Here is a 72,089-nt window from a genome sequence, read left to right on the forward strand (position 1 = left end):
AGAATGGGGGGTTTTATTTACTCTCTTGAGGGGGACATACTTAGGGATTTCCCCTGGATCAGTACCATCGTACTCTGGTGGGTCTACTTCTTGATTGAGGAAGGTGCCAGTCGGAGTTGCTTTGGCAATAACCTTTTTATACAAGGGAATAACACAACAGAGAATTATCGATCCAACTATAAGGAGGGCAATCAGTACCAAACAAACTTATTGAAGGAATCCCTTGATCCCACCTAACCAACTGGAGAAGAAAGATGTGTCTACTCCAGCATACATGACACGTCGTCTTATTGTCCTAATTCGTTCAACTTCTTTAGAAACCTTCAGGTCTTTTGGATCTACATTTCGCCATTCAGGTCTGGCTGTCTATATTTCGTCTCGTAAGTCTTTGGTCATACCGTCAATGAATGTATTTACCAATACTCTAACATCAAGTGGGTTTATGGGACTGTACTCCATGTCTTCCCATTTCAGCTGTAACCGTCCAAAGTATAGCTCTACACTTTCTCCTTTTGTCACATTTGTAGAAAATCTTAATTTGCGTCCTAGCACGTCACCTGTTTTTGTGCTCACTAACTACCTAGGCCTGCCCAGGTGCACTTATACGTCCATCATATGGTCATTATTTGTCTGTAAAATGAGAAAGGTTGGTTCTCAGGGTCAGCCAATTGTTTTTGCATAGCTAGCTAGTCAGAGGGCTTCCAGGGATAATACTCCTGTATCTGTCTTACCCTACCTGATGTGGTTGGTTCTCTGGTGGTGGGGAGTGACATGACATGCTGGTCTACAGCTCCTTCCCAAAAGGATTACTGTCAGCCTACTCCCAAAAGTTAATGTCTCCAGTATCCACCAACCACAATCCTGTGTCAGCTTCTTATATCACTGCATGTGATCTTGTCTGGACAGGATTCAGTGTAATTCTCTTAGGTCGGGTTGCAGCACAGGTCATACAAGTGTTAGGGCCCCAAGCCCTCAACTATATCCTGAAAGGCATCACAGCTATAATTGACGAATCTTTGTTCACTGTAATATATATATATATTTGATCCATTCAACATTTTTATTAATCTGCACCTGTGGGACTATAGAAACAATGCCAGCATAAATCTGGTTCTGGGCTTTAAACTGGTCAGACACCCCCCTTGGCACTCCAATGGCATCAATATATACTAGTAGATCTTCTTCATAACTCATGTGGAGCTGATCAAAACTTCTCCTCCTTCTGGTAGGTTCATCAGGTATCTTTAGTGTACATATATTGTGTATGTTTAATTAGCAAATCAGTATCTAGAGAACTGTTCTCTTTGCAGAAACCTGTCTCAAAGATCCCTACTAGTGTACCGGTGGTGTCGTGGGAATTATAGCAGGTGTAATTGTCAGCTAATACGGTTACTTCTCCTGGGACCTTTAGTTTGGGTTTCTCATGAATTAGTGGGACATAATCTGGGCAATCAGTGGACTTCAAACCTTTCAACAAATTCATGACACAGGCAGTGGTGTTGTCATCAGGGAAAAGCAATGCATGTGTGTAGAGATGTGTATTCGCAGCAGCACAAGCAATACATCCTACAGAGATATTCTGGACTCTTACATTGTATCTCACCCATTCTAACCACAGGTTTTTCCTTGGGGCTGTTTGTGTTTCTATGGAGAAAACCTCTTGCCAACTGAGACCTGGAATGGGGATCACTTCATTAACTACATTTTGCAAACGCTCACCTGGGCTTGTTTTAGGTGTACTGGTAACAGGGGCTTTGGTTGGTCTGAAACTAATATCCTGGAGCTGTATATGGCCTAAATTCCCATGGTATCCACTACTAAATACATAATTATAATGCCTTCCCAGTACAAATGTCTGTAGGTCAGCAGATTGGGGGCTTTCGAGATTTAGGAGGAGGGGGTGACAACTTTTACCCCATTTACAGTCCCTAAGTGGTTGCAGAAGGGCTGTTAGATGCATTTTTCTCACGAAGACTCCTACCCATCCCATCCTTGGGAACATGGCTTCACTAGGTTTATATCCCCAATCATCTCCCGTATTCCAGGCAGCATCTGTCTAATAATAACAGTTATTGTTGTCATATCTGGTAACACATATATAAAACTGGATAATTCCCTCTACCACCCGTTCAGTGTCGGGGCACTTGACTACATCACAGAAATCAAATCGCCAGATATTCACCGGGGCTGTCAGGTTTACCCAGAGAATAGTGGGACCAGAATTCTTATTTACAATAGGGGCCGAAGAGGTAGGTGCGAGGATAGCCCTCAGTTCCAGGACCAAAAACAATAGCAACATTTCCCTTCAGTCACTACTGTGACTAAACACTGGTTCGGTCTCTTTTACAATATGAGTCGTGGATCCAGGTGCTCTTTCCTTCAAGTTTTACTGCAGTGGGGGTGACCAGGATCACCGTGTGGGGTCCTTCAAATCTTGTCTGGAGACAATCTCTGCGCACAAACTTTTTCACATACACCAGGTCTCCTGGCACAAAGGGATGGTGTCCAGGAACCTTGTCTGGGTCTGGAAAAGAACTGAAGACAGTTAAATGCACTTTGGCAAGGTGTCCATGTAAGGCCTGCACATAGCTAGTCAAGTCCTGGTACTTGAGCTGCAACTGTTATGGAAAGAAACATTCAAGATTGGGGCTCCTGCCAAACAGAATCTCATACGGTGACAGTCCTGTCTTCCTGTTTGGGGTATATCTTACTGAAAACAAAGCTAGAGGAAGGCATTCTGTCCATGGTTTACCAGTCTCTGTCATTGCCTTCTGGATTTTAAGCTTAAGAGTTCCATTTAGTCTCTCCACTCTTCCACTACTCTGCGGATGGTATGGAGTATGCAATGCTTAACTTACCCCCAGTGCTGCCATTACCTCTGACATGATCTCTCCAGTAAAATGGGAACTCCGATCGCTTTCAATGACTTCAGGAACTCCATACCTGCATATGATCTCAGCCATCAGTTTCTTCGCCGTTGTCTTAGCCGTAGCTTTGGCAACTGGGTAGGCTTCTGGCCAACCTGAAAATAAATCAATGCAGACCAACACATACTCATACGTCCCTACCCTGGGTAACTGAACATAATCAATCTGCAGTCTCTGGAATGGGTAAAGGGGTCGGGGAGTGTGTTTGGATGGAGTTTTCACTGTCCTACTCTGATTATGTGTGGCACATATCATGCAGCTCTGTACCTGCCTTTTTGCGCAGGTGGAAAACCCGGGGGCAATCCATTGTTTCTGTAGGGTGTCACACATGGCCGTCTTCGAGTCGTGCACATTCCCGTGCAGAACCTGTGCCATCATTAGGTACAGTACCTGTGGTAGGCAGACCTTTTCACCCCTCCCCCATAGTCCAGTGACGGTATCAGAGCAAGCCCCTATCCTTTGCCACCTATTTTTCTCCTCCTTACTTGCCTGTTCTTGTAACCGGGCTAAGATGTCTTTCAACACAAGTGGAGATGGTGGGGTGTCCAGGTGATGTACTCTAGAGGCCACAGGGGTGCTTGCTGCTTTCTTGGCAGCCTGGTCTACCAGTGCGTTACCCTTTGTCCGTCCATCAGTGCCTTTGCTATGTGCCTTTACCTTTATGATGCCTGCTTGGGTGGGAAGCTGTAGTGCATTCATAAGTTGCTGGACTGCCTCAGCACGTTTAAAGGGGTGGCCATTTGCTGTCAGGAAAGCCCTGGCCCATAATCGTGTGCAATGCCAAAAGCATACCTGGAATCAGTGTAGATATTTACAGTCTTACCTTCTGCTAGTTTGCACGCTTCTATGAGCACCTTGAGCTCTGCTTCTTGTGCAGACATATGAGCTGGCATTGACTCTGCCTTGATTACCTCATGTTCTGAGACCACAGCATATCTGGTACAGAAGCGTCCTTGGTCATCTTGGTGATGGGATCCATCTACAAAAAGCTCAAAATCAGCATTAGAATGGGCACACTAGAGACCAGCCGTTTCCTGAAACATCAATTCTAGACAATCATACGGTTTGGAAACCTAATCTTGTTCCTCTGGATCCATTCTAGAAAGAAAAAGAGTGTCCTTTTTCATATCACCTTCATGTCACCTACTCCTCCCCCCTTTGGATCCAGGGGAACTAGGAGAAAAGTAGCGGGGTTTAGGACAGTGCACCTTTTTAAAGTCACATTAGTAGGCATGAGAATAGCACACTGAAGTCGCAGCTGTCCAGCCATGGACATGTGGCTAGGTTGTACCTGATTAAGGATACTATGTACATCGTGTGGGGTGTGGACCATCAGTGGATAATCCAAAACAATCTCTGAAGATTTGTGTAGCAACAGCTGGACAGACAACACAGTCCAAACACATAAGGGATTTCCTCTTGCCACCCTATCCAGGCGGCCGCTGTAATAAGCAACAGATCTCTGTTTGTTTCCATGAAGCTGAATCAGCACACCTGTAGCATGCCCTGCATAGGTGAGCTCTGTCTGCAAGGCAGTCTGCAATACTGTACGGCAGTGCTCGGGTGTCTTGGAATCATATACGGGGCCTGAGAGGTAGTGAAATTCCCATACAAAATTAAAGGCGCATTGCAGTGTGAAGCTGGACTTGCATGTATGATAGGAGGGGGCAGAAACTGAAGTCTGTTACATGGAGATAAGGAACACTATGACCTCGCAGCTACAGCGGTGGGGGCCAGTGAGTGAGCAAAAATTACTACGGCCAGTGATTTAACCCTTGTCTTTCCTGCTGGGCTAAATTCTTTTGAAAACTCTTTACTATTTTCAATACATCATCCGGAGTGGAAATCTCAATATCGGGTCTACTACAAAAAGGTATGAATGGGCTTTTTATTACAATGGGAATCCCAGATCTTTAAATACTACCATAAGACGCCCATAGAACTTCTCGGCAGTCCAGGATATATTGCTGCCTTGGCTTTAAGGGGCACAGGGTTTACAGTCGGGAGTAGAGGCCTAATTTCCTGGGGAGGGACCATATTATCTAACAGGGAGCCCCCCCTGTTTATCTTCAATTTGCTATATATCAACCACTCAACTTGATACAGGTAATTACCAATCTTTCAATTACTTACAAGTTTTTCTCTAAGACTAGACACAGATCTATTTCACTTCCAATTTCATACAGTACTTATTGCTTTAAACATAAATCTCTCAGCGTGTACTAAACCAAGGACAGAGAAAACTTAGAATGCAATACATGATTCCCCGTCCCTCCAGCCCGCAGCACCGAGGGGAGGAATTGCAAGCAGGTCGCGCAGGGATTCACATGCCCCCTCCCATCCAGCACTGCATTCCTCAGCGCTGAAGGGAGAGCAAGAGCCCAACTCTATACCCCCCCTTCCTCCAGCACGTAGCGCAGATCAGGAGAAAAGAGGAGAACTGACAAAGAAATCTCGCAGCGGTCCGCTCCGCCCATGTCCTACAAAGTAACAAATTGCAGCAGTTTTCAGACTTAATTTCTACAAAACTTTCCTATGATCCTCCGTGATCTGGGCGGAGCCCCAAGGACGGTCCGTACGCACACACACGGCAGGTTTCCACCCAGGTTAGATTCTACACAACACAAACAGAACACACCTACGCTTCTGGAAAGCTCTTTCCGCCGCCATTACAGGGCGGTGGCTGGGACTACATTTTCATCATCAGTGGCACGGCGGCCATTTTACAATCTGTAAGATCACAGTTCACAGGCATTTTATAACCAAACACGGGCTCTACATTGTCTGATCCTTCCTCTCCATCAACCTATTTTCATCCTTTGTTCTTTAAGCCTCGCGCAACTCGCAGATAAGCTTCTTGACTGCCTCTTGCCCTCCCGTGACTACTGTCTTGACTTCCACAGCATCCTCATCTAACTTGTGGGGGCACAGACTTCTTCTGCTTTAAGATACGCAGCTTGACTCACAGAATACTACGCCCTGCTATAGCTCAGGATCGCTGGCAGCGATATCAACTGTTATGACCCCAATGGCGAGGGTCTCAGAGATATCAGCAAGTCTGCAAAGTACAAAAATCCAGCTCATAGGGCAGTGGTAACTGGGTTGACCATATATCTACTCCTAACGCCAACCCTAGAAGTAGCCGGGGAACATGCCTACGTTGGTCGCTAGATGTCTCGCGCCAGCCGGAGAGCTAACTACCCCTAGAAGAGGAAAACAAAGACCTCTCTTGCCTCCAGAGAAAGGACCCCAAAAGTAGGATACAAGCCCCCCACAAATAATAACGGTGAGGTAAGAGGAAATGACAAACACAGAGATGAACTAGGTTTAGCACAGAGAGGCCCACTTACTAATAGCAGAATATAGTAAGATAACTTATATGGTCAACAAAAACCCTATCAAAAATCCACGCTGGAGATTCAAGAACCCCCGAACCGTCTAACGGCCCAGGGGGAGAACACCAGCCGCCCTAGAGCTTCCAGCAAGGTCAGGATACAGATAATATACAAGCTGGACAAAAAATGCAAACAATAACGAATTGCAAAAAGCAAAAAAGCAGACTTAGCTTAATCAAGCAGGAACCAGGATCAGTAGACAAGAGCACTACAGATTAGCTCTGATATCAACGTTGCCAGGCATTGAACTGAAGGTCCAGGGAGCTAATATAGCAACACCCCTGACCTAACGACCCAGGTGAGCATAAAAGGAATGACTGACAAACCCAGAGTCAAATCACTAGTAGCCACTAGAGGGAGCCAAAAAGTAAATTCACAACAGTACCCCCCCCCTTAGTGAGGGGTCACCGAACCCTCACCAAGACCACCAGGGCGATCAGGATGAGCGGCGTGAAAGGCACGAACTAAATCGGCCGCATGCACATCAGAGGCGACCACCCAGGAATTATCCTCCTGACCATAGCCCTTCCACTTGACCAGGTACTGAAGCCTCCGCCTGGAGAGACGAGAATCTAAGATCTTCTCCACCACGTACTCCAACTCGCCCTCAACCAACACCGGAGCAGGAGGCTCAGCAGAAGGAACCACAGGCACAACGTACCGCCGCAACAAGGACCTATGAAATACGTTGTGAATGGCAAACGACACCGGAAGATCCAGGCGAAAGGATACAGGATTAAGGATCTCCAATATCTTGTAAGGACCAATGAATCGAGGCTTAAATTTGGGAGAGGAGACCTTCATAGGAACAAATCGAGAAGACAGCCATACCAAATCCCCAACACGAAGTCGGGGACCCACACCGCGGCGGCGGTTGGCAAAACGCTGAGCCTTCTCCTGTGACAACTTCAAGTTGTCCACCACATGATTCCAGATCCGCTGCAACCTATCCACCACAGAATCCACCCCAGGACAGTCAGAAGGCTCCACATGTCCCGAGGAAAAACGAGGGTGGAAACCAGAGTTGCAGAAAAATGGCGAAACCAAGGTGGCAGAACTAGCCCGATTATTAAGGGCAAATTCAGCCAACGGCAAGAAGGTCACCCAATCATCCTGATCAGAAGAGACAAAACACCTCAAATACGCCTCCAGAGTCTGATTAGTTCGTTCCGTTTGTCCGTTAGTCTGTGGATGAAAAGCGGACGAAAACGACAAATCTATGCCCATCCTACCACAAAAGGATCGCCAGAACCTGGAAACAAACTGGGATCCTCTGTCCGACACAATATTCTCAGGAATGCCGTGCAAACGAACCACGTTCTGGAAGAACACAGGAACCAGATCAGAAGAGGAAGGCAGTTTGGGCAAAGGAACCAGATGGACCATCTTGGAGAAACGATCACATATCACCCAGATGACAGACATGCCCTGAGACACCGGAAGATCCGAAATGAAATCCATAGAGATGTGTGTCCAAGGTCTCTTCGGGACAGGCAAGGGCAAGAGCAACCCGCTGGCACGAGAACAGCAAGGCTTAGCTCGAGCACAAGTACCACAGGACTGCACAAATGACCGCACATCTCTTGACAAGGAAGGCCACCAAAAGGACCTGGCCACCAGATCTCTGGTGCCAAAAATTCCCGGGTGCCCTGCCAACACTGAGGAATGAACCTCGGAAATGACTCTGCTGGTCCATTTAGCAGGCACAAACAATCTGTCAGGTGGACAAGAGTCAGGCCTACCAGCCTGAAATCTCTGCAACACACGTCGCAGATCTGGAGAAATAGCTGACAGGATAACTCCTTCCTTAAGAATACCCACAGGTTCAGCGACTCCAGGAGCATCAGGCACAAAGCTCCTAGACAGAGCATCGGCCTTCACATTCTTAGAACCTGGTAAATACGAAACCACAAAGTCAAAACGGGAGAAAAACAATGACCAGCGGGCCTGTCTAGGATTCAGGCGTTTAGCAGACTCGAGGTACATCAGATTTTTGTGATCAGTCAAGACCACCACACGATGCTTAGCACCCTCGAGCCAATGACGCCACTCCTCAAATGCCCACTTCATGGCCAACAACTCCCGATTGCCCACATCATAATTTCGCTCTGCCGGCGAAAACTTCCTAGAGAAAAAGGCACAAGGTCTCATAGTAGAGCAACCAGGGCCTCTCTGCGACAAAACGGCCCCTGCCCCAATCTCCGAAGCATCCACTTCAACCTGAAAGGGAAGTGAGACATCAGGCTGGCACAAAACAGGCGCTGAAGTAAACCGGCGCTTCAACTCCTGGAAAGCCTCCACGGCAGCAGGAGCCCAGTTAGCCACATCAGAGCCTTTCTTGGTCATATCCGTCAACGGTTTAACAACGCTAGAAAAATTAGCGATAAAACGACGGTAGAAGTTAGCAAAACCCAAGAACTTCTGAAGACTCTTAACTGACGAGGGTTGAGTCCAATCATGAATAGCTCGAACCTTGACTGGGTCCATCTCCACAGCAGAAGGGGAAAAAATGAACCCTAAAAAGGGAACCTTCTGTACACCAAAGAGACACTTTGAGCCTTTAACAAACAAAGAATTTTCACGCAAAATCTTGAAAACCATCCTGACCTGTTCCACATGCGAGTCCCAATCATCAGAAAAAACCAGAATATCATCCAGATAAACGATCAAAAATTTATCCAGATACTTCCGGAAAATGTCATGCATAAAGGACTGAAAAACTGAAGGTGCATTAGAGAGCCCAAATGGCATCACCAAGTACTCAAAATGACCTTCGGGCGTATTGAATGCGGTTTTCCATTCATCTCCTTGCTTAATGCGCACAAGGTTGTACGCACCACGAAGGTCTATCTTGGTGAACCACTTGGCACCTTTAATCCGGGCAAACAAGTCTGACAACAACGGCAAAGGATACTGAAATTTGACAGTGATCTTATTCAAAAGCCGATAGTCAATACAAGGCCTCAAAGATCCGTCCTTTTTAGCCACAAAAAAGAATCCCGCACCAAGAGGGGAAGAAGAAGGACGGATATGCCCCTTCTCCAGAGACTCCTTGATATATGAACGCATCGCGGTATGTTCAGGTACCGACAGATTAAACAGTCTTCCCCTAGGAAACTTACTGCCTGGAATCAAATCTATTGCACAGTCACATTCCCTATGAGGAGGCAATGCACTTGACCTAGACTCGCTGAAGACATCCTGATAATCAGACAAATACGCCGGAACTTCCGAAGGCGTAGAAGTAGCAATAGACACGGGCAGGGAATCTCCATGAATTCCATGACAGCCCCAACTTGACACTGACATTGCCTTCCAGTCCAAGACTGGATTATGGGTCTGTAACCATGGCAACCCCAAAACAACCAAATCATGCATCTTATGCAGAACAAGAAAACGTATCACCTCCCGATGTTCAGGAGTCATGCACATGGTAACCTGTGTCCAAAACTGCGGCTTATTTTCTGCCAATGGCGTAGCGTCAATACCCCTAAGAGGGATAGGATTTTCTAATGGCTCAAGAACAAAACCGCGACGCTTGGCAAGTGACAGATCCATAAGACTCAGGGCAGCACCTGAATCTACAAACGCCACGACAGGATACGGTGACAGTGAGCAAATCAAAGTTACAGATAGAATGAACTTAGGTTGCAAATTACCAATGGCGACAGGACTAACAACCTTAGTAAGACGCTTAGAGCATGCTGAGATAACATGTGCAGAATCACCACAGTAGTAACACAAGCCATTCTGGCGTCTATGAATTTTCCGCTCATTTCTAGTCAGGATTCTATCACATTGCATTAAATCAGGTGCCTGTTCAGATAACACCATGAGGGAATTTGCAGTTTTGCGCACCCGCAACCGCCGGTCAATTTGAATCGCCAGGGCCATGGAATCATTCAGACCTGTGGGAATGGGAAAACCCACCATCACATTCTTAATGGCTTCAGAAAGGCCATTTCTAAAATTTGCAGCCAATGCACACTCGTTCCACTGGGTCAGCACGGACCATTTCCGAAATTTTTGGCAATACACCTCAGCCTCGTCCTGGCCCTGAGACATAGCCAGCAAGGCTTTTTCTGCCTGAATCTCAAGATTGGGTTCCTCATAAAGCAAACCGAGCGCCAGAAAAAACGCATCAATATCAGCCAATGCCGGATCTCCTGGCGCCAGCGAGAAAGCCCAATCCTGAGGGTCGCCCCGTAAAAAAGAAATAACAATTTTCACTTGCTGAGCGGAGTCTCCAGAGGAACAGGGTCTCAGGGACAAAAACAATTTACAATTATTCCTGAAATTTCTAAACTTAAATCAGTCTCCGGAAAACAGTTCAGGAATCGGTATCTTAGGTTCTGACATAGGATTTCTGGTAACATAATCTTGTATGCCCTGCACACGAGCAGCAAGCTGGTCCACACTTGTAATCAAGGTCTGGACATTCATGTCTGCAGCAATCACAAGCCACTCAAAGGTAAAGGGGAAAAGAAAAAAAAAAAAAAAAAAATGAGAGAGAGAAAAAAAACCTCAGAACTTTCTTTCTTATAATCCCACTTCTGCAATGCATTTAACATTTAGTACTGGCCTGGCAAACTGTTATGACCCCAATGGCGAGGGTCTCAGAGATATCAGCAAGTCTGCAAAGTACAAAAATCCAGCTCATAGGGCAGTGGTAACTGGGTTGACCATATATCTACTCCTAACGCCAACCCTAGAAGTAGCCGGGGAACATGCCTACGTTGGTCGCTAGATGTCTCGCGCCAGCCGGAGAGCTAACTACCCCTAGAAGAGGAAAACAAAGACCTCTCTTGCCTCCAGAGAAAGGACCCCAAAAGTAGGATACAAGCCCCCCACAAATAATAACGGTGAGGTAAGAGGAAATGACAAACACAGAGATGAACTAGGTTTAGCACAGAGAGGCCCACTTACTAATAGCAGAATATAGTAAGATAACTTATATGGTCAACAAAAACCCTATCAAAAATCCACGCTGGAGATTCAAGAACCCCCGAACCGTCTAACGGCCCAGGGGGAGAACACCAGCCGCCCTAGAGCTTCCAGCAAGGTCAGGATACAGATAATATACAAGCTGGACAAAAAATGCAAACAATAACGAATTGCAAAAAGCAAAAAAGCAGATTTAGCTTAATCAAGCAGGAACCAGGATCAGTAGACAAGAGCACTACAGATTAGCTCTGATATCAACGTTGCCAGGCATTGAACTGAAGGTCCAGGGAGCTAATATAGCAACACCCCTGACCTAACGACCCAGGTGAGCATTAAAGGAATGACTGACAAACCCAGAGTCAAATCACTAGTAGCCACTAGAGGGAGCCAAAAAGTAAATTCACAACAATCAACACTGGGTTCTACAATACAGAATCTCGCTCAACGTATTAGAAAAAGAAGAGCCTCGCGCTCAACATTTTCTGTCCCTAACCTGAACACCAGTGATTAACAGACTATCCTGCCACGATATTCTAAACAGTCGGGAGGCGGTCTCCTAGTGAGAGCCCTCCACAGAAATACAGGTGGTCCCTGCTCGGGACGTCTTAATTACCTAGCTGGTACAGTATCACAGAGGCTGCGTCTCCTATCCCTTCCTCTAAGCCGCCCCACAATCTATAACTAGCTCAATTTATCACTCCACTTCACTACTAGACAATAGTCACGGGTAGGATGGTTGAATGGAGTACAATGACCGGTGGAGGAGGTGTGGTGTACAGAGGACGCACAGAATGCGACGTCTCTCAGTTGCTGGTTCAGAGCGTGGCACAGGATCGCGTTCGATCTCACCACTCGACCGGTCACCTCCCCAGACCCAAGGAGACCACAGACAAACCAATAACGGCTGAGACACTAGCAAGTGTGACACATACAATGTATATGATCGCCACTTACCGTGTGCGGAGGGTGATCAGTCCTCGAGGTCAGCCACTACGGGTATCATCCACAGACATCCAGGCATGGGTCCAGGGGGTCTCGGATCGCTGGCCACGCCCCCCATTGGGCTGCCAATTGTCGGGGTCGTAACGACAAATACCCTTCCTTCACCAGTCATTCCAAATTAAACTATAAGCATGTGGTACCGGGTAAGAATGAGTCAGTCAGGTAGCTGGTTCAATCTTAGTGCATGCTCGTGGATCCACACACATGTGTGTAACCGTCACAGCAACTGAACTTTATTTTAGAATACACAATACTATATTGAGTGTTAGGGGAAGGCGTGCATTAGGCGGGGTTTAAGCTAGCATTCAGTCTTTCTGATTTGTTCTGACATCTTCTGGTGGATCCTCCTTTTCTTCACATTCCTGAGTTTCGATTTCTAAAGAAATGAAAGTTATACTAAACTGAAACGAAACTGAACACTAGCGGCCATCTTTAAATACAGTTACATTTGCATTAGCAAGCAATTAGGAAAAACTTATTGTTTCACAGTATAAGAGTATAAAAGTACAAAAGTATATAAGAAAGTATATTTTCACCTTGACACTAGTCTGAGGTCTGACATGCCCCCTCCTGTGATAGGCATCTCACTGTCTATAGACAATGAAATCAATAGGAGAATAAGGAGTAGCAGGTGAATATAATAAAAGCAAGTACGGTATACATTTTTATTGATAGAACATTAATAAGAGGGGGTAGCAAGGATAAAGTGACGCTATGCAAAAACAAACAGATATAACAGGGTCACCCATCATAGATAACAGCGTAGTCAAACATTATCTGTGCTAAACAACAAAGCATAGGTAGTGCATATATAACAGATGGTATACCCCGGTAAGGTCGGTCCCCAAGTATAGAAAAGCATAGAAATGCAGAGTTAACAACTTGTATAAACAGGTAACACCAGGGGGTAGAGCTTACCAGAGGTAGAAAGGTGACCCTGAGCCGGATGGCAAGACCCCAACGTACGTTTCGCTTGTTCCAGGCAACGCTTTCTCAAGGGGATGCTTGTCTATAGACAATGCACATACAGAGCCTGGTGAGGACACTGATTGTGTCAGAACGGCTGCACCCATTATTGATACATCATTGGATTCAGCTTCTCTTTGCCTATATCATGCAGCTCTCAGATGAGAAGCAGCTGACAGATTCCCTTTACGGGTTTTTTCACATAGATTTTATGTGGATTTTGAAGAAGATTCTGATGTAAAATCCACATTAAAAAATTACGTCAAATACTCTCTGAATAAGCTTTTTTGTTCACTGCCTGTTGTCAAGTATAGTCCATCTCTAGCAACAGAGATGCTGAGACGGATTACAGAAAGAGATGTTGGGTCCTTGTCTCATTGCTTCTGATCTCCTGTCAAACTGCATACAGGCATAACAAAGAGGCAGACTTTCAATTCCGAGAAGGTAAACCATTAAACAATGTCTGGAGCAGCGTATGCTGGGAAGAGAAAGAAAGGAAGTACCAGCACCCATAGTGCTGGAAGAATAGTGATTTTGATAACCCACTAACATAAACAGAGTGGGTGGCAAGTTCTGAAAACTAGGCAGTTCCAGCGGGGGGGCTGTAAAAGCGCAGTGGATGAAAGCCCCCCATGACTGTGTTGCCAAGGGGACTGGGAATATTTTGAAAGATTACAGGGGGAGCCGTGCGATTAGCTCAAGGGTTGGAAAAGAGGGCGTGCGCTCAGGTTATGGGGGGGGGCGGGCTTTTGTGGGAGAAAAGTACGGGAAGGGACTTTAGTTGTTTTAGCAGCGGTGAGAGAAAGAAGCACTTACCATGGCCACAGCGGACTCCATGATAGCAGAGTTGAGGGAGATGGCGCGGTCCAGACGGGGCGGCTGGTTGGAGAAGCAGCTGGCGACTCTGCTCGGCGGGCAAGGTGGCCAGGGCACCAGGACCAGGAGGACTCATCCCCCGGAGCGGCTATCCCCCAACGCAGGTACACGCGGCAGACGCTGGCCACGGAGCCCCTCATGGGACCCTGCGGAGAGTGCAGGACGCGGTGCTTCAACACAGCCTGGTCCTCCCTCCGGCAGGAATCCACCGGTCGGCGCTGCTGGCGTGGGGCGTCGGACTAAGGCGGCAGCAGTGCAGGCCGGAGCAGCCGCAAGGGCCGCGGTGGCAGTGGCCAGGGCCCCTGGGCCTAATGGCTCCACGGTGAGGAGTGGCAGCACTCGACGGGGAGCGGCACGGCCAGCGGCCACGGCGACGGCGAGGAGGAGGAGCCTGGATGTGACTGCTGCAAAGCAGGGGCAAGAGGATCGCGGCATGGCGGCGGGTACCCCGGGACTGGACACCCCGCAGGTGCCTGGCAGGGCTGGCGCGGTTACTAGGAGGTCGGCGGGCAGGCTGATCTCTGGCCCTCAGCCTGGCCCCGTGCGGGGGGGGGTCGCACGACAACGGCAGCGGGGGCTCGCAGCAGGGCCCAGCACGTGGACAAACATGATGACAGGCCTGCAGCCGCCAGGTCGAGGTCGCGGAGGAGATCTGGGGAGAGGGCTGCTTTTTCCACTTCGGTCCCCCCTGGTGACGAGGAGGCCAAGGGCGCGGGCCAGGAGCAACACAGCGGCGCGGCGGATTCAGGATCCGGGAGTGACTCACGCGATTTCGGTGAACTGCAGGACCCTGGAAGCACGGCTGGCGGGGACACAGCACCTGCGCAGCCTCGTGAGTGTGAGTCTAATCTTTTTGCGGCAATGAGTAGTGGGGTCCGGTCTGGGGAATTGGGGGATAATTTGAGTGTGGGGGTAGCTTCTGCAGGGAGAGGAGGGGCTGGGAATATTGGTGTTCCTGGTGTGCGGGAGCTTTTGTTGGGAATGTCACAGTTTTTGAGGAGACTTGATGGGGGAGGTGCTGATGGTTTACGTGCGTCCCCGGTGGGTGCATGGTTGCCTGCGTCAGGTCAGGGTACAGGAGGGGCTTTTGGGTTGGACAGATTGAGTGGTGTGGAGCTGGCGTCGCCGGCTGGGGTATCGGTGTAAAGAAAGAGAAAGAAAAGGGTGACACGGTTAAATTGGACGATAGGGCGAGAGGGGAGGTTTACGTCTGTTTTGAAGGGCCTTTGGGGGCTCATTTGAAAAAAGACGTAAAGGAAAAAATTTGGAAGGATGAATATGTGGATATTTTCTCCCTCCTTCCTTTGGAGAAATTTAATCTTGACAAGGGAAAAAAGGATGATAGTAAGAAGGAGGACGAGGAAAAGAGACGTTGGCGACTAATACCGCAGACGTTTGTGAACTGGCAGCAGGCGTTTGCTATTTTGGCTAGTGTTATTGGGGAAAAGTTTCCGGAAAATTGTTCGAGCCTTTTTTGTTATTTTGATGCTATTGGGGAAGCACATAGGGCATACGGTGGCCAGGCGTGGCTGCGGTACGATGAACAATTTAGGCAAAGGAAGGCGGTTAGGCCTGAGATAAAGTGGGAGCAGAAGGACATAGGGTTATGGTTAAAAGTGATGGCTCCAACGTGGTTTGGGCAGTCCTTTCACGGGAGCGGGGGGAGTAGTGGTCAACAGTCCGGGCAGGGAGGTAGTGGCCCAGGGACACAGGGAACGAAGGATAAAACGGGAACGTGTTGGCAGTTTAATGACGGCCAATGCAAGTACGGGAACAATTGCAAGTTCAAGCATGTCTGTTCTCACTGCAACGGGGCCTCACACAGAGTGGCCAAATGTTTTAAGAAGGCAAGGGGAAAATCTGCAGTGGGTGGCGGTCAAGGGGGTGACACCAGTGAAGGTTCAAAAGATGGCCCCTTACCCATCTGGTACCCAGATTGGGAAAAAGCGAGGTTACTTTTAGGAGGTTTTTCCGAAGGTTTTCGGATTCCTCATCCTACTCATGCAGTCCTTTTTTCAAAAAAGAACTTGAGGTCGGCTAATTTACAGGCAGAGGTAGTTACGGCGAAATTGACTAAAGAGGTGGAACTGGGGAGAATGGCGGGGCCGTTTAGTTGTTTGCCGGGGGAAGGAGTGATTGTTTCGCCTTTGGGTGTTGTTCCCAAGAAGGAGCCTAATAAGTTTCGCTTAATTCAACATTTGTCATACCCAAAAGGGCAGTCAGTTAACGATGGCATTGCCGAGGAGTTATCCTCTGTAGTATATACATCTTTTGATGCTGCTGTGCAATGGGTGCGTAGGTGTTATGATCCTTAGTGGCTGAGGATCACAGATAGGACTAGCTAAGTTACTGAACATAGAACGAGCTCTAGGGAGGTGGTAACTGGACTGACCGCAAAACCTGATCCTAACCAAACACACTAAAGGCAGCCGGTGAACGTGCCTAAATTCCTGGACGTCTCGACGCAGCCTGAGAAGCTTGCTACCCCTATAGAGAAAGTAAGACCTCACTTGCCTCAGAGAAATGACCCCAAAGATGTAGTAAGCCCCCAACAAATATTAACGGTGAGGTAAGGGGAAAATACAAAACGTAGAAATGAAAACAGATTCAGCAAATGAGGCCCACTAATACTAGATAGCAGAAGACAGGCAGGGAACTGTGCGGTCAGTAAAAAACCCTATACAAAATATCCACGCTGAGAATACAAGAACCCCCTCACCAACTAACGGTGTGAGGGGAGAAACTAAGCCCCCTAGAGCTACCAGCAAGCAAGGAAATCACATATTAGCAAGCTGGACAAGGACAAGTAAATAACCAAGAAAACATATTGAACACTAATGAGCAAAAAATAACCAAACAGAAAACTTAGCTTCTCTTGAAGAGACTGATAGCGAAGGAATTCAGGAGAGATCAAGATAGCACTGAATACATCGACAGCAGGCAAACACTGAAAGTCCAGGTGAGCTAAATAGGAAACCAGCTAACAGATAACGAGACAGCTGATCCGCCTCAGACCTGCAGAAAGACACAAAGAGCCACCAGGGGGAGCCAAAAGACAGCACTCACACAGTACCACTTGTGACCACAAGAGGGAGCCAAAAACAGAGTTCACAACAGTACCCCCCCTTGAGGAGGGGTCACCGAACCCTCATCAAAACCCCCAGGGCGATCAGGATGAGCCACATGGAAGGCATGAACCAAATCGGCCGCATGAACATCAGAGGCGACAACCCAGGAATTATCCTCCTGACCATAGCCCTTCCACTTAACCAAATACTGAAGCCTCCGTCTAGAAATACGAGAATCCAAGATCTTCTCCACCACGTACTCCAATTCGCCCTCAACCAGCACCGGGGCAGGGGCTCAACAGAAGGAACCACAGGCACCACATACCTCCGCAACAAAGACCTATGGAACACGTTATGAATGGCAAACGACGCTGGGAGGTCCAAACGAAATGACACCGGGTTAAGGATTTCCAAAATCTTATAAGGACCAATGAAGCGAGGCTTGAACTTAGGAGAGGAGACCTTCATAGGAACATAACGAGAAGACAGCCATACCAAATCCCCAACACGAAGTCGGGGACCCACACAGCGACGGCGGTTGGCAAAGCGCTGAGCCTTCTCCTGTGACAACTTCAAATTGTCCACCACATGGTTCCAAATCTGCTGCAACCAATCCACCACAGAATCCACCCCAGGACAGTCAGAAGGCTCAACCTGACCCGAGGAAAAACGAGGATGGAAACCAGAATTGCAGAAAAAAGGCGAAACCAAAGTAGCAGAACTAGCCCGATTATTAAGGGCAAACTCGGCCAATGGCAAAAAAGTCACCCAATCATCCTGATCAGCAGAAACAAAACATCTTAAATAAGTTTCCAAGGTCTGATTAGTTCGCTTGGTTTGGCCATTCGTCTGAGGATGGAAGGCCGACGAAAAAGACAAATCAATGCCCATCTTAGCACAAAAGATCCGCCAAAATCTGGACACAAACTGGGATCCTCTGTCAGACACAATATTTTCAGGGATGCTGTGCAAGCAAACCACATTCTGAAAAAATAGAGGAACCAAATCGGAGGAGGAAGGCAACTTAGGCAAGGGCACCAAATTTTTCATTTTGGAAAAACGATCACACACCACCCAGATGACAGACATTCTCTGAGAGACTGGAAGATCCGAAATAAAATCCATGGAAATGTGCGTCCAAGGCCTCTTCGGGACAGGCAAAGGCAAAAGCAAACCGCTGGCACGAGAACAGCAAGGCTTAGCCCGAGCACAAATCCCACAGGACTGCACAAAGGAACGCACATCCCGCGACAAGGAAGGCCACCAGAAGGACCTAGCCACCAAATCTCTGGTACCAAAAATCCCAGGATGGCCTGCCAACACCGAAGAATGAACCTCAGAAATAACTCTGCTGGTCCATCTATCTGGGACAAACAGTCTCTCTGGTGGGCAACGGTCTGGTCTATCCGCCTGAAATTTCTGCAGCACTCGTCGCAAATCTGGGGAAATGGCAGACAAAATCACTCCCTCTCTGAGGATACCAGCTGGCTCTGAAACTCCCGGAGAGTCAGGCACAAAACTCCTAGAAAGAGCATCAGCCTTCACGTTCTTCGAACCAGGCAGGTACGAGACCACGAAATCGAAACGGGAGAAAAACAACGACCAACGAGCCTGTTTAGGATTCAGCCGCTTGGCAGACTCGAGATAAATCAGATTTTTGTGATCAGTCAAGACCACCACACGATGCCTAGCTCCCTCGAGCCAATGTCGCCACTCCTCAAATGCCCACTTCATAGCCAACAACTCCCGATTACCAACATAATAATTCCGCTTGGCAGGCGAAAGCTTTCTTGAAAAGAAAGCACAAGGTTTCATCACAGAGCAATCAGAGCTTCTCTGCGACAAAACAGCCCCTGCTCCAATCTCAGAAGCATCAACCTTGACCTGAAAAGGAAGAGAGACATCAGGCTGACACAAAACTGGAGCCGAAGAAAACCGGTGCTTCAGCTCCCGAAAGGCTTCCACGGCCGCAGGAGACCAATTAGTGACATCAGAACCCTTCTTGGTCAAATCCGTCAAGGGTTAAACCACGCCAGAAAAATTAGCAATGAAGCCACGGTAAAAATTAGCAAAACCCAAGAACTTCTGAAGACTCTTAACAGATGTAGGCTGAGTCCAGTCATGAATAGCCTGGACCTTGACTGGGTCCATCTCAATAGTAGAAGGAGAAAAAATAAAACCCAAAAAGGAAACCTGTACTCCGAAGAGACATTTTGAGCCCTTCACAAATAAGGCATTAGCACGCAGGACCTGAAATACCATCCTGACCTGCTTCACATGTGACTCCCAGTCCTCAGAAAAGACCAAAATGTCATCCAGATACACAATCATAAATTTATCCAGATATTCTCGGAAGATGTCATGCATGAAGGACTGGAACACAGAAGGAGCATTGGAGAGTCCAAAAGGCATCACCAAGTACTCAAAATGGCCTTCGGGTGTATTAAATGCTGTTTTCCATTCATCCCCCTGCTTAATACGCACAAGGTTATACGCACCACGAAGATCTATCTTGGTGAACCAACTGGACCCCTTAATCCGAGCAAACAGATCAGATAATAATGCCAAAGGATACTGAAATTTGACCGTGATTTTATTTAGTAGACGATAATCTATACAAGGTCTCAGAGAACCATCCTTTTTGGCCACAAAAAAGAATCCTGCACCAAGAGGGGAGGAGGACGGGCGAATATGTCCCTTCTCTAAAGACTCCTTTATATACTGTAACTCCGCATCGCGGCATGTTCTGGTACAGACAAATTAAAAAGTCGTCCCTTAGGGAACTTACTACCAGGAATCAAATTTATAGCACAATCACAATCCCTGTGAGGAGGCAGGGCACCGGATCTGGGCTCATCAAATACATCCTGGTAGTCCGACAAAAGCTCAGGAACCTCAGAAGGAGTGGAAGAAGCAATTGACACCAAAGGAGCATCGCCATGAATCCCCTGGCAACCCCAACTTGAAACAGACATAGCTTTCCAATCCAGAACTGGATTATGGGCCTGCAGCCATGGTAGACCCAAAACGACAACATCATGCAAATTATGCAGCACAAGAAAGCGAATCACCTCCTGATGTACAGGAGTCATGCACATGGTCACTTGAGTCCAATACTGAGGCTTATTCTCAGCCAATGGTGTAGCATCAATTCCCCTCAGTGGAATAGGGAATTCCAAAGGCTCCAGGACAAAACCACAGCGCCTGGCAAACGACAAATCCATCAGGTTCAGGGCAGCACCTGAATCCACAAAAGCCATAACCGAGTAGGATGACAAAGAACAAATTAAAGTAACAGACAAAATGAATTTAGGCTGTATAGTACCAACGGTGACAGATTTAGCGATTTTTTTACGCGCTTAGAGCATGCTGAGATGACATGAGTTGAATCACCACAGTAAAAGCACAACCCATTTTGACGTCTATGATTTTGCCGCTCAATTCTGGTCAGAATTCGGTCACATTGCATAGACTCAGGTCTCTGTTCAGAAAACACCGCCAGATGGTGCGCAGATTTGCGCTCCCGCAAACGCTGATCAATCTGAATGGCCAAAGCCATTGAGTCATTCAGACTTGCAGGCGTGGGGAACCCCACCATAACATTCTTAATGGCTTCAGAAAGACCTTCTCTGAAATTTGCAGCCAGGGCACACTCATTCCATTGAGTAAGCACCGACCATTTCCGAAATTTTTGACAATACACCTCAGCTTCATCCTGGCCCTGAGAGAGAGCCAGCAAGGCCTTTTCTGCCTGGTTCTCAAGATTAGGTTCCTCATAAAGCAAACCAAGTACCAGAAAAAACACATCCACATTCAGCAATGCAGGATCTCCTGGCGCCAGGGAGAAAGCCCAATCTTGAGGGTCGCCCCGTAACAGGGAGATAACAATTCTCACTTGCTGAGCGGAATCACCAGAGGAACGAGGTCTCAAAGAAAGAAATAATTTACAATTATTCTTAAAATTCAGAAACCTAGATCTATCTCCAGAAAACAACTCAGGAATAGGTACTTTTGGCTCAGACATAGGACTGTGAACAACAAAATCCTGAATGCTTTGCACCCTTGCAGCAAGATGATCCACACTAGAAGTCAGACTCTGAATATCCATGTCTGCAGCTGAACTCAAAGCCACCCAGAGATTAAGGGGATGAGAGAAGCTGGACAGACTGCAGCAAAGGGAGAGGAAAAAAAAATAAAAAAATTGTACTCAGGACTTCTCTTATCCCACTTCTGCGATGCATTAAACACTTCTTGGCCTGCTGTACTGTTATGATCCTTAGTGGCTGAGGATCACAGATAGGACTAGCTAAGTTACTGAACATAGAACGAGCTCTAGGGAGGTGGTAACTGGACTGACCGCAAAACCTGATCCTAACCAAACACACTAAAGGCAGCCGGTGAACGTGCCTAAATTCCTGGACGTCTCGGCGCAGCCTGAGAAACTTGCTACCCCTATAGAGAAAGTAAGACCTCACTTGCCTCAGAGAAATGACCCCAAAGATATAGTAAGCCCCCAACAAATATTAACGGTGAGGTAAGGGGAAAATACAAAACGTAGAAATGAAAACAGATTCAGCAAATGAGGCCCACTAATACTAGATAGCAGAAGACAGGCAGGGAACTGTGCGGTCAGTAAAAAACCCTATACAAAATATCCACGCTGAGAATACAAGAACCCCCACACCAACTAACGGTGTGAGGGGAGAAACTCAGCCCCCTAGAGCTACCAGCAAGCAAGGAAATCACATATTAGCAAGCTGGACAAGGACAAGTAAATAACCAAGAAAACATATTGAACACTAATGAGCAAAAAATAACCAAACAGAAAACTTAGCTTCTCTTGAAGAGACTGATAGCGAAGGAATTCAGGAGAGATCAAGATAGCATTGAATACATCGACAGCAGGCAAACACTGAAAGTCCAGGTGAGCTAAATAGGAAACCAGCTAACAGATAACGAGACAGCTGATCTGCCTCAGACCTGCAGAAAGACACAAAGAGCCACCAGGGGGAGCCCAAAGACAGCACTCACACAGTACCACTTGTGACCACAAGAGGGAGCCCAAAAACAGAGTTCACAACACGTAGGTATGGGGCAGGTGCTTTGATGGCTAAGACTGATGTTGAATCGGCTTTCCGGTTGCTTCCAGTTCACCTGGATAGCATTCCGCTGTTAGGTTGTTTCTGGAACGGGGTTTTTTATTTGGATAGGTGTTTGCCTATGGGTTGTTCAATTTCTTGCTCGCTGTTTAAGTCTTTTAGCACGTTTTTTGAGTGGGTTGTTCGCGATGTTTCGCAGGTTCCTTCTGTCATCCATTATTTGGATGATTTTTTGTTTGTCGGCCCGCCGGATTCTCTTTTGTGCGTGAATTTGTTGGCTGCCATGGAATGGGTGGCAGGACAGTTTGGCGTGCCTTTGGCGCGGGAAAAGACAGAGGGCCCGCGCATGGTGTTGAGCTTTCTTGGAATTCTTATTGATTCAGAGAAGATGGAGTGCAGGTTGCCTGATGATAAATTGGTGTCTCTACGGCTTGAGGTGTTGAGATTTGGAAAATTGCGCAAGGTTACTTTAAAGGAGTTACAGTCGCTGTTAGGGCGTTTGAATTTTGCATGCCGTATTATGCCCATGGGTAGAATTTTTTGCAGGAGACTATCCAGAGCAACTGATGGAGTGCGGTTGGCGCATTATTTTATTCATTTGAATAAGGAACACAAGGAAGATTTATTTGTGTGGCGCCGGGTTTTTGGAAAATTATAACGGGAGGTCTTTGATTCAGCAAGAGGAGTTAAATGATTTTGACTGCGAGATTTTTACTGACGCAGCGGGTAGTGTTGGTTACGGCGCTTATTGTGGAGGAAAATGGAGTGTTGGCGTGTGGCCCGAGTGGTGGTGCACACTTGGTTTGACAAAAAATTTGACCTTGCTTGAACTGTTTCCAATTGTGGTTTCGGTGTTTATCTGGGGCAGCATGTTTAAAGATAGGCGGGTGCGTTTCCATTGTGATAATTGGAGCGTGGTGGCTGTGATTAATAGCCTTTCTTCTTCCTCCCCACCGGTGATTAGATTGGTGCGTGAGTTGGTGTTGCGGTGCCTGGAGTTGAATGCATGGATTTCAGCTGTACATGTACCCGGTATTCAGAACTCTATAGCGGATGTTTTGTCTCGTTCGCAGTGGGAGCATTTCCTGGAGTTGGCGCCAGACGCGGAAGATGCAGGAACAGGATGCCCTTCACATTTGTGGCTGATTGTTGCGGATGAGGTGGCCGGTTGATTCAGGCATCGGTGTCGGGTCGGACGTGGTCAGGTTATGAATCATCGTGGTATATGTGGGAGCGGTGGTTGGAGCAATTGGGTTCAGTGGAATCTGACAGTGATAAGACAATGGCGGTTTTGTTATTGATAGGCTCGGCGGAGGATTGAGGTTGGTCGGTGTCGAAACTAAACAAGTTTATAGCTGGCTTGGCTTTTAGTTTGAAGCTTCAATGCTCTGTTGATGTGACTAAGGATTTCTTGATTCGGCAGGCATTAAGAGGTTTTCGTAAAGGCTTCTCGACTTGCGATAAGAGCAGGCCCATATCTTTTGGGACTTTAGAACGTTTGGGGAGGGCGTTGGAGGAGATTTGTAGTTCTCACTTTGAGACCGTCCTGTTTCGGTTGGCTTTTTCTTTGGCCTTTTTTGGGGCATTGAGACATGGAGAGCTGGTGTCCCCTAGCAAGGATAAGGCCGGGGGTTTGTTGGCGGAGGATGTGGAATTTTGGGTGGGAGGTATTGCCTTTTGGATTAGGCGTTCGAAGACTGATCAGTTAGCAGTGGCGTAACTACAAAGTTATGGGCCCCGGTGCGAACTTCCAAATGGGGCCCCCCCCTACCCCCCCCTACCCCCCCCCCACCTTCCCCCGCCCCCACAACCCCCCCACCTTCCCCCGCCCCGCTTCCCCTAGATACGCCTCGGACTGTTGCAGGAATCTCCTGCACTGCAACATGGTGTTGGGTGCCAGCACAGCCCACACAGTGGTATATCCAGCACAGCCCGCACAGTGGTATATCCAGCACAGCCCGCACAGTGGTATATCCAGCACAGACCGCACAGTGGTATATCCAGCACAGACCGCACAGTGGTATATCCAGCACAGACCGCACAGTGGTATATCCAGCACAGACCGCACAGTGGTATATCCAGCACAGACCGCACAGTGGTATATCCAGCACAGCCCTCACAGTGGTATATCCAGCACAGCCCGCACAGGGGTATATACAGCACAGCCCGCACAGGGGTATATACAGCACAGCCCGCACAGGGGTATATACAGCACAGCCCGCACAGGGGTATATACAGCACAGCCAGCACAGGGGGTATATACAGCACAGCCCTCACAGTGGTATATACAGCAGAGCCCGCACAGTGGTATATACAGCACAGCCCGCACAGTGGTATATACAGCACAGCCCGCACAGTGGTATATACAGCACAGCCCGCACAGTGGTATATACAGCAGAGCCCGCACAGTGGTATATACAGCACAGCCCGCACAGTGGTATATACAGCACAGCCCGCAGTGGTATATAGAGCACAGCCCGCACAGTGGTATATAGAGCACAGCCCGCACAGTGGTATATACAGCAGAGCCCGCACAGTGGTATATACAGCACAGCCCGCACAGTGTTATATACAGCAGAGCCCGCACAGTGGTATATACAGCACAGCCCGCACAGTGTTATATACAGCAGAGCCCGCACAGTGGTATATAGAGCACAGCCCGCACAGTGTTATATACAGCAGAGCCCGCACAGTGGTATATACAGCAGAGCCCGCACAGTGGTATATACAGCAGAGCCCGCACAGTGGTATATACAGCACAGCCCGCACAGTGTTATATACAGCAGAGCCCGCACAGTGGTATATAGAGCACAGCCCGCACAGTGTTATATACAGCAGAGCCCGCACAGTGGTATATACAGCAGAGCCCGCACAGTGGTATATACAGCAGAGCCCGCACAGGGATATATAGAGCACAGCCCACATCTCATCTCATCCCCCCCCCCCGATAATGGCCCCACAGTCCGGTTAAAAAGAAAAAAAAAAAAAAAAACTCTCCTCACCTTTCCTTTTGCCCGCGCTGCTCCTGGCGGCTGAAGTCTGCCCAGGACACTGCAGGTGCGCGATGATATGACGTCATCGCGCACCCGCAGTGTACTGTCAGAGGCAGAGCGGGGAATGATGGGAGAGGAAGCGTCAGGTGACGCTCTCTCCTCCCATCATTGCATTGAACTATACCGGTGTCATAGACGCCGGTATAGTTAAATGCGGCGGCGGCGGCGGCACTGGGGGGGTTCCGGGGGAGGAACAGTGCAGCGGCCCACTACTGGCATCGGCTCTTCTGGCATTTGCCAGAAGTGCCCGATGGCCAGCCTGGCCCTGCTCAGACCTGCCGGCCCGGGGCCCCTGACCTGCGGGGCCCGGTCGCAATGGCGACCGCTGCGACCGCGGTAGTTACGCCCCTGTCAGTTAGGTAAAGGTAAACGGGTCGTGTTGGGGAAGGTTGTTGGAGGTTTTATGAGCCCGCATCGGTGTTTGGAAGATTTTTGGGGTTTGTGGTCCGGTAGATCCGGCCCATTGTTACGGCACAGACAAGGTGAGTTCTTGTCACGGATTCAGTTTATTGCAGTGTTGAAAAAGGGTTTGGTGATGTTAGGCCTTGACCCAACTTCTTTTGGATCACATTCATTTAGAATTGGGGCAGCGTCGGAGGCTGACGGTTTGGGCTTGGGGGCTGATATGATAAGGCGTATAGGCAGATGGACGTCTAACCGATATTTGTATTACGTGCGGCATTGAGGGGAGTGCCATGACTTGAGGGTTTAGGCCTTGTTTGGATGGTATTAATTGTTGTTATATCTTGCAGGTCGGACCCCCTTGTTGGCTTGGATATTTGGACACTCCTTCGTTCATTGGGGTGCAATTCGGGCCGATGCTAGACGAGATGGTGGGCAAATGGGTTTTGGGAGAGATATAGTGGTTGTTCGTTGGTTGGGATTTCGGGGTATGTTATGGTGCCGCTTATTGTCTGAATTTGCTTGCACGGCTCGGATGGATTGGTCCCCCGATATTGTTGTGGTGCATTTGAGCGGTAATTACTTGGGGTCCAAGCCAGTGAGGGAGTTGATCCGGGATATCCGCTTTGATTTGTTGAGACTGTGGGTATCCTTTCCGGGAATGGTGACGGTGTGGTCCGACATTGTGCCTAGGCAGACGTGGAGGGCGGCTCGTTCTCTTAGGGGTATTAATAGGGCCTGTGTTAAGTTGAACAGGGCCGTGGCAAGTTTTGTCTCCCGGAACGGGGGTGTGGCGGTTCGGCACTTTGAATTGGAGGCTGGCGTGGGAAATTTTTGGAGGGACGACAGGGTCCATTTAAATGATATTGGTTTGGATTTCTGGGCGCTAGCCATACAGGAAGGAGTGGAGAGAGCAGTGGCGGTGGTGGGGCACTTGCAAGCCTGAGGTGGTCAGGGCTGCTCGTGGTTGGCGGGGGGCGGGGTTCTTGGAGTTGATGTTTTGTGGGGTTGATCTGGCTTTGGTTTACGGGCTCTGGACGGGGAGTTTACCTCGGGAGCTTTGGGGTTTCTTTGCCCGGAAACGGGTTACATGGTGCCCTCGAGCTGGTGGTTACGGCTGAGAGTAAACAAGGTTTTCGTTAAAAGTTTGTGGGGGGAGGTTTTTCCCCCTTTGTGTGCCAGATTTTTTAGCTCCAAGAACCCTCCCCTCAAATTATTTATACAAATGTATTATTGGTGTTATTTATGTTTGTTTTGTTAATAAAATGGCTGCTGTGGCCAATTTATCCAAAGAAATAATGGTTTTGTCTTTATTTGACGGGTATTAAGTTTAGTTTGAGAAAATTGGTAGCGCGTAGGGGTTTTAAATCATTAAAGAAGGACCAATCTTGGCGATACGCAGTCATGGACATATTAGACTGATATCTGCATCAAAAACAGTTTATATTTTTGGGGGAAATTGGGAGTGTCGGGACCAAAAATAGACAATTATGCTTCAAATCTGGATCACAATATTTATTTAATATAAGAACATGTCAGAACTATACTACAAATATGCATAAGAAACCAGGTAAAATCTTACATTTATATACACTAGGTCCATACCCATTGGCTTTATCTATATACATGGGTTAAATGAGATGTACAGACCTGTATTAATATGTACACAGTACAGAGCACAGGCTGCATTATGCTGGGATGTTTCCCATTGATCGTACTCTATATACATCTTCTTCCTTGCATACATTCATATTATTAAATCTATTGAGTGTCAATGATTAGAAATTCATTTCAAGAATGTCTTACTTTTGATCTTGGCTCTTGATATACTGAACCTCTCGGGTCACTAAATAAATAGTAATTTGATCAAAACTCTATCGAGTAAGGATTTGACACAGTCCCTATAACGGAACCTCCTTAAATTTGTTTTACAAGGCGGTGAGGTTCATAGTCTTTCCATGATTTCTGTTCTCAAGGGATGGGAGTTCGTCAGTCAGATCTACAACATTTTCATGACACTCCAGAGCCTTGGGCTTATCGACTGCTTCTTCTTCATCTTCTTTACCCTTGCAGCACTTACATTTCTTGCAACAGCAGCAACAGTAATGACCACAAAACAGCGAGAGGGAGGCCATCCAGAGATCCCAAGGCTTCATAGAATGCATCCACTTGGGTAGGAAGTCCCAGGTTTTTAGAAAATCTGGAAGCACCCTGGGGCATTTGGATTGCAACACACTGATGACAATTACAACAATAATTATGAACACAATTGGGACAGCGACCCCCACCAGAACCTGCCACCCGGCAATGGACAAGCCAAAGACCGCCAAGGGCAACAGGAAGAAGCACATGATTAGGTAGACAACAGCAAACCATCGGTATTTAGCTGTCTTGTTCCCCAGGCTTTTGGCCATTCGAATAGGTAACCTCATGAAGGGGATGGGATACCAAATAAGAATTCCAGATATGTTGAAGAAAAAGTGACATAACGCAATCTGCAAAAAAAATGAAAAAAATTGTTTAAATAAAAGTAGCACAATAAGATTATGAGAAGACACTTTATGTTAACCAAAAGAAAGGCAAATAGCAGCACCATCAGCTGTTTAAATCACCCACACCCGCTCGCTTAAGGTCCTCTTAGTGCAATGAAGCCCTTTACCGATGTCTGGTGCTCTAGCTTGAGAAAACTTCAATCATGCATGCAAAAAAGGTCATAAGAACAGCGAGCACTCACCATCCTCTAATGTCCAATCTTTATTATGGCATATTTTCAAAAGCAGGTATGATCAGGGAGAAATGTGTTTCCACAAGACGACGGCCGTTTCGCGCTCCTGCGCTTCCACGGGTCTTGACATCAAGACATTTCTCCCTGATCATACCTGCTTTTGAAAATATGCCATAATAAAGATTGGACATTAGAGGATGGTGAGTGCTCGCTGTTCTTATGACCTTTTTTGCATGCACTTTATGTTAACAGCTCTGACTCACTGTATGACCTGGTCAATAATGGCGTGTTCATGACCAGATCATAAGGATTAGAAAGGCAAGTAAGGAGATTCTTTATTACGTACAGATGACCAGCTTGATAAGTTAGGGCATCCAATCACTGGCCTCAACAATGATGACAATAAGTATTCAAGGTCAACATGACCAAAACTGGTGAGACCATAGGAGTCTTGGCAATGGAGCAGCACAAGCTTTACCAAGTGAGTTTAAGTTATGTTTCTTTTGACCCCATAATAATTTTAATATCCTGGACAGCCATATTAAGGCAGCCATTAGCGTTGGGCAAACAATTCTCTAATCAATAGGCCTCACAGAACATCATGATTCGTACCAGAACATCATGGCATCACAGGGCCCAGTAATTGCCAATGGCACCCAACATGAGGGGCTAAGGATCCCGACCACAGAATTGAAGACTGGCCTGGTTCAGCTACTATGAAGTACTGGTCTGGATGGCGGACTGAGGCAGTGGGAACCTTCTTTCTCAACTCTAGTGACCATATCACCACCATTCATAACTGTACTCAATAACCTGGGCTGTAGATGGAGATATTATACAATGAAAAAAATGTACAAAACTGAATATGAGGTTCTTACTTAACATTCTGATCAGAATATATAAGCCCACTGCCATGGCACATCAAACCTATCAGTGGGCTTATACAGTGTGATCAAAATGTTAACTAAGAACCTCATATCCAGTTTTGTAAAATTCATAACAGATAATACTTCGGTGAGCAATCCATGTCTTTTTCTACATGTTATTATATTGACAGACATTCATACAGAATGTCTGGATAGTCATTGCTTTTCTGAGCAAATTAACGGTTTTCTAGGTAGGCTAAGAGTTACGCACACAGCAATCTGCTGATCTCCATGGCAGATCCTTTAAGGTTTATCATTAGTAGTGATGAGCAAGTATACTCCTTTCTCGGGTTTTCCTGAGCATGCTCAGGTGGTCTCCGAGTATTTGGGAGTGCTTTGAGATTTAGTTTTCTCACATCAGCTGCATGATTTGCTGCTAGACAGCTTGAATACATGTGGGGATTCCCTAGCAACTAGGCAACCCCCACATGTACTCAGGCTGGCTAGCAGCCGTAAATCATGCAGCTGCATCAACAAAAACTAAATTCCCGAGCACTCACAAATACTCGGAGACCACCCGAGCGTGCTCGGGAAAACCCAAGCAACGAGTATACTTGCTCATCACTAATCATTAGTAATGAGCGAGTATACTCGTTGCTTAGGTTTCCCTGAGCATGCTCGGGTGGTCTCCGATTATTTGGATGTGCTCAGAGATTGAGTTTTCGTCGCAGCAGCTGCATGATTTGCGACTGCTAGACAGATTGAATACATGGGGGGTTGCTTGTTTTTTAGGGAATTCCCACGTGTTCAGCCTGTCTAGCAGTCGCAAATCATGAAGCTGCGGTGACGAAAACTCAATCTCTGAGCACATCCAAATACTCGGAGACCACCCGAGCATGCTCGGGGAAACCTAAGCAACGAGTACACTCACTCATCACTATTTATCATGTCTTTAAGTAACACATTCTAGAGTAGACATCGGTATAACACCCACCTGTACAGAGTTTTGGAGGGTGTCCCCCGGACTGGCCAGTGCAGCCAACAATGCTGTAGTTGTAGTTCCAATGTTAGACCCAAGTGTCAGTGGATAGGCCCGCTCAATGCTAATCACTCCAAGACCTATAAGATGCAAGAGCCAAGATGTAACAGGAAGCAGGGACACTAAAATTAAAAGTGATGATTTCTCACAATCATACATGCTCCTTACCGATGAGTGGCGTGAGTGCGGAAGTGAAGACTGAGCTGCTCTGAACAATGAAAGTCATTCCAGCACCGACCAACATTGCCAAGTATCCGGTTAACCATGAGAATGGGAAGGGGAAGTCTTCGGGGAAAAAGTAAGAGAGGACATGTAAGAAATGGTAGAACCTGGCATTTCCTACATCGAGACAACGTCTACATCTGTTAACCATAGAGGTAATTGACATGAATGCAGTGTTACTGATAGTTACCGGTATTAATGATCTTCTTGATCAGAACAGATACTTGTCCTTTTAGCATTGAGTTTAGAAGCTTGACGATCAAAATAAGACACATACAAAGCACGAACAATGACAGCGCCAACAGGATGAGTCCTACTGCCAGATCTGGGAGGTTAGTGTAGGCAAATATGTGGGAGCCTGGGTAACAAAATATAAAGGAAGAGTTAAGACATTGGGTTCTTCTTATCCTTCCAACATTTTGTTGAATGGTTCCTTCTATGATCTGAAAATGAGATGGTTTTAGAGCAGAATGAACCTTCTGAGGCGTCAATGATGAGAAGACCTCATGAAGCAAAATTTACTGGACACACTTTTACTATCTATTGCTACCATTCTAGGGGTTTTCTACCTTCATTTGTTTTCTATTCTATATACTCACTCTACAAAGAAATAAAAGAAGCTTAACTTTCCCCTTTGCCCCCAGTCTTTTTCACATGACAGCCAATCACAGGGCTCACTGGTCTCATGGGAGCACTGGATAGACAGGGGCAAGGTAAGAATTTTTGAGTCTGCTATAGAATTAGAAAAATGACTTTGGAAAACTCCTTTTTTAATTTTGCTTTTTTTCCATTGCAAAGAAAAACTTTACTTATAGCATAATAGCTGTGAAATATTGTCAGATTATCTACAGTTGCCTTTGGAATAGTAAAGTGTACAATTATGTATTGGTTTTTATAGATTTTTTTGCATAAGAATTAAAGAAAAAACATAATTAATTAAAACTGTGAATTTTTATATTGATAGAAATACTTACAGGTGAACTTTACTGTCTCCATAACCTCTGTCCAGGTCACATTGTTCTCATCTATCCAGCAGGGTCTGTTCAGAGTACAGTTCTCTATACCGGGCACACTACCATTGATCCAGTCCTGCATAAAAGCATTATATACATGTTAATACTGGTTGTTGTATTGCATTTTCCCACAATGGGCACCCATTACTGTATGAACCCACTCACTGGCAGACATAGATAGAAGATGATCCCTGTGCTAGAACAATATATGGGCCCTTTGCAGTCCAAAAGCTCATCATTATGCACAATCACACCCACTTTGGGGATAAAAATGTCCCCTTTAACCTTTGGGCCCCTGTGCAGCTGCACAGGTCACACCAATGATATGTCCACCCCTGAACCCACTGTTGGTTATTGCCTCCATATTACAGCTTCATATAACACCAATGTTTAATTTTACCTTATGTGTAGAGATGAGCAAACCCCAACAACTCCATCTATTTCTGTGGGGTTCAGGTTCTGGTTCATGTTCGGGTACTGCTCTAGTACCTGAACCATACTTTGGACTAAAGTTTGGCCGAACCTGACAAACGGGTCTGCTCATCTCTGCTTATAGGTGAAGCCTTAGCCAGTATTTCTTGAACCATCAAGCTTGGCTTTAGTTCGGTAGTGTTCTGCTATATAAAACAATCACAAGACGTCTTTTTACCTTATAGCCACATTCTCTCTTGATCAGACTCCTATTTTGAGCATCAGGGTCACCGTTGGCTATTTGCTGAATGACATTTTTATCAAGCTGAAATAAAGAAGAGATTTGTTAATGCGTTGGATCAATGAAGAATTATATCTTCTGTGTAAGCTAAAAGTAAGAACTGATGGGTGTGAAGAGCGTCAGTGATGGAGGTACGGTAGATGTTTTGTTCATTTGCTACATGGTGGTTGATCTTCATCCATTGATTTATTTTCATAATCACAGAAGCCATTGCCATGTAATCAGGTACATGACCGCAATAACGTATTACAGTTTTTGTAGCAACCCAACTGTACGTAAAGGTTTTCTTCCCCCATTTTGAATGAGCTTTATGAATAAAGGCTATGAGGATGATTCATTAAGGCTGATCTAGCACACGCCAGTCTTAATGTTGGAGTATACTGACCTGATTCATTAAGCGGCGTGCACCACTTAATGAATCAGGCACGCCTGATACTCAGCGTGCAACATCACCAAAAATGAATGTCAGCCTTTTCTGGAGGAGGATACACTACCATAGTGGCATCATTTATGATGAATTTGACAGGCGGCCTTGTCTCACATATGTTACCCCATATCTTGTCCATAAATGCCAATAGTCGCACCTTCCAAAATGCCCCAAAATATTGAAACTTAAGGTGTTTACACCAGATTTCTGGCATAAGCATCTTAATAAATTGGCCTCTTATGTGTATAAATGATATTTTTTGGCTAATAATTTGTGATTTAGTTTTATGAAAAATATTTAGAATTGAGAATCCTCAGTGGTTGATACCTTTTAATGGCTAACTGAAAAGATGTTAAGAAATTGCAAGCTTTCGAGACTACACAGGTCTCTTCATCAGGCAAAGACTAAAAGAAATTCTGGAGAATCACATATTTATGCACAACATAGCACAGAAAAAAAAACATGGATAAGACAGGTGACATGAGGCAGAATTACCATGAGTGATAAACAGTTATGTCCATAAATATTGGACCAGTTCTTAGATAAGGAGTGTTTTATTGTCCTCTAATTGGGGTCTGGTTCTGTTGTGATGACCCCACATGGTCTGAGGGGCAAGTTCCTTAGTTGATGTAAAAAGACATAAGTCCATGCGACACATTCATTCCTGCACTAAGACTGTCAAAGGTCGTCATCAGTTTATATTCCCATACTCTTCTGTCTCTCACTCATGGTAATTCTGCCTCATGTCACCTGTCTTATCCACGTTTTTTTTTTCTGTGCTATGTTGTGCATAAATATGTGATTCTTCAGAATTTCTTTTAGTCTTTGCCTGATGAAGAGACCTGTGTAGTCTCGAAAGCTTGCAATTTGTTACCATCTTTTCAGTTAGCCATTAAAAGGTATCAACCACTGAAGACTCTCTTTTTTTTTTTTTCTTTTCAATGTTCTTTTTATTGATTTTCATAAAGAACAGATATACAAACATGTATAAAATACAATAAAACAGTTAATAGAACGACAAAGTTAAACTTTGAGTAAGAGCTCTTAGGACAAGTATAGAGCAATAAGACTACTCATTATATATGCAGGTAAGACAAGTGTGGTATGTAAATGATAAATAATAACCAATTGAAGGATATATAAATCTAGGTATAAACTAGGTGATAGGTAATATCTCCTGCAATCAACCATCAATCAAGATCAGTCTAAGTATGCTGGTCGTCTAAGAATGAAAACATAATTTAAAGAAATAGAAAATAAGGAAGAAAAGAGGGTGAAAAGGAAGGGAACAGGATTCAAGGGTATAAATGGAGTGGATGCACCTTGTTTTTCAGCTGGTTTGTTTAAGATAAGTCTTCAGGTATCAGATGAATGTTAGACCTATAAAGAACCCAAGGGTTCCAGATTTCTTTGAATGTTGGGGTCGTATGATTCACGAGGGCTGCTAATTCAGCCATTCTGTAAAGTTGGTCAATTTTGGATAATAATTGTGAAAGTGTGGGTATTTTTGTAGACTTCCAGAGCGACGGCACCAGTAGCTTAGCAGCCGCTATGATGTTGTAGGCTAAGGAAGAGGAGCGACGAGACATATTGGGGCCTATGGGTAGATTTAAGAGAGCGGACTCTGGTGTCAGCTTTACTTTTTTCTCTGTGATATCCAAGATAGTCGACTCCACAAGAGACCAAAATTGTTTTAGGGTCGGACAAGACCACCATAGATGAAAATAGTCACCTGTTCCTTTTTTGCATCTCCAACACAAGGTGGAGACATCAGAGTTCCAGATTCGTATCTGGGTTTGTGAAGTATACCACCTGGACACTATTTTAAAGGAATTTTCCTGTGTTTTCACACAACACGTGGGGCCATGTGAGTATTTGTAGATATGTTGGACTTGTGATTTATTAAGTGTGTATCCCAAATCTTTTTCCCAGCTTGTTATATATGCTCTTTTTAAACAATGGTCATCAGATAGAAGAATTTGGTATAAGGTGGATAGCGTTTTCGGTGGTTTGGACACTCTGGCGCATTGGGTTTCAAAAGTCGTGAGGTCTCGGGTAGAGTCGGGGTTGTATTGCATTATTTTCAGAGATTCTTTGAGGGCGGAGTACTGTATAAAATTGAAATTCGTTAAGCCCGTTAATTTTTTAATTTCAGAGAGCGGCAGAAGCACTCCTTCCTCAAATAGCTGGTCTATGGGTGTGTTTGGGCCTTGCTGGCTGGTATGTGCTTTATTGTTAGTTTTGATTGTGTGGGTTAGGACGTCTGACAGTTTGAGTAATGGAGATGAGGGAGGTATTAGTGTGTTATGTACTCTCGCCCAGATCCTGATGAGTGTTTGTGTGAGTGGGTTAGATTGTGAGGGGGGAGGTCGCTTCTTGACATAAGTCATTAGGAGCGATCTGATAGGCAGGGTTGAGAGCTCATTTTCTAATGTAAGCCACTGCTTGCTCTGTGAGCCGCGTATTAGGTCTACTGAGCGTGTCAATATTGCAGCGTGGTAGTATTTCCTGGCATCGGGTGCACCCATACCGCCACTAGATTTAGCCAAAACCAGCGTGCGGTAAGTTATTCGTGGTTTGATATTCTTCCAAATGTATTTGAGAAACAATGAATTAACCCTAGCCAGATAAGAATTCGGGACGTGGATGGGTAACATTTGAAACAGATAAACAAACTTGGGAAGTATTAAACTTTTTAATATATTTTTCCTCCCTGACCATGATAGAAATTGGTCTCTCCAGGATTGTATGGTAGTTTTAGCTTTGTCAATTAGTGGATCGTAATTGAGTTTAAATAAGTCTTTGTGGTTTCTGGGTATCTTAATTCCAAGGTACGTGATGTATTGTTTGGGCCAAGTGTAGGGATATAATTTTTTTAATTTTACGAGAGTATGGATAGGTATGTTGAGATCTAGGGCTTCTGATTTGGAAAGATTAACTTTAAAATTTGCTAAGGTACTATATTCCTCCAGCAATGACATCAAAGCTGGGAAGCTTTTGAGTGGTCTAGTCATCAAGATAAGAAGATCATCAGCAAAAGCTGCCGTTTTGTACTGTGTCTTTCCCATCTTGATGCCCTCAATTTCAGTGTTCTGTTGAATAGCACTTAGTAGGGGTTCTATTGCTAACAAGAAAAGTATCGGCGACAAGGGGCAACCTTGGCGAGTGCCGTTTGAGATTGTAAATGTGTCTGTCAGGGAGCCATTTATTCTGATGCGTGCCTTGGGTTCTCGATACATACTCATTATTGAGGTAGTTAGCTGGTGTGGGAATCCAAAACAAGCCAAGGCCTCTCCCAAGTATGTCCAGTCCACCCTGTCAAAGGCTTTCTCTGAACCACTGAAGACTCTCAATTCTAAATATTTTTCTATCTACTGGCTAACACGGTACCAAGATATATTAGTTTTATGAAACATTTTCAACCATTTGTCTTTTGCTGCCTGCATGTATTTTCATTCACTGCAGGCTGCTCAGTCCTGTTCTGTATGAAATCAATCAGATGAAGAATCTGAAAGCTCAGTTTGTTACCCTTCTCTCGGTATATCAAACACTTATCGAGCTGACTTTTGATTTACGTTTATTTTATTTGGTTGTAAAAATATAAGCTTAGATTTGTGTTCTGGATAGCATAAAGACACAGACTGAGCTGTCAGGGAGCTCGCTTGCTGGCTTTCTCTCTGATCTGGACTGAGCAGCTTGCAATGTATGGGAATAAATGCAGGCACCAAATGAAAAATGTTTACAATACTTTAATGAAACCTAATTACAAAAATTATTTTTAGCCAAAAATACATTCATGTAATAAAAAAGAACAAAGGTGTCCATTGCATTTAATTAAACGTTAATGCACATACCTGAATAATTCCTTTGGTGAGGGGCTCTGTGATAACTTTTAGCATATCTGGGGCATCTTCCCCTGACTCAATATTGAAAGACTCCACGATAACATTAGTTAGGTGGAACAAATATCCTGATGCTATTTCAATAGGCAATAGAACCAGCACTGAGAGCCAGTTGAAGAAATCATGCACAGTTGCTCCTGCAAATGCCCTGTAAAAAAGAAACAAGCTTTATAAGTCTTTAGAAATGAGTTCAATGAGGGTTATTTACATTAATTACAATGCGGCCTCATGCACGGGGCATTCCCGGAGGCTCAGTTCCATGAAGATCTTGGCACTATGCTGCCAAACGATGAATTGTGATGTGCAATAATGGGAAGTTCTCCTCCAATGCTTGTTTTCTGTTGGGTCCCAGCACTTGAACACTCACTTATTGCCAGAGTTGTGTCCCTGCTATCCATTCATTCCGTTCTGGCAACCAGACAAAGGCCAGCAGGAGTCGCACATGCGAATTGTTGATTCTATGTCTATGGCACTGACAAAGACAGTCATGCACAGCGCTGCGCTTGGCTACCTTCATATCTTTAGACTTCCAACTTGCCGATCTATTCAACTCATCGTGGCCAAGTTCTTGAGACCATGAGTGATCCAGGAGAGGATCAGGAACACAAATTCCCTACCATTTATCAGTTATCTAATGCACTGATCATAATAGAGACCCCTTCATTTGGTCACTTATTATACAAGAATCAAGGTCATCTAGGGTCCGTTTACACCTACTGATTGGCGGCATTAAACTATGTTTGCCGATCAACAGTTCATAGCCTATCCAGTGTTTACACAGGCAGTACAACTTTAATAGACTGTTCAGTGCGCATACACAGGACAATGTGCTGCTGAGATCAATGATACAAACTAAAAGATCATTTCACCCAATGAACAAGCATTTTCCTGGTGATTGGCAGCCTGTGTAGATTGCAGAATTATCGTAAACAAGCTTTCCTAGGATAATCGAGCAGCGTAAATGCTCCTTTACTTTACTGTATATCACTTCATATACTTTGCAGTTATATCTGCATTCCCTGCGCTAGATTATTCTTCATGCGATGTCTAGACACGTTTTTTGTTTCTCATTTTTAAATATTTCTTTATAGTTTGGGATATTTTGTGCTTTATTATGTTTTCTTTATAATTGTTTGCTTTGTACTTTCTTTGTACTATGCTTTTCATCCATACTCCCACCCGACAATACTTGTTTCCATCGTTCAGATTCCCTCTCATCATGGATTTACAGGTCTCATTGTCGATAATATGATAATTTTGTCTTCTAAAAGAAGCGTTCTGGCAACTATATGATTATATACTCAGTTCTGTTCTCAGGGTGTGTCCCTGTATTTGGTTTTCAAAGATCTGAAACTGCATAAATAAGTGACATAAAAAAAACATAGGAGTAGGGGCTATTGTATCTGGATTTGGTTTTACACAGAAAATTTGGTTATCTGTATTACTTTTCTTTTGAGATATTGGCTCAAATAGATCACAACCAGGGAAAATACTTCAATGTAAAAATAATAATGCACAAGCATGGTTGGATATAATTTTGTCTACTACAGGGAAGGACTGTACGCGCTTCACTGCTCTCTCATTTTCTTAATTGACATAATAAGAGCAGGCACTGTACCTTCTGAATTCATTCCGGTCACCAGACTGCATCAAAGCCACAATGGTGTTTGTGACTGATGTGCCAATGTTGGCTCCCATGACGATTGGAATGGCCGTCCTAACCGTAAGAACTGTCAAAACACAACCAATCACACAAACAATATTATTGTTCTAACCTCCAGAACAATGGAAGTGTTGTTTCATTCATTCATTATAAACAATATAAAAGGGCAGCATTATTCAATTACGCTACTATTCTTCCATGTGCCCGATCAATTGGTGGCATCGTGACCTCTGTACCGTATTGGTATGCAAATAAATATAAGCAAACATGGAATCGTTATTTCGGAGATTTTACGTTATCGTCTCATCCAAGTTTGATATAACATGAGCAACCACTGAAAATAACATGTGGCATGGTAGAATTTATCGTTATACAATTATACAGTACAAGGTATACTTACGGCCAGATGACACCATGCTGACGATAATAGACGATGAAGTACTGGAGCTCTGCACAAGGACGGTCACCAGAACTCCAATCACCAGACCGGCAACAGGATTGGACAGTACCGAGTGGTTCTTGAAAATATCTCCTGCGGCCTTTCCTAGATTGAGTTAATTTTAGGTTAGTGAAGAATATAAATGAATTGTCCATCTTGTGTCACCAGCTCTCTGGCCACGTAATCCAGTGTTTCTTAGATACATCTGCTGTAAATCTCATGTGCGTGATAACCACAGCTTATACGATGATACCAAAACCAATATTGGTGAAAACAAGGAAATCGGCAACAATCTCTTACCTCCAACCAGTTGGAAGGCCGAGCTCAACACGTCCAAGGAGCAAACAAAGAAATACAACAAAGTCAACAAGAAGACAAATTTCATGATTGACTTCAGAACGGATAGGATGCGTTGCTTTGTGGTCATTTCTGGGGAACAAAATTTTCTTTTAGTTCTTATCTCGATAAATCTGTTCACGGTTATAAGAGAAATTTAACTTATGTGTAGATATTATTCTGTGTGTATATAGTAATGGAGAAATATCACAAACACGTAAAAGACATTGGGACACCTCCTCATTCCTCCTCCAGGAGATGTTATGACCTCCCACTCTAAATCCATAGATATTAATATGGAGTGGACCCTTTTGTAGCTACAACAGCTTCTGTTCTTCTGAGAAGGTTTTTACAAGACTTTTGGAGATGTTTATGGGAATTTTTGACTTTTCTAGAAGAGCATTTGTGATGTAAAAAACTGACAATGGATGAGGGGAGCTGAATTTGCTCTTTAGAATGAGCCATTTTTTCACACATGTAAGTAAAGGCAGAAAGGATGGCGAGGGGCTGGATGTTATACACAGAGGGCAATGGGACTGAAAGAGAAGCCTGTATTTTACACTTTTGCTCATACAGTGAATGAACGTATAGGTATATTTATATGTGTGTATACATACTGTGGCAATAGGGAAATATCATGTGTACATATATGTATGTGGTTATGTGTGTATATATGTGTATATATGTACGTACGTGTGCTGTATGTGAGACCTACCTGACCATTTTGGTCCTGTACTCTTAAGTTCTGGCATCTCCCATGGGTCGATCTCCTGATTTTCTGATTTGTCATTGTATAGCGACACAGTGGAGTAAGCCGGAGGTAGTGAGTCTTCTAGGAAATAGACAGACAATTATTACAGGCCTATTATATAATGCTCTAGTTTTGACATTTTTCATTGATGTATGTGGGATACTACTAACTGAATACCAGTGATAATAGAGCTTGAAAAATTGACGAATCTCTGTCTCTGTTGTATTTACTTCCCATGATGTATCCTTTGCAGCCTTCATATTTTATAGAAGCGCTCTGGCTTTTTATTTTGCGCATACAATGCTTATTTACCATCATTATTCTGGCTGTATATTTAATTAATCTCACCTCAAATTCATCTATACATTTCCCTCTTTATTACAGGAAATTGAGTCATGTGTGCTCCAGTCTGACAACCAGTCCAGTACATGCACTAATGTGTAGACAGGAAGTCAGTCTCTGGCTATATCAATTATCAAATCCCTCCTGACCACACTCAGACTCCTCCCCTTTACACTTAGCTCCGCCCTCCCTGTGCGTCTGTACATCTCCCATGCAGCTAAAAGTATAGGTGAAGACATGAAACTGTCTTTGCCGCCCATAGTAACCAATTATAGAACAGCTTTCGTTTTGTATTCTGCTCTTGAAAAATGAAAGCTGCAATATGATTACTTACTATGGGCAGCAGGGGAAGGTTTCCTTTTACACAGATTACCCTGAGACTGTGCTGAATACATCACATAGGATGCACTAAGACTGCTGTCTACATTGCATTGGAGACACTGAGACTGCTGTATACATCACATAGTTTAAACTGAGGCTTCTGTATATACATCATATAGGATACACTGAGACTGTTGAATATACACCACATAGGATACATTTAGACTGCTGTTTAGATCACATTGGAGACTATTAGACTGCTTTATATATATATCACATAGATACAATGAAACTACTGTATACATTGCAAAGCATAATCTGATACTGCTGTATACACATCAAATAGGATACACTGAGACTCTTGTATACATCACATAGGAGACACTGACTGCTCTATTTACATTATATAGTATACACTGAGAATGCTATAGTTATTGCATAGGATACAATGAGACTTTGCTATACATACATCACATAGGATACAATGAGACTGCTGTATATATATATATCTATATCACATAGGAGCCACAGAGACTGCTGTATATACCTCCCATAGGAGACACAGACTGCTGTATTTAAGTTGCATAGGAGATACGGAGACTGCTGTATCACATAGGATACACTGTGTCTCTGCTATGTAAATAAGGGGACAGCAGCTCTAGGTCACTGATCTATCACTATATATCATTAAATAGGAGCAAAAGCAATGTCATGAGATTGTGGCATCATAGAGAATGCAGTCTACATTAAGGTAACCATCCTGGAGGGAAGAAACAATCAAGATGGCAGACAACCCAGATACGTTAACTAAAACAGATGTACAGAAGGCATATACCAAAGCCTCTACATTAATATTTAACAATAGTCTATACTGAATTATATGAGCCAAAAAAAATCTGGTGATCATCTTGTAATGTCACATGAGCGTTAGTGAGCATTTATCTGATGCATTTCCTGTCCTGAAAAAATGGTGCAATGGAGAAAATAGGTTTTTAGTCCTGCAATGTAGAAAACATGCAGTAACAACAATGATGAGCTTACATAAAAAGTGTTTGTAATTTAATGATAAGCTTACCAGGGGTTGGGTTTGCATTGTCATTGTTAGGAGTGTATTTGGGAGGATCATCCACACCTTCTGGGATGCGGTGCTGGAATTCGGGGAAAGGAGCCATTGTCTGTAAAAAGAATGAGATGGTTAGACATCAGCAATCATTTACCATCGTCACAAATGAACATAGCGTTCATACAAAAGAATCCATTCACCACTCAATAACCTTAAGCAATGGCGTAGGAGATGACCCATCACCTGTAATGGTTGTGACACAATGAATTATCTACTTCTACACAATAGCACATATACTTTGTCTTGGGAAATTAAGGGATATACTGCTGTATAATTTTAGCTCAATAATAGATTTCATCAAAAAAGGGCTAATGACAAGGAACCAGAGCCATCAGCCCTGCTCGGGATTGCTTCATAAAGAAAGACCCAAACCAGGACCACAAAATGCAAAACACTCATGTAACATGTAGGACTTCTGGGACGGTGATCCTCCATGGTGAACAGATAGATGGGTAACTTGTACATGGAAAAGAAGTCTGTTATTTTCTATAGGATGCTTAGAAAAGGCACCAAAACCCTCGTCCTGTATCCTGGAAAAGGATATTTTCCCATTGCAACATTTAAGAAAACAGGTTTTTCATTGTTTTTAGTTTTGTACATATTCCCCCCCCCCCATTCTCTATATCAGAATTGCTGCCACTTAATCGAATTGGATGTTTAAATGGTCACTTTGCAAAACTCAATAGTGCAGGCAAAAATGCAAAACGTTGTAATATATATTATCAAAGAAATATGCTTCATTCTCCACTTATGAGCCCCTTTAACTCCTCCATCTGGCCTCTAAATATATTATGCACTCTGAAAAAAAACAGCTAAAATCCATTTTTGGCATAACAAAACAGACTGCCAGCTCACCAAGGGAGCAAATTGCACATGCCTATGGAAATATATGGAGAGGGAATGGAAGATGAAAAGTGAGAGACACAGGCACATATAGATGGTGCTGCAGCTTACTAGTAGTTGCTTCATGTCATGGGCAAGGGCTGAATTCATAGCTACACTGCTCAGTACTGCTATACAATGTTCATCATGTGCTACATAGAAACAGGAGAGCAGGAATGTCTCAGGTCTGAGTTGTGCTGGGTATGGGAGACACCATAGCTGCTTGTCTCCACCCACTAGCTCAGTGACAACTGAAAGTTATAGACAGGGCCTGCATAGGGGAAACTGGTGATAAATGCAGGATGCAAGTCATATAATGATCAGAAATAGCATTATTCAGCCTGTACACTTACAGGATAGCTTGCTCTGAAAGGTCTTCTAAAATTACAAATTTGCTTTAGTAGTAGTAGTTGAGGGACAGCTGTATAAGGAGCCTATAACTGAATGTGGGCAGCACAGCCATAACTAAAATCTGCAGTTTCTTCAACTGTCTTCTAGATTGCATTAAGAAGGGAGTGTGGGGTAACATTTACATTTACCTTCAGCCAACACCATCATACAGTCCCATGCAAATAACATCACCCACTTTGGCCCCTTCCAGGATATAGTCTCATGTAAACAGACATCTTCTCCTCTAGAGCTGAGCAAAAAGATTCATCAGACCCCGAGAACAAAATCAGTAGTGTCCACCCAAGCACAGCCCTGTGAACCTCCTCCTACCTAGCGGGATCCCCAGCACCTCTTGTGATTTGTAGGCCCGGCATGATGGGGTCCGGTGAATCTTGTTGCTCACCAGTAATTTGCACCTTTTTCCCCAATGCAGCAGATGCCAGGACGCCACTCGGCAATCTCTGCTGTCTCTGGTTTCTTCATCAGAGCCCCATCAATCATAAAGTGATGACATATCCTCACAATACACCAGCACTTTATTAGCTGCAAAGGCATTGTAATTCCGCTAATAAAGTGGCGAAGGATTTATTAAAGCCACAATGATGGAAATCTTCCATCAGATAAATTGCCTTTTGGATAGTAAGGATCGCACATGCTGTTCCTGTTTAGTGCCCTCCTCCGTCCGTGCCCGCCATTGATGTGGTCTACATAACAATGAGAAGTATTGTAATGTGCCTTGATGTACATATACTATTACTGGGATAAATTACATTAAAAGGGTGGGAACCACACAGAGAGCAGCGCCAAGATACATCAATGCATACATTCTCCTATTGTTTTAATTATAACCTGCGCCATCTCTTACTAGACTATCTAACATAACCTGCCGGGCAAGTTATTAATAATTACCTCCATGGTCTATAAATCAATTGTGCATAATCTTGGCACCTTGTAGGCCCGATAATTCAAAGCATGTAGTGTATTCAGTACAATGAATAGATCCCACTCCAAGGCTGGACCGTCTGCAAACCAACAAATACAGATACCTAGAGGCTCCCGAACACATTAGACTAATGTCGACTGAACCTGACAACATCAACGGGTTTGTTGGAAGGCCTAATGTGTATGGGGTCACCGCCCAGCTGATGGTCGGGAGAAATGTTGATCACCCATGGCCAATTTTGGACTACTGATCGCACTCTTCTCCCGGATATAAGCTGCTAGCCAACATGTCAGTTTCTGGCTTTCTCATAGAGAACACAGGAGAGCTTGGTCAAACAAACACTAAAGTGTATGGAAGAGTCAGAGGAGATGGCCATTTGCCGAACGATTTGCCAAAGCATCGATTGTCCAACAGCCATCTAATGTGTATGGGATCACCAGCCAGCTGAGGGTCGGGAGAAATGTGGATCACCCATGTCCAATTTTGGACTGCTGATCGCACTCTTCTCCGGATATAAGCTGGCAGCCGACATGTCAGTTGCCGACTTTCTCATAGAGAACACAGGAGCGCTCGGCCAAATGTACGCTACTGTGTATGGAAGAGTCAGCAGAGATGGCCACTTGCCGAACAATCTGCCAAAGCATCCTTTGTCCGACAGCCATGTGTACGGCCGGCTTTAGACTGTGAATAACTAATGGTGCCATTCTCTGATATGGGGCACATATAAGCTAGAAGTCCCCATAGAAAGCCCTACCTGGACTCCAACTGATAACTGTCTGCTGATTGGTCAATTATTATCCAAATGGTCATGCTATTGAAATGTAAGGCAAGAGATAAGTGGCTGGTGGCTACCAAGCCCATTAGCACCACTTACCAAAAATAGTAGTTTTGGTTGGTGGGGGAAAGACCTCTCTAATCCGTTTTTCTGATGTCAGGAGACATCTGGGGCAAGTTTGGGTGTCTTAATAGATGAGAAGTGTCTATAATCAGCTTAGTAGGGAGGAAGATAAGTGGCGGCCAGACACATTGACACTACTTATCTCAGAAATAAAACCTGCAGGATCAGTTTAGCATAAGACAATGACTGGAAATGTTTGAGGAATAGTTAACGTTGGTTAAAAGGTTAATAACAAATTCATGAATGGGTAAAATTGTAAAAAAGAAGCAACTTTACAATTTACATGTTTTTAAAAATTCTCTCTGTTCTCAAGAACGGAGACATTTATTGTTTACGGATTGTTGCCTAGATTACCGATCACTGCTGGAATTTATAATTGGTGGCTCCTCCCCAGGGAGTGCAGCGCTTACAAGCTCTTTGTATTAGAACTTGAAAGCGCTGCTCTAAACTTAGTTGGATGCCTGGATCTGGCCAGCTTCTCTGACCCTGTGCTCCTCTCACGTTGCACATTCAGAGCTGTCTCTGCTTGCAGGACCGGAGAGCGCACAGTTTGGACCACAGGCGCAACCATGCAACTTTCAAAAACTGTCAGTCATTCAGTAGTACACCGCCCCACCCGGCCAACAGTAAGCCAGGAAGCAGTGGAGAACAACCCATAATCATTCTAAGAAATGAAGTCACAGAAAAAGTGTCTGCGTCAATGATACTTCCATAGTCTACTGCATGCAACTTTTGGCACGCTTCAGCTGTTGTGTAACTACTACTCCCAGCAATCATGGACAGCCACAAGCTGCTTATTGGGAGTTGTAGTTTTACAACAGCTGTAGTGCTGAAGGTTTATGATCGTTGGTTTATTGGGCAAAATCAGGATCTTAGGGGCTCATATTATCCTGTTGTACTGGAAACATATTTATGTGCTTCTAACATACTTTTTTTTAAAAAAAGATAAATTATGACAAGGAGTATACTGTATATAAATGCAGCTATATTAATAACAAAAGTAATAAAATATATTTCTTTAGTTACAATGAAATATTAATTTAAAAAAATAATAAAGTGCAGCAATATAATGAGATCCCTTCTCCTCCAAGCAGAAAGCCAAGAAAACAGAAAAGCTTTGCCCAGATGTCCTCCACCATAACCAACCATTACCAAGTACCTTTTTCTCCATGTTTCTAGCTGTGGACAATTACTGGAAAGTAATAATTAAATTATTAATACGATGCAAATCTGACATCATTACACCAATGCAAGATCAATTCTGTAGGATATTTGGGAATCTGATGAGCTGATATTGATATATGAAGGGTCACATCGTCCTTATTATACCATAGGAACCTGAGATTTTGCACGACTGCTAGAAATGTTGTCAAATGATTTTATTCATAGACTTTGTTTAAAGGCTGAAATTTATGTTCCTGATGATGGTTTCTTATAAGTGGTCACCTATACCCAACATGATAGTGAAAAGACTCCATTGTATTACAATTGGAAAAATAATAATACAAAAAACCCGATGTAGATTAATTCAACTGTGGAGTCGTAAGGTGCTCCGATGGGCAGCCGGAATGTGGCATAGGAGACTGGGGTCTTGTTATAAGATGCTTCACTGGACTCACATGCAACAAAAGAAAGTCTTCTAGAATCATTTACGTGCCCATCTTGAGAATTAGTAAGAAAAAATACAATAAAAAATAAATATCAATGCTGGTTGCACTCCTACTATACGCAATATGCTGTATGTATACAGAGATGTAGCAGAGCTAAGTGTGTCATTTGGCACAACTCATGATGAAATCATTACAGCGGTTGCATTTTTATCATATTGCACAAATAATGCATTGTGCACAGATTTTTTAGCAGAATTTTTGGGTGAATTTTTTTTTTTTTTAAAGTAAGGCAATATTCAGATTTAGCATAAACGCTGCTTTTTTGTGCAAAAAATATGCCGCATTCAACAGTTGAAACAAAGCAGATAGGATTTCACAAATACTCTTTTACACTGTGTGTATGAATATTTTGCACATTTGGGCATTTTTTTTGCCTATATGGTATATCTAATTTGCATTTATGCGGCAGATTTGGTTGCGGAAACCAAATTTTGTAATGGAACCATTCATCCAAAAACCACCCGTTTGGGATGAATGGAACAGACTTTCAGTCTCAGAAATTTCGGCATCTTTTATACACTAACAAGCAGATCAAAAAATGAATACAAAATCAAATAAAAAGCATTGCATGTCTCGGTCCAAAAACTTGTGGAAAATGTTGAAAAAAATCAACAGTAAAAGCCCAGGATTTCTGTACGATGGAACATGGCTTAAGAGGTTTGAGTACCTGCATTTTATTGTTGCATTTTTTTTTGTTTTGCGTTTTTATCATGTGATTCACAGATCATGTAATTCCAAAATTTCTTCTTAAAATCCTATGACTTATACTTGCACGCTGTAATATATGCACTTTTCAATACAGGGAAATAAAAAAACAATGGAGGTCCGTCTGTGTGTGAAAAATGCCAAAAACTGGGTGAAAAAACAAATCATACCTACAGCGTGCTGCAATTGTAAAAAATAATGTGACGATAAAGTGAAGAAAAAAAAAACCCCACTACATATGCATTTATTGCATTTAGTATTTTGCTATGGACATACATCTGGCTGTAAAACTATAAAAAAAATACCCAAAAACCCCCACAAAAACTGCCTAAAAATGCATAAAAGCGTCAGACAGAAGTTCAGTGAAAAGGTCGGTTCTGCTACGTGTGTATGTGCCCCTCAAAATATTTTAGGGAAAAGGTATGTAAAACTGAAAAAATAACTAGTTAATTGTAGGATAAATATGCCTTTAAAGCATAATAATAATATAAGTGGAAAATGCAATATAGAATATTTATAAATATTGGAGAAATTTTCATAATTTTTCCTATAAAAATAAAATAAATCTCCGCAGAGCGATATAACTTTACAACGTGCCGCAGTGGTCTGCCACATGTGGCGCTCCGGTAACTTCCAGGTGGAGCAGTGCAGATCAAACCCCAATACTTTATACCATGAAAAATGTAAAAAGCATCATGGAAAAGTTGAAACAGGTAATAGTTATACACGCACATTAGTCCTGTATACAAGCAGCTGAAGTCCTGGACAAGGAAAATAAACTGAGATTACTGTAAGGGTAATGAAGGGAAACCACATACAAGACCTAAAATGTGACTCACCTGATATATTGGTGGAACAGGAGTCAGGAAGGGAAAGGATGAGAGAAAGGATGCTCTGAGCACTAATATATAGGACAGGCGTTGTGCCACACGCCCAGGTGACACCATGCCATCCCTCCCAATGTGAGATAGCACTGCCTTCCTACCTGACTTCTGTGCAATCAGCACTTTCCAATCAGAGCACTAATAAGTGAGGAAAGCCACTTGTCCAGTGTGCGCTCCATGCTGGTGAGGGAGGCAGGCTCTCCTAACAATGTGCTGTAGAGGAGGTGCATCCGGCCTTCCATGTGGAGAAGAGGGTGGAATTGTTATTCCCTGCAACCTGAGACTCCTCTTCAGAGGCTCAACTGCTCCGTCTCTCATCACACACTTGTGATAGAGGAAATTAATATAATTTAGAGTTACAGTCTTTTGGAACCGATATCTACGTAGCACGTCCTTGGCTCTGGTACCGGCCGGACTCTGAAATTAGATATTTAGGTAATGCAACATTTGCCAACTCTAATGAACAAAAAGGAGGCTCTCGGAAACAAAAAAGATACCGTCCGGACATTAGAAAAAGCTTTGGAAAATTTCCCAAGTGCCGAAAAAGCCTCCCAAAATCTCCCAGACAGCGACGTTTCTAAAAGATTTACTGTGCGTGTCTCGTCTTCAAACGGAGCCCCAGCACCCTGATCCACATTCAGGAGGGCGAGAAACGGCAGGACATAATACAGAAGCTGGGTGTAATTGCCCAACACCACTAATAAATGATATATACAAGTAGCACATGGTGGAATAATCAGAATATAACTTTTAATTTAAATACTTAAAATACTCAAATGCATAGACAACATGAATTACAGGGTCTTACTTGACACATTCACGAATATATGCAAACATGCTGTGAACAAGTCAAGGAAGACTCTGCAATGAATGAGGACTATAGTGGTTTAAAGTCCGCAATGCCCAAGGTTCCAAAAATGTGATCACACACGGAGGTAAAGCGTGAATGCGGTTCATTTGTCAACGCGTTTCAAGGTTTCCAAATCTCTTCATCAGGACGAAACCACAATGACCAAGGAAGACCACAAGCAAGACCCTGTAATTCATGTTGTCTATGTACTTGAGTATTTCGGAACACGGCATAACCCATAAAACGGACGTTGTACAATTTTTGCTAGTGCACTTTTCACGCCAAATTGCGCTGTCTCCTTCACAAAAGTTGTCAAGTATGGGAAAAGTTCACCAAGGACATAATTATCAACCTGTTAGGAGTCATTTATAGCATTGAGGGGCTTCTGGTACCTACAAGTGTTTTCTAGAAACTTCCAGCAGCACTACGTACTAGTTAGTACTCTAACGCCCCATCTGCCTACACTACTGACTGGAAGAAATCCAGCACCTGACGCATGTTACTGATATATGGAAAGGGGACAAAGTGGGTGCCAGTCATCTCTGATTCCACTTTCTTCAGGAGAAGAAAGTATTAGGCACGTTAAAATAGAATAGACCCAATATTTTTTCTTCTCTGGAGAAAATTTGGCAAATCTCCTCACAATTACCTTATGTTTATGGCTGCATTAAATTTGACCAACAACTGACTTAAGATCCTTCTTCAGGAAACCCCCATGCTTCTTGATTTCCTGATATTGGGAGGTCGATATACTTTGCGTCTGTGTCCATTGGAAAGTGCGGGAACGCCGAAGCTTGTCTGCAAGTTTCATATCAAAGAGCTTGCAAGCATTACATTCCTTGCCTACTATATCCGCCAATGATAGGCTAAAGAGGTGGCCGGTAACCTTGGTGATAGCTTAATTGAATAAAACTGAAAATCCATCCATTTTTGTAAAGAAGTAAATTGCAAGCTGCTTTTTTTCCAAAGATGATAAAATCCCTTTAATTGAGCCCTGTATTATATGACAGTGACTTTAGGACTTTATCCCAGAGCGATTTTTCTTGCCCAATGGGTTCCTGCATAATCCAGCCCTGAGTATCAATATAATCAGCCGTGATGCCCCAGCAGATGAGTTGCTGTATATTGGTGCTGTTTAATGTGAAATTCCAGGGGCCAGGGCTAAAGATCAAAATCCACCATTTACATGCCAATGCCAGCATGCACTACCATATATGATAACTCTATGCACTATAGGATATATCTTTACACCATGACAATTATTGTCATTACCAGATGATTATCATCATATATCATTGTGTCTGTACAGTTACTAAATTACCACTCAGTCTAACAAGTCTAGTTAGTTGCTCTATGTCCTGTCACTTCTTTATTCCTTAGGTCGAATATATAAAAAACAGGTTGCTACATGGATATTCCGCATGGGATCCGTTTTTTTGTGGTGCAACCAAAAGACTTGAATGGGTGAGTGTGACCCAACATACGTCAGATACGTGCACGCTGAGATTTTTTTCACGAACAAATTTAGTCAGTGAAAAAAAATTGCTCATCTGCAATGTCAATGGTCCTAGCGCTGTCTGAGTTCTGTCTTATTTTTTCACGTAAAGCAGTCGGACCAAAAATACGGTTGTGTGACCTTAGACTTATAGTGAGACCCTAATGGAAATTATAATAAAATTCTGTAGAACGAGCATTTAGATGATCATTACCCAATTTTTATTGTTGTTATTGTAATCCGGTTAGTTGAAAGGTGATATAGTTGGTAGTGATGAGCGAACGTGCTCGGAGAAGGTGTTATGTGAGCATGCTCGGGTGCTACCGAGTGACTCCAGCGTGCTCGAATAATACGTGTGAGTCCCTGAGGCTGAATGTCTCATGGCTGTTAGATAGCAGCAACACACGCAGGGATTGCCATTTTGTTAGCCAATCCCCGCACGTGTTGCTGCTGCCTAACAGCTGCTTATCTATGATGACCCGGACCGTATTTCCTTGGCTGAATCCAGGCGGCGTCGCATTCAGAAAGGGAATTATTCAGTGGAGACTTATAGCTCTGAATTAGGCAGGTGGTCTACTGATACCAAATGGTATGACCCGGCTCTCACAAGCCAATTGCTTCAGGGTCTCACTGAAAAGTTAAAGCCTACATTATCAGTGCGTGAAACTCCTGTGTCACTGGAGGCTGCCATGTCCTTGGCTATTCGGGCGGATGGATGTCTGCGGGACAGATAGGTAAGACCACCTCCTTCTGAGCCCTCTTTCCAAGAGAATACCCCAGTGTCAGAGGGAAGGTCCGGCGGTGAACTAATAGTTGCTTCCCCTGACATTTGCAAGAAATAGGGTGTATGAGTTTTTTTATGGGAAGAAGGGACATTTTATTGGGGCATATCCTGTAATTCCAATGCAAAAAAAGACTCGATTAACCCTTGGGGGCCTTTAGCTCAATAATCAAATGGTGTGTTCGTCTTCAACCTGCAATTCTTGCTTTGTCCTGACAGCAGAGGTGGTGCTATAGAGCAGGTCTGAAAAAAATTCTGTGTTTGTAGACAGTGGAGCTGGAGTCAGTATGGTGGATGCTGAGTTTGCCAGAACTCATGGTTTTGTCTGCTCTAACTTGGCTAAACCTATTCTTATTTGCATAATAGACTCAGCACCACTTGCACAGAGAACACTGACGCAAATTGTTCATAACATAAGACTTGCAGACTTCTTCCTGGTCCTTCTGTCTCTAGGACCCAGTGGCAGCCTTCTCCAGCTCTGGTTGACACACCTGGACACATTTATAACTCCCAGCTCGCTGCTGGGAGTTGCGGGTGATATTTCCATTTCCCTGTTGAGGTTTGGAGCAATAGCAGTCAGCGATCTTCCTCTTTGGTGTTTGGAGGACGTCTGTATTTCTCTCTGAGTCTAATCAAGCTGTTCCCGTGTTTGTGCATCCCATATGTCTTTAGTTATAGTGGGGATTGACTAGTGCTTATCCTGTCCTTCCCTATGCAGGGCTTATCGTAAGGGTAAGGCAGGGATTAGGTATCCTGCACGGCGATAGGTGCGGATGCTTAGGGTAGACAGGCTGAGGTTAGATCTGCCTAGGCGTCTCCACTCCCCGCTTCCCTAGTATTGGGCTCCCTTCCCCTTATCCCACTGTGTTGCACTTAGTCTTTCCTGTGCGTGACATCATGTGAACAGAGGAGATATGTGCAGCAGAAAGTGTCCAACATTTGGGAACCTCATTTTAGTGGATGCTGTGTCCCAGACTGCCGTGCCAGAGTTGTCCAAGTGGTGGTGCTATTGAGCACCTAACACTCATTTTCACTCTGCTGCATCTTTGTCATTCTTTTTTCACTAAATGATTATAACATATTAGTGCTTTCTGCACAGTAATGATTTATCCTTCTTTTTTAAGTGCAGCGGAGAGACGTTCTGTATAACTAACGCTCTGCTGTAAATGACTGGGATTACATTGCAGTTTAGTTTCCAGGCTGCACAGAACAGTAATTAACAGACATGACGTAACCGGCTGCCGTGGCAAGCTATTGCTGCCGCTCGTTTACATTAAAATGAAAGAAATGAGCCAGAGGAGCATAAGTTTGTATACTTGAAACGTATAAGAGTATATTCACACTGTGGCCATTTAACAGATGAAACCTAAATGAACATATACCCTGTGGTAAGTAAGTAATAGTAATAGTGCATATAAATAACATACGATATTTATTAAACACTGTGTTTGATCAAAGAAGTGTAAAAGCCATCCCACCAGCGTTAAGGTGACCCAATTTATTAGGTGCTGAAATTATGTCAAAATTCATATAAAAAACACACCAAAATCTCATTGTGGGAACGAAGCCTTACTATGTTCATAATTATGTAAATGGCTACACATGTGAAGTGCCCATTGGTTCCCTAACATTTACATTGCCTTTTTCTTTACTTGTTATCTGTGTACAGTGGAACAGGCTGCCACCAGAGGTTGTGAGTTCTCCTTCAATGGAAGTCTTCAGAGGCTGGACAGACATCTGTGTGAGATGGTTTAGTGACTCCTGCATTGAGCAGGGTGTTGGAGCCGATGACCCCGGAGGTCCCTTCCAACTCTACCATTTTATGAGTCTACAATCCTTTTTTTACAGCAGAAACTATTAATCATTTGCTAGATCATTTATAGTTTCCTATGTTACAGAATTACAATGTATTCTGTAAATATTGGGTGCAATGCTGTGGCTCCGTTTGGCATCTGATTTTTTTCACGCTCCCATAGACTTGAGTGGGCGAGTCAGAAGAACCCCGTGCATTTTTTTGACACACAGATTCGGTCAGTGAAAAAAAATTCTCCATTGAAAAACATTAGTCCAAGTGCTCTTCGTTGTTTTCACGGACAGAACTCAGCCTGAAAATAAGGCAGTGTGAACAAGCCCTAAGGCAAAGGATGTGGGGTCCAACCATCAGAGGTTATATGAGGAGTCTGTTTCTAGCAGGGCCACTGTTTTTTTATTGTGGCTAAGAAGGACCTGTTGTTTGATGAAGGGAATGGGCTATCTGAAATTACCTACTGTTTCAATCAGCTTATATGTTAATTGTATTGTTTTCAATTTTTGCCAATGTTTTTCTTCCCACTTCACAATGTCTATTAAATAAAGGTTTTAACAAAATAATCTGGTTGACACAATAGGTAATTTTCAGATGAAACAATCCCATTAAAGGATTATTCTTGGCAAAACTGGTAGACAGCATTATACCCAGCACAGGGTCTCAGGGGACAGGTATGAGCTGCCTCATTTGTGTTCTTTGATCTCCTAAACTATACACTTCAGCTCCTGTTCTCTTAGATAGGAGCTGAGCTGAAGTTTTTGGCTTGACCATGGCACATTAAACGGACCTGTACTGTTCAGCTCTGTTCGATGGTTACATTCAACTGGAGCTAATGACATTTGATCCGTGGGGGTGATGGATGTTGGACCCACACTGATCTGCTATCGATGACCTATCCTGATTACAGGTCATCAGTATTATATGCCCTCACATCCCATTTAAGCAAAAAAAACAAACATGATTCTACTTTATTTTGAACAGGACCTGTCACCGAGTCAAAAGTGGCCAGGGCTAGTTATGGCTTTAAAGAGAACCTGTGAGCACGATTTTGTAAAGTAAAGTAAAGACATGGCTGTAATAGTATTGTAATATTAAGTTAACTGATACTTTTGGTGAAGAAATCCTCTTTGTGGTTCCTCCTTAATCACTATTTGAAGTTTTCCTATAATTATAGTTGGGTGCACAGGGGTTGCACTGTGCACTGGGTGTTCTCCTGCCTGTCTGTGATTCCCCGACACTCCGACTGCCTCCAGTCTGTGCATGTGTAATAGAGTGCAGGGTTGCGTATGTCACCACGGAACAGACAGAGCAACTGTTGAAGGGGATTTATTAACAGGGGTAAAATTCTCGCAGGGAGTAAACGGGGTTAATAGAGTCAAGTAAAACAGTAAACAGTTAAGCGGAATCAAAGGGTTAACGAGTGTTCTTGTAACTTATCAGCCCAGGGAGGTCCTGACTGGAGGGTCCTTTTTCGTAATGTGGATACAGTCACCAGCAGGGCTTGAGATCCTGAAGTCTCTTCTGTGTCTCCTGGAAAGTCCAGGGTTAAGTCTCTCTGCAATCTGTTCTTCCCAAAGTGAAACTGAAACCAGGAAATAGCACAGTCTCCGTCGCTGCTGCAAGAGCCTCTGTGCACCAGGCTGACAGTCTCCCTGTATTAACGCTGTCACACACACACTGGGCAGTTACTTATCACACTCAGGGATTCTTTGCTTGTCACTGCGGTCACCAGGGATTCTTTGCTTGTCACTGCGGTCACCAGGGCTGCACAGTCACTGTCTCTGATTCTGGAGGCTTCCAAATCTACACCCCCACATCCAGCCTTCACTCTGGTGGGTATCTCAGCCTCAGTGCCGTCACGGGGAGCACTACTTTTAGGGGAGCGCGGCGCTGCAGCCTGCCCTCTCTTTGGCGCGCTGCTTTCTCTCTGCTCTCCGGCTCTTTTCTGACCACACCTCTCTTTTCCCAGCAGTCCCCTGGTCCCCTCTGTCCAGGGCAGAAAGTCTTCCCCCCAGCAACCCAGCTGTCTGACTAAGTGGTTCCAGGCAAGGAGCAGGGAAAGCAACCTCCTTACATTCCCGATCTCTTAAAGCTCGCCATTCCACGGGCGAGGACTCTTCGTGCTTCTCTTTGTTCTTTGGAGGGGAGTCAGATACCTGCGATTCTCGCATCTTCTTCTGCCTTTCTTCTTGTACATACTCCCAGACTAAATGGTCTAGGAGCTGCTCATCAGTCAGGTTGAGATATGCTTTCTCTGCTTCATCAACTACTGCTGTCTTTTTCTTTTTCTTCTTCTTCTTCTTAGCTTTGCCGCTAGCAGATGTCTGCGTAGATGATTCTTCTTCCTCCTTGTCATTATCGGAAACTTTAGGGACTTCTTGTTCGGGCTCCTCAGTTTGGGGGCTTAGTACAAGCAATTCTTCTCCATGGCTCCCCCTCTCTTTGACAGGAGCATTCTCGTCAAAGCTTGAGTCAGATGAATTAAGACCATGCAGGCCGGCCTATTTGTCATCTGCGCCGGACTCTGCGGGCATAATTTCCCAGGGCTTCTCAGCCACACGCCCTGTCTCACACAGCTGCTCCATTTCCCTTGTCCGATCAGGAACTGGTGAGCTGACAGCCAGCACATTCTTCACCTCAGGGGACGACATCAGTGGTTCCTCCTTCTCATCGGCTCGGACGCTGAAAACGAGTGTCACAGGAACACTTGGCACTTTCTCTCCTTCTTCAGGAACTCGTGCTGGACAGGGTAGTAAAGCACTTTGGTGGTCTTCTCGAGTGAACGTCACTTTCTTTCCTCCGGACTGAGTCTCACCAACAAAACCTTCAGACCCTGGCCGTAGATCCACCAGGTTCGCCTTTACACGTTGGGACAGCACAGTCATTTCACCAGAGATGCTTGACACCTTCTCCACCTCTCCTTGGCGTCCGACATGGTGGTACTGTCTTGTCCTAGGTGGAACTCTTCTCTTCCTGCCGTACCATTCCCTCCAGGGGTGACGTTCCTTCCAGTTAGCAGGACCCTCAGAGGGGTGAGCGGATCTCTGCCACCGCTCTTCTCGGGTAGGGCAATTTCTGGACATGTGCCCCACCTTTCTGCACGTCCAGCACTCATGTCTGCGTCTGTCTGGAGGGCGCTTCAGTCTGGATCATCGACCTCGGCAGGGGACATCTTTCATCTGTGGTTGCTCTTCACCCCAGGATACGGAGTTACACTCTGGGGCCACCACCGAAACCGCCTTCATGCTGCGCACCTCTCCTCTAACTCTTTCTGGCGGCTCCCGCATGTTACCTCGGGATATGCCGCTGGTCCCCAGAACGGCAGTAAGGGCTTTCCCCAGACTCTCAATCTCCTCCTAGATTCTTCTTATCTTCAGCTGGGAATCTCGGGTCCACATCGCCTCCTCTTCATTTTGACTGGGTGCTCCGCAGTTGTAGCATCTAGGCAGTCTTCTTCGCCGAGCGGCACTAGTCTCACTTTGGAGGGCGGTCTCTCTTTCTCGCACCGGAGGGCTGTACTCTGCAGCAGGGATCTTCTTATATTCAGCCACCTCCTCATGGAGTCGCTTAACCTCCTTCTTCAAGTCTTCTACCCATTGAGGGGCTGTTACCTCCCTGCTCCATACCTTTCCCACTGGCACTACCACCCCTTGCTCTTGCTCGCGTGTGCGTGCCTCACTCCCGACCTCAGAGAAAGTCATATCTAGCTTTACACGCATGCGCTCTCGCAGGGCCTGTTTCATCAATACATCTCGCAAGCCTGTCACCAGTTGGTCTCGCAGTACAACGTCAATTGACCCCACACCTATGCCGTCCTTCCGTATAATGGCAGTATGAAGCTCCTGCAGTGCGTTCATATATTGCGTCACGGTCTCCCCCTCTCTTTGTACCCGGTGGAACAGTCGCATGCGCAGCTCCCCTACGTCAGTGGGGTCCCCATGCGTCTCCTCAAGTATATGTAATACTTTGTCCAGGGTATCTCTCGCCTGGGGGGGTCTTAGCATAACAGAGTCCCGTGCATCCCCCTCTAGGGCCATCACAGCTATTTCCGCCTGCAGAGCCGGTGTCATAGGATGCATCCACATCATCCCTTGGATGCGCTCCGTCCAACCCCACAACATGACATTACTCCCTGAAAATTTTGGCAGGTTAGCTAACATGGCTCCCAGGGAGATGCTAGACCTGGGGCACCCTCAACTGCTTGGTCTGCCCCTTCCGTGCTACCGTGTGACATCCTGCCGACTACGCCAAGTGTAATAGAGTGCAGGGTTGCGTATGTCACCACGGAACAAACAGACCAACTGTTGAAGGGGATTTATTAACAGGGGTAAAATTCTCCTCGCAGGGAGTAAACGGGGTTAATAGAGTCAAGTAAAACAGTAAACAGTTAAGCGGAATCAAAGGGTTAACGAGTGTTCTTGTAACTTATCAGCCCAGGGAGGTCCTGACTGGAGGGTCCTTTTTCCCAATGTGGATACAGTCACCAGCAGGGCTTGAGATCCTGAAGTCTCTTCTGTGTCTCCTGGAAAGTCCGGAGTTAAGTCTCTCTGCAATCTGTTCTTCCCAAAGTGAAACTGAAACCAGGAAATAGCACAGTCTCCGTCGCTGCTGCAAGAGCCTCTGTGCACCAGGCTGACAGTCTCCCTGTATTAACGCTGTCACACACACACTGGGTAGTTACTTATCACACTCAGGGATTCTTTGCTTGTCACTGCGGTCACCAGGGCTGCACAGTCACTGTCTCTGATTCTGGAGGCTTCCAAATCTACACCCCACATCCAGCCTTCACTCTGGTGGGTATCTCAGCCTCAGTGCCCTCACGGGGAGCACTACTTTTAGGGGAGCGCGGCGCTGCAGCCTGCCCTCTCTTTGGCGCGCTGCTTTCTCTCTGCTCTCCCGCTCTTTTCTGACCACACCTCTCTTTTCCCCTCTGTCCAGGGCAGAAAGTCTTCCCCCCAGCAACCCAGCTGTCTGACTAAGTGGTTCCAGGCAAGGAGCAGGGAAAGCAACCTCCTTACACATGACCTGCTTCTTCCTTTTGAAATCCCAGCAGTGACCTGTCATTGATGGACCATAGGCAGGCAGAGAGGACAGGGAATCATATACAGGGAGAAGACCCAGTGCACAGTACGGCCCCTGTGCACCGAAATCTAATTAGCAGAAAAACGTCAAATGGTAATTTTTTTTTGTAAATGCACCATATGGTTCCAGAGATATGGGTGTTTTTATTAGTAAATTTTAATGGTCCCTACTAAGTGGGGGTGGCGCACATGGTAATAATACAGAGCAGTCTAAAATCACGACCCCGGATAATCCTGTGACCACTGCTCCTTGGAAAAACCATAAATATTTGGTCAGAAAAGTGTCCTGTTTTCAATTCAAAACTGATTCGTCCAAGCTTTTACACCAGAAAACTGACATAAAAGCTTTGAAAAGATGTGATTTTTGGCATTTCCATGCTGAAATGGGCAGAGCTGGGGGTAACCGGGCAGGGTGGGGCATGGCCGCGCCTATCAGTTAACTTAATTCAAAATTAGTCCTTTATTAAGACTGCCGCTAATGGGGTGTAAGGAGTCACTTGCATTTGTTGTGATTCAAATGTATTAGGTTTCTGCAATTTGATGAATATGTAAATGGATGAAAAAATGGTTAAAAAAAAATCTGTGGATCATTTATCTAACACCTTCTCAAAATTTCCCAGGTGTCACGAGTCAAACGTAATCAAGTATGAGTAGTGATCAAGTATGGTGTGTATCTATGTTTATTTGTGCTGAATATGTGAGGTTATATGCTGTAATATATTGAGTGAAAGCAGTTAAGGTCCCCATGTGCATTAGGCTGCTGTTAGCTGAACCCACCGATATTGATGGGTTTGACCAATGGTGTAATGTGTACAGGGACGCTGGCTGACTGATGGTCGGAAGAGATGTCATCCAATGTCGGAGTGCTGATCACATTTTTCTGGAAATATGCCGCCAACCGACCCAGGAGCTCTTGGCCTGAACGAGTGCTCCTGCATGTGGGAGAGTTGGCTGAGATGAGTATTGGCCAAACGATGCTTCGGCTTCAGCCAACTAATGTGCATGGCCAGCTTAAGTCCATCCCTGAATGACTATGTTAGTGTTGGTGACCGCTCACCACCTCTTGGTCATCAGTACATCGGTATGATAGGATGCTCAGATACTGCCTGGTTACAACATTTGGATTGAGGCACAGACAAGGCAGGACCCCTAGGAGGTGAGTAAACCAGAGACAACCAAGTACTAAACTCAGAAATGTTGGCATTAACCCCTATACTACCAAAGACTCCATTATTACCATTCTAAATTTACCCTATGATTTGAAGGGAGTGCATAATGTCAAATATGCCCAGGACACCAAAAAACCTTGTCCTGGCTCTAAGGTGACTGGATCAATATTTTTACAGTCATCTAGTAGATGGAACCTTTATTGTGGTTTTCAGCCGTAAAGGAGAGGACTCTCAATCTAGCAAAAGTCTCAGTAAATATAAGAGCTGTTGCACGCCCATCATAAAGAAGGCAGAAAAGGAAATGTAATAAGGTAATTTCACCTCTTGCTGTTTTAAAATGAATATTGTGCAACGCCTGGATGAGTTGACGAAAGTATAACAGAGAGAGGGTGGCACACATTAATTGTCCTCAACGCTCCACATTAAGTTTTATATGGTAATTGTAGACTGATGTGACTTGATGAAATTATAGCATGTAAACTAATAGATATTACCACGTGCAGGGCAGCAATCAGGGCAGTAACAGCCTGAACATTTCACTGAAGGAAGGAGCCTCACTAGAGACACATCTTTCATAAAACATTTCAGACTGCAATTTATGTGACAGTTCCGAATATTCCCACTGCTGGCATACAAAGCCATCCATAACCTGTGTCCTCCATACATCTTTGACCTCGTCTCCCGGTACTTACCTACACGCAACCTCCGATCCTCACAAGATCTCCTTCTCTTATCTCCTCTTCCCACAATCTCATACAAGATTTCTCCTGCCCATCACCCCTACTCTGGAACTCTATACCCTAACATATCAGACTCTCGCCTACCATGGAAACCTTCAAAAGGAACCTGAAGACCCACCTCTTCCGACAAGCCTACAACCTGCAGTAACCACCGATCCACCAAACCACTGCACGACCAGCTCTGCCCTCACCTACTGTATCCTCACCCATCCCTTGTAGATTGTGAGCCCTCGCGGGCAGGGTCCTCTCTCCTCGTGAGTTGTATTGTTCATGATTATTCTACTTGTTTTTTATTATGTACACCCCTTTTCACATGTAAAGCGCCATGGAATAAATGGCACTATAACAATAAATGATAATAATATTTTTATGTATGAGGTTTATTTGCTGCTGGCATATATTTATATGTGTAGTTTATTTCATGGGGTCTTTACTATTCATCCTTCCTGGCTGGTTTTCAGTGATCCTATCCAGCCAAAAAGAAATCACAGGGAAGCCACACAAGTACATGGCTCTCCTTTGAAACTTATGGGATTTTCTTGTTTGAAAGTCTCCCAAACGCCCATAGAAGTATGTGCAGCCATCTCTGTTAGAGTTAGGGGGGTCCAAGAAGATGAGTTTTGGTCCCCACTAAACATTTAGCCCAATAGCCTGCACCAATCTTAGTCCAGCTCTAAGTTCTGCTCCATTAGCTCTATTATCAGCATGGAGATAAGTTATTAATAAACGTATCTCATGGCTGCAGGGAGCCTGGTAATATATTCATTAAAGCATTTCCCAAGGTGGAGCTTTTTATGACAATGTAGCACTTATCATGACTCATACTTTATTAAATCAGTGTTGAATGTAAGTTATATTGTTGCTTAAGAAAACAAAGCAAGTTTTATATTGTAATTCAGTTTGCTTAATAACAGTAGGTTCATGTAGTACATACAGTACAAGCGTCCTCCACATAGTCTGGAGCCACTCTACTACCATCACTGCTTAATATTATTTTCTAAGGAATCTTAGTAGAGTAAGTTTACTCATATCTTTCATATGTGTCCCTGTATTAACCGGGGCATAATGATCGTGGTCGTAGAGGATGCAAACGCCACCAGGCCCGTGCAGGAGAGGGGCCCGCCGACGCCAACGCCTACTTCAGCTGGATGTGTGTTTGAAGACGTACATTCAGCTGAAGTGTATAGCAGTGTAGGGTCTCCTGACTCCCTGTGCTGAAATACACACTGCCGACCAATCAGAGGCCATCATCTGACATAGGAGAGCCAATCACGAGCAGCGCTTGGCAGTGACATAATGCACTGCCCACTGAAGGTAGTTGCTACAGAAGAGGACGCCGCACGTCGTGGCATCGGAGGAAGGTAAGAAGAGATTATGCCCGGAAGGGTACCAGGATGGGAGACATTATTATAGTAAGGTATGCAAATCCTAAAGGACAGTGCCCCACTAAACTAACTCCTCGGTGTCATCAGGAGATGAGACATTAGCATGAAACTAATGTCTCATCCCCTGATGACGCTGATATATTGGTGAAATATGTTGGGGGTATGCGCTGAATGACTACACTTTATAAATTCATTATTTGCCTCCGTCTCTGTTAACGGTATCCCAGGGTGCTATCTTTACATAAGGAGGTAAGCTATTGCTAGCCAATACATTGCAAATATAAATAGCTGCAAATATGAACTATTTTAAACTTCACCTCAATCTATGAACTTTTAAATTAATATAATAGAGGTTAAATTGTAGTGACCTGCTAGTGAGGGGTTAATTAGTGGAGCTCTGTTTTTTAGGATTTATATACATATTATTGTACCCTTTGGAGGCCATTTAATCTCCATTAGGGTATATATAAAATTCTATTATAGTATGGGGCCCAGGACAGGGAACATTATACCAGGAAGGGGCCCATGAAGGGGGATATTATAACAGGAACAGGCCCAGGACAGAAGATATCATAACAGGAAGGGGCCTAGAATGAGAGAAATTATTACAGAAAGAGGCCAGGACTAGAGACATTATTACAGTAAGGAGCAAGGACAGGGTATATGATTGCAGGAAGGTGCCATGATGGGGACACTATTATATGTGTCTTTATAGTATACTAGATGGTGGCCCGATTCTAACGCATCGGGTATTCTAAAATATGTATAGTAGTATATAGCACAGCCCACGTAGTATATAACACAGCCCACGTAGTATATAACACAGCCCACGTAGTATATAACACAGCCACGTAGTATATAGCACAGCCACGTAGTATATTGCCCAGCCAAATAGTATATTGAACAGCCACGTAGTATATAGCACAGAGATGTAGTATATAACACAGGCCACGCAGTATATTACACAGTCCATGCAGTATATAACACAGCCAACGTATTATCTAACACAGCCAACGTAGTATATAGCAATGTGGGCACCATATCCCTGTTAAAAAAATAATTAAAATAAAAAATAGTCCCGATCAGCCTCGCGGGATTTCCCTGACAGAAAAACAGATGGAAGTGACCCATAGACGATTATATAGCTAAATATAAACCACAAAAACAGGCAGATTGTATAGCTAGATAGAACGCTACAAAGACCCTTACATCTGACCAACATAGAGGTGGGGGCCAAGGTCCAAATTTTGCACCGGGTCTTATGGGACTCTAATTACGCCGCTGTGTATTAAAATACTTAATGGGAACACATTTTCTAATACACTATTAGGGCAATTTAAGCTCATAAAATAGGTTCCTTATAACCAAAATCAACAGATGCATATATGCTTATGGATTACACGGATAGCCCATTAGACAGACCATAGGTTTAGGATATTGTCCAAGAACCCTTTAGAATTGTCCATCCACTGTGGAGCCAGAAGACCGCAGCGTCTGATTGCTCCTACTGCGGCACTGAGAAGGAGCACTTCTCCTTCATTGTAAATGTGTTTATTCCTTCTGGCAGAACAGGGGTTAATTGGCCATATTGGAAATACATGTGCTCACAGCTGTACTTGCTTAGCCACTCCTTTTCCCTTTATAATCTGGGCTCTGTTACTAATCCTTGTCAGAGCTAGCATTTGTTGCATGGCTAACAGTGGGAGAGGAGCACATATGAGAAGGAGAGTTGAAGGAGCCATTAGTGACTGTTGCTTGGTTTGTATGTGTGGTAATTCCTTATCCTTCTCTGCTTTTGTTTATTCCCCTACCTTCACACTACCTTGTTTCCCTACCTTCACACCTTCACATTCCTCTGTTACATGTGAGCGAATATTTTGTATGCCTGGAGATTTCTGTTAACCCTTGTCCATGTTGCCTTGTTTGCTGGGTTGGTGTACTACGGTGCAAAGTAGCGCCCCTCTTCCCTGGGTGGGGGAGGTGAACAGACGGGGGCTAACTTAGGAGATAAGGCAAGGGAGGGGGCCCCGGCATCTTCACCATCTGAAGTATTCCAGGTGACAGGGCACGCTACGGCGCCCCCTAGTGTTAGGGACAGGGAATGAGCCCCTGGTCCCGGGTCACCCGACAGCTGTGTCTTGACATGTGCGTTTTCCATATTAAGTGGCCTCTGTTTGTTTCTCTGGGTCAAACTGTGTTCAAGGTGTGCATTTACCCTGGCTGATTATCAGAAACAAACATTTCTAGGAATATTTATTTCCTGATAATCAGCCGGGTTAAACAGGCTTTTAATCATCCGATGAATGAGCAAAATACAACTTCGTCGGGTGAAATTATTTTTAAGTTGCCTCTGTAAAAAGGAAAATATTCTACCGAGAACATTGATATTGTGATATTGTGTGTGCACAGAACGATCATATTAAGAATTGTCCTGTGAACATAAGTTAGGTCAGCCTGTCTAAACAGGCTACCAAATGACAGTTGATCAGCTTGCATGTAGCCGATTGACATTTCTTTAAAGGCCATGATAAAGGTCTGTTAATGCAGTCTAATGCTGGCCAAGAACATTAGAAAGCTTCCTTTCCCATCTCATCCATACACAGAAACGCTCAACTCCGAGTATTCTTGTGTTCTCCATCAAAGAGCATCTACCAGACAAATTCGACAGGCTGGATCCTTCTCTCCCCTGACATTATTGTGCAGAAGACTAGAGGACCCCATTCCCATTAGATGGTTGGTCAATCCTGACAAAATCGAAGGGGTTTGCCTACTTTTATCTAATGTGTATTTAACAACCATGTGCCTTTAATAGCCTTGTTTTCTTCCATTTCTTCTATATGTAAACTTATTACAGGGATTATTCACTGCATTTTGTTAGATTACAAATGGGCCCTTTTTGCTTTTAAGACAAAAAACCCCACATACCGTGCCACCTCCCGTACTTCTTCTGGAAACCTTACCATGTGACAGCTCCCAGACTATCATTGATATTTGCTTATGGGAGAAACGTAGATAATAGGGATTGGCTTTACATCCTATTGTTTCTCTTGGATAAGCAGCTACTGTACATATGTGGCTGATACCAATGGCGCTACTGTTAGGGTACTGTCTCACAGTGCAATTTTGATCGCTACGACGGCACGATTCGTGACGTCGCAGCGTCGTATGATTATCGCTCCAGCGTCGTAGACTGCGGTCACACTGTGCAATCACGGCGCTGGAGCGATGCCGAAGTCCCCGGGTAACCAGGGTAAACATCGGGTTACTAAGCGCAGGGCCGCGCTTAGTAACCCGATGTTTACCCTGGTTACCAGCGTAAACGTAAAAAAACCAAACAGTACATACTCACATTCCGGTGTCTGTCCCCCGGCGTTCTGCTTCTCTCCACTGTGTAAGCACCATAGCCGGAAAGCACAGCGGTGACGTCAGCGCGTCACCGCTGTGCTCGCTTTCCGGCTGGCAGGCGCTCACAGTGCAGAGAAGCTGAGACGCCGGAGGACAGACACCGGAATGTGAGTATGTACTGTTTGGTTTTTTTACATTTACGATGGTAACCAGGGTAAACATCGGGTTACTAAGCGCGGCCCTGCGCTTAGTTACCCGATGTTTACCCTGGTTACAAGCGAACACATCGCTGGATCGCTGTCACACACAACGATCCAGCGATGTCAGCGGGTGATCAAGCGACGAAAGAAAGTTCCAAACGATCTGCTACGACGTACGATTCTCAGCAGGATCCCTGATCGCTGCTGCGTGTCAGACACTGCGATATCGTAACGATATCGCTAGAACGTCACGAATCGTACCGTCGTAGCGATCAAAGTGTGACTGTGTGACAGTACCCTTAGATAACATGCACTCTCAGATGATCCTGTTTTCCATGTTAAGCTCTGTTTGCATCTCATTTTCCTATTTTGTAGGTATATATACTGTGTATATAATTTTTTTCTGACAAAGCAGCATGATAAAATAAGTGCAACAAGCAGTAATGATCGCTACAGAATATATTAGCGCTATATAAATATTATTATTAATGGCAACAGGCAGTTAACGGGACATCAATTTGGATATAGCAAAATAAGATAAAAAGCGAATAAAAACAAAAATGTCCTGCAAGGATGAGCACAATGTAACAAAAGTGATGAGACTTTGTAAGGCATGTATACATGTCCTAATAACTACTTAGTCACCTGTGAAATATTATTATTATTATTATTATTATTATTATTTATTTATATAGCACCATTGATTCCATGGTGCTGTACATGAGAATGGGTTACATACAAATTACAGATATCACTTACAGTAAGCAAACTAACAAATACAGACTGATACAGAGGGAAGAGGACCCTGCCCTTGCAGGCTTACAGTCTACAGGATTATGAGGAAGGAGACAGTAGGTTGAGGGATGCAGTAGCTCCGGCGTTGGTGAGGCGGTAGCTTCGGTGGTGATGAGGAGGCAGCGAGGTCAGTGCAGGCTGTAGGCTTTCCTAAAGAGATGGGTTTTCAGGTTCCGTCTGAAGGATCCGAATGTGGTTGATAGTCGGACGTGTTGGGGCAGAGAATTCCAGAGGATGGGGGATATTCGGGAGAAGTCTTGGAGGCGGTTGGATGAGGAGCGAATAAGTGTGGAGGAGAGAAGGAGGTCTTGGGAGGACCGGAGATTACGTGAGGGAAGATATCGGGAGATTAGTTCAGAGATATATTGAGGAGACAGGTTATGGATGGCTTTGTAGGTCAGTGTTAGTAATTTGAACTGGATACGCTGAGGGAATGGGAGCCAGTGAAGAGATTTGCAGTGGGGGGAAGCGGAGGAGTAGCGAGGAGAGAGATGGATTAGTCGGGCAGCAGAGTTAAGGATGGACTGGATATAGCGATATGTTTATAGCACTTCACCATCCAATATCATGTGTATAACAAGGACACATGTCCATCCAGTAAGAGGAAGGGTACAAAGGAAGAATAAAGAAAGACGGTCAAAAGACACTGTTGTGCGCACCAGGAAAGCAGTAAGCCTGGTCCAACTCTGTCCAGGCTGGACTTCTCGTGTGTGAGCAGTGGACTGAGAGGACATCTGTCTTGGAAACTGACTTAAGATCTGTCCTCCAGTAGAGACTTCCAGAATTCGTTGACTGCTTAGGTACAAGATCAATCCTTCTCTTCTTGTTAGGGACCGAGTTGAAAATCACGGTTGTGACCTTCATGTTGTTCTGCAACTAAAGGGTAGTCAGAGTGTGGTCATAAAGAGACAACACCCTTTGTTGCTAGTGCTTGGATTGCAACTGCTGCCCTGTTTGGCTTTGAGATAAAGGTTTGTTTGGACCAGCAGCCATTTAATAGCCTGTTTACACAGGCCGACCCTGCTTCTAGTGTGCTCTGAACGATCAACTGTGATCTATTATTTGCCTAAGCTGCCATTGTTCTCAGTAACACAGGACAATGTGCTGCCAAGAACAATGATCATTTCGCCAGCCGAATGAGCATTTTACCCATCATTGGGTGATCAGCAGCTTATTTATACTGCAAGATTATCATGAATGAACATTCCCATAGATCCATGACCCACAACCCCAATATAATGACCACACATGGGGTTGTGCCATGTCTATTCTATAATAAACTTGTGTTGACTTGAGTGTTTTTCTTACAAGTAGATGCTAACCAGGGATGGGGAAGCTTTCACAGTTGTATGCAATGGAGATCTTGGAGATTTACTCAGACTTAGGGTACTGTCACACAGTACCATTTTAATCGCTACGACGGCACGATCCGTGACGTCGCAGCGATCGTATGATCATCGCTCCAGCGTCGTAGACTGCGGTCACACGTTGCAATCACGGCGCTGGAGCGATGCCGAAGTCCCCGGTAACCAGGGTAAACATCGGGTAACTAAGCGCAGGGCCGCGCTTAGTAACCCGATGTTTACTCTGGTTACCAGCGTAAACGTAAAAAAAACAAACAGTACATACTTACATTCCGGTGTCTGTCCCCGGCGTTCTGCTTCTCTCCACTGTGTAAGCGCCATAGCCGGAAAGCTGTCCGGCTGGCAGACGCTCACACAGTGGAGAGAAGCTGAGACGCCGGAGGACAGACACCGGAATGTAAGTATGTACTGTTTGTTTTTTTTACGTTTACGCTGGTAACCAGGGTAAACATCGGGTTACTAAGCGCGGCCCTGCGCTTAGTTACCCGATGTTTACCCTGGTTACAAGCGAACACATCGCTGGATCGCTGTCACACACAACGATCCAGCGATGTCAGCGGGTGATCAAGCGACGAAAGAAAGTTCCATACGATCTGCTACGACGTACGATTCTCAGCAGGATCCCTGATCGCTGCTGCGTGTCAGACACGGCGATATCGTAACGATATCGCTAGAACGTCACAAATCGTACCGTCGTAGCGATCAAAATGGTACTGTGTGACGGTACCCTTAAGGTACCGTCACACTCAGCGATGCTGCAGCGATATAGACAATGAGCCGATCACTGGAGCGTCGCTGTTTAGGTCGCTGTAGAGACGTCAAACACAGCAGCTCCAGAACGATGCGGGAGCGATCCAGTGACGTAACGGTGACTCACTTATCGTTCTCACAGGTCGTTAGCTCCATGTAAAACATTGCTGACATCGTTGCTTTTGCTGTCAAACACGACGATACACGCCGACCTGACGACCAAATAAAGTTCTGGACTTATAGCTCCGACCAGCGATATCACAGCGGGATCCAGATCGCTGCTGCGTGTCAAACACAACGAGATCGCTAACCAGGACGCTGCAACGTCACGGATCGTTGTCGTTCTCGTTGTAAAGTTGCTGAGTGTGAAGGTACTTTAAAGGTCCCATACAAATTAGACTAACACAGATCAAACCTGCTGATATTGATGGGCTTGGGTCACAGTCTCATGTGTATGAGGCACCGTACTCTTCCCCAACAGATGATGTTGGGAGGAGATAAGTTTCCAGTATATCCAATTTTGGACTTCCGATCCTTCTGTTCTCTAAGAGATAAGCCGCCAGATGTGTGGCAGATGCTCTCTCACAGATAACACAGGAGCGCTCGGCCAGGAAAGCATTTCTGTATATGGCAAAATTGGACAAGATAGCTGTCAGCCAAATGATTGGCCAAACTATTGTTCAGCCAACAGCTATCTAAAGTGTATGGGGGGCTATAGGAAGCAAAATCTGTTTCAAAGACAAAGAGGGCTTTAGGGTGAACAAAGAAAAGGATACATGTGGTTTCTGTCTCAATTTAGGATTAACAAGTTGTGTAACTTTATGAAACATAGTTTTCTACACAAGGCAGTTTCTTCAAAAGGGCTTTCCAAAAATGTGGATTTCATGAGGATCTTCAGTAAATTATATCTCTGGCTTCCCATTAAGTAGCATTTTTTTAACATTTACCAATAGAAACTAGCATTCCAAATGCCACTGTTTCTATGCATCAAATAAAGGTTTATGTTGTGCTTGTTTTAGATACGGGATGTCAGAGAGGTTCTACCAACAATAATGTCTACAGAAGCATGAGATTATCTACAAACAAATTACATTGCAGTGGTCACATTATAGAGTTACATGCCTAGAAATGGAAATCCTTTAAGTGTTAAAAGGGCAACACAGTTTTATAAAATAAATCAACATGTGTCCAAATATTAAAGGGGCACTTCATAGATAATGCGACAACCAATCCTATATAAGTCCATATAGGACAAGGAAGAGATCCCACAGATTATGTATAAAACCAATAATTTTAACTAATCAATATTTAAAGACAAATCATAAAGCAGAAATGCCGTTATAGAGGACGCCGCCGAGCACTTTATCACCATTGGGGGCAGAAAAGTAATAAAAGTGGGTACAACTCCAGCGATAACCTATAATAGGTACGCACCTTTAGTATTAATCACTGTACATGAATAAGAAGTGCTAGCAAATAAGCCACCTCACTAGGGATAGATGGAAACACCACAGGGTCAGTAAGATATAAATAGAAAAATACAACTGCCAAAGTTATGGGGAACAAAATGGAATGAAAATAAGATCAAATTCTAAATCAAAATACAATACTCCTGCATATGGTAAGACAAGTGCTGACCGTATAGATAATAGTTAGCTGACTCAAACCCCTATTGATCTAGGGAAGTTGTGCCCACACTATATAAACAAGGCAGATGCCAAATCAAAGTTATTACCTGTGGAACGAGTGCTCCTGGAGTCCCCTCACCCCGACGCGCGTTTTCCGGGGGGCGAAGCTGGTTATCGCTGGAGTTGTACCTACCTGGTATATTTTCTCCTTGTGTTGTTATTACTTGTATTACTTTTGTGTGTTACTTTTCTGCCCCCCAATATTGATGTAGTGCTCGGTGTCTCCTATAACGGCATTTCTGCTTTATTATGCTTTGTCATTTACACCTTTGGCCTGGGACAGCTCATAGAATTTCATGGCTTTTAGTATCATCTCCATGCTGATGACACACATATCTACATCTCTGGACCAGATATCACCTCCCTACTAACCAGAATCCCTCAATGTCTGTCCACTATCTCATCCTTCTTCTCCGCTAGATTTCTGAAACTTAACATGAACAAAACAGAATTCATCATCTTTCCCCCAACTCACGTGACCCCCCCAACGAACCTATCCATTACAGTAAATTGCTGCCCACTCTCCCCAGTCCCACAATCTCGCTGCCTCGGGGTAATCCTTGACGCTGATCTCTCCTTCAAACCACATATCCAAGCCCTTTCCACTTCCTGCCAACTTCAACTCAAAAATAATTCACGAATCCGTACATTCCTCCACCAAGAATCTGCAAAAACCCTAGTCCATGCCCTCATCATCTCCCGCCTCGACTACTGTAAGCCCCTGCTCTGTGGCCTCCCCTCTAACACTCTCGCACCCCTCCAATCTATTCTAAACTCTGCTGCCCGACTAATCCACCTGTCCCCCCACTATTCCCCGGCCTCTCCCCTCTGTCAATCCCTTCACTGGCTCCCCATTGCCCAGAGTCTCCAGTACAAAACCCTAACCATGACGTACAAAGCCATCCACAACCTGTCTCTTCCATACATCTGTGACCTCGTCTCCCGGTACTTACCTACACACAACCTCTGATCCTCACAAGATCTCCTTCTCTATTCCCCTCTTATCTCCTCTTCCCACAATCGTATACAAGATTTCTCTCGCGTATCACCCCTACTCTGGAACCCTCTACAACAACACATCAGACTCTCGCCTACCATCGAAACCTTCAAAAAGAGCCTGAAGACCCACCTCTTCCGACAAGCCTACAACCTGCAGTAACCACCGATCGACCAAACCGCTGCATGACCAGCTCTACCCTCGCCTACTGTATTCTCACCCATCCCTTGGAGATAGTGAGCCCTCACGGGCAGGGTCCTCGCTCCTCCTGTACCAGTTATGACTTGTATTGTTCAAGATTATTGTACTTGTTTTTATTATGTATACCCCTCCTCACATGTAAAGCGCCATGGAATAAATGGCGCTATAACAATAAATAATAATAATAATAATAATAAATATTGATTATTAAAATTATTTGTTTTATACATAATCTGTGGGATCTCTTCCTTGTCCTATGTAGATTTATATAGGATTGGTTGTCGTAGTTTTATAAAATTGTCTACAAGAGCTGACTTTCTAATAGTCACCCTATTACAGGTTTTCCTTTCTGCATGGCTTAGCAGTTAGCAGAGAAGCTGTGTAAGCACCATCCCCGAACGTCATGTCCAGGAAATATTGTGTTCACAGGAGGTTCTATGATATAAACCAAAGGTGAACACTTCCAAAAGTATTATCAAATGGCACAGGTGCAATTGTTATTTATTATGCAACTATTTCAGGAGATACAACAGACATTTTATTTCCCTTAGGGTATGTGTCCACGTTCAGGATTGCATCAGGATTTGGTCAGGATTTTATGCAGGTAAAATCTGCACCAAATCTGCACCTGAGGTCACTGGCAGGTCACCTGCGGTGTCCATGCGTTGTTTCTGCAATGTAAGGACATGCTGCGTTCTTAAAAGACGCGCCATATGTGCGTTTCCGCGGGTCTGCCGCATGTGTTTTTTACTGCATAGTCGAGACGGGATTTCATGAAATCCCCTCCACTATGCTGTAACATCTGGACGCTGCGTTTTTGAGGCTGCGGCTCAGCGCAGCGTCAAAAACGCAGCGTTTCCTGAACGTGGACACATACCCTAAGTGAGCCACTTCATGTACTTCTGTTAAGTGACCCTCTTGCAATAATTTTTTTTCAAGGGGCACGGATTATTATTTATTTCATGAGCCACAATGGACATTATTATTTATTTTAGGTGGAACAGTTGTAAATATTATTTATTATTACATACAATAGTTATTTTAGGATTCACAAAAAACTTTACTTCTATTGCAGGAGGCTCAGTGGGCGTTATTATTTATTTCAGGAGGCAGAGTGGATTTTATTTATTTCAGGAGGCACAATGGATTTATTATTTCTAGAGTCACAGTAGATTTCATTATTTATTTTAAGAGGCATAGGGAATTTTATTATTAATTTCATGATGCACAGTGGATTTTATTATTTATTTCAGGAGGGACAGAGTGTTTTTTATTTTATTTGGGGGGGGGGCAAAGTTGATGTGAGTATTGTCATGGGGAATCAAGCGTATTGCTATTATTTTCTGGAGGTGCAGTATATCACAGTATTACACTTTTGAACTTTTGACTTTCAGGTTATCTCACCATCCACTACAGCTTAGAACGTGAGACTATCATCATTTTATAGACAGTCATC

General features: G+C 44.5%; 1 protein-coding gene across 4 annotated transcripts; it reads right to left on the reverse strand.

The window, feature by feature from the left end:
* Positions 1-27,233: 27,233 nt before the first annotated feature.
* Positions 27,234-48,217, reverse strand: SLC34A2 (solute carrier family 34 member 2). Of its 4 annotated transcripts, none has more exons than XM_077279943.1 (13): positions 47,941-48,217; positions 41,566-41,665; positions 39,792-39,908; positions 39,041-39,169; positions 38,702-38,845; positions 38,257-38,368; positions 36,591-36,786; positions 32,247-32,333; positions 31,559-31,673; positions 30,775-30,942; positions 30,531-30,647; positions 30,318-30,442; positions 27,234-28,227 (listed from the first exon to the last, which is right to left on the reverse strand). In XM_077279943.1, exons 1-13 carry the CDS (start codon positions 48,046-48,048, stop codon positions 27,661-27,663), a joined length of 2,085 nt encoding a protein of 694 aa, XP_077136058.1. In that variant the 5' UTR covers positions 48,049-48,217; the 3' UTR covers positions 27,234-27,660. The 4 variants fall into 4 exon arrangements, with proteins under 4 accessions (XP_077136058.1, XP_077136059.1, XP_077136062.1 ...); XM_077279944.1 differs by having other exon boundaries at positions 27,236-28,227; positions 39,792-39,905; positions 47,941-48,089; XM_077279947.1 differs by lacking the exon at positions 47,941-48,217 and adding an exon at positions 45,886-45,915 and having other exon boundaries at positions 27,236-28,227; positions 39,792-39,905.
* Positions 48,218-72,089: the final 23,872 nt, after the last annotated feature.

The sequence above is a fragment of the Ranitomeya variabilis genome, chromosome 1 (assembly GCF_051348905.1).
Source record: "Ranitomeya variabilis isolate aRanVar5 chromosome 1, aRanVar5.hap1, whole genome shotgun sequence".
Taxonomy (NCBI): domain Eukaryota; kingdom Metazoa; phylum Chordata; class Amphibia; order Anura; family Dendrobatidae; genus Ranitomeya; species Ranitomeya variabilis.

Bases quoted from the DNA above. Each gene is read 5' to 3' on its own strand.
- SLC34A2 (XM_077279943.1), bottom strand. From the start codon at position 48,048: ATGGTGTCACCTGGGCGTGTGGCACAACGCCTGTCCTATATATTAGTG. The intron at 39,909-41,565 runs GTAAGCTTATCA...TCTATTTCCTAG, and splicing joins CAATGCAAACCCAACCCCTG to AAGACTCACTACCTCCGGCT. The intron at 38,846-39,040 runs GTAAGAGATTGT...AACTCAATCTAG, and splicing joins GGCCTTCCAACTGGTTGGAG to GAAAGGCCGCAGGAGATATT.